General features: G+C 37.2%; 3 protein-coding genes and 1 pseudogene across 5 annotated transcripts in view; 3 read left to right on the top strand and 1 right to left on the bottom strand.

Annotated features, from left to right (window-relative positions):
• Positions 1–2,955, top strand: part of LOC115981323 — a 3,311-nt gene extending 356 nt beyond the window's left edge. The window contains exons 2-3 of the mRNA XM_031103477.1: positions 1,759–1,968; positions 2,666–2,955. Of these exons, the coding sequence (XP_030959337.1) occupies positions 1,759–1,968; positions 2,666–2,713 (258 nt within the window). The 3' untranslated portion in view covers positions 2,714–2,955. The remainder of the gene's footprint in view (positions 1–1,758; positions 1,969–2,665) is intronic.
• On the bottom strand, positions 2,743–13,530 carry LOC115981310 (dihydropyrimidinase-like). Of its 2 annotated transcripts, XM_031103466.1 has the most exons (13): positions 13,334–13,530; positions 12,749–12,913; positions 11,047–11,098; positions 10,207–10,476; positions 9,858–10,069; positions 9,580–9,700; positions 6,177–6,264; positions 5,987–6,065; positions 5,585–5,672; positions 5,423–5,463; positions 5,267–5,319; positions 4,977–5,133; positions 2,743–3,338 (listed from the first exon to the last, which is right to left on the bottom strand). In XM_031103466.1, the coding sequence occupies exons 1-13, from the start codon at positions 13,415–13,417 to the stop codon at positions 3,147–3,149; spliced, it is 1,602 nt and encodes a 533-aa protein (XP_030959326.1). In that variant the 5' UTR covers positions 13,418–13,530; the 3' UTR covers positions 2,743–3,146. The 2 variants fall into 2 exon arrangements, with proteins under 2 accessions (XP_030959326.1, XP_030959332.1); XM_031103472.1 differs by lacking the exons at positions 12,749–12,913; positions 13,334–13,530 and adding an exon at positions 11,381–11,451 and having other exon boundaries at positions 3,077–3,338.
• Positions 13,531–31,628: 18,098 nt separating this feature from the next.
• LOC115981300 lies at positions 31,629–42,620 on the top strand (annotated as a pseudogene).
• Positions 42,621–59,237: 16,617 nt separating this feature from the next.
• LOC115981289 lies at positions 59,238–67,719 on the top strand. 2 transcript variants are annotated; one of them, XM_031103454.1, is made up of 4 exons: positions 59,238–59,579; positions 61,764–62,377; positions 65,587–65,762; positions 66,784–67,719. In XM_031103454.1, the coding sequence occupies exons 1-4, from the start codon at positions 59,546–59,548 to the stop codon at positions 67,271–67,273; spliced, it is 1,314 nt and encodes a 437-aa protein (XP_030959314.1). In that variant the 5' UTR covers positions 59,238–59,545; the 3' UTR covers positions 67,274–67,719. The 2 variants fall into 2 exon arrangements, with proteins under 2 accessions (XP_030959314.1, XP_030959311.1); XM_031103451.1 differs by lacking the exon at positions 59,238–59,579 and adding an exon at positions 59,599–60,036.
• Positions 67,720–72,089: the final 4,370 nt, after the last annotated feature.

Below are 72,089 nucleotides of genomic sequence, written 5' to 3'. Positions count from 1 at the left end.
AATCGTGTCTATTAAAATTAAAATCTGTGTTATAATTTTTTTCTTGTTGTCAAGGTGGTGTTTCTTGTTGTTAAATCAGTGTGTATTCATGTAAGTGTGATGCTTTTCATGTCAAATCCATTTACACCACTACAAAATATTGATAAAGCCTTCTCATGTAATGTAAACATGCCATTTTTTTTTTTTTTTTAATTTTCAGATCATTTTTTTTACTTTAACCCCATTTTAAGGGGTTTCCTGCCATTTTCATCTTCAATTTCTGTGATGACACCCATTTTCAGGCAGGCAATTCATTAAAATGAAAATCATCTCTCTCTCTCTCTCTCTCTGCATGAGATGAACGTTGTATTCCATTTTATTTGCTCTAAGATTGAAACAAAATGCCTACTTATTAATCTGAAGAAAGAAAGGTATTGGTAAATCAAAGCATATAAACATGTTTTCATCTCTTCTTTTCTTTTTGAAAATTTTGGCATGCGGACACAAAAATGCTATTTTTGGGTAAATATTTAGGATTTACAAGAAAATATACATAGTAAGCAACATTGTATCTTGGTGACATTACCCATAGAATTTGAGCTCAAATCCTTCATCCACACTTACTAACAGCTTATTTAACTTTTTGCTGAAAGTGTATTAAAATATATTTGTATTTTGAAAAGGTAAGAAAAAGTAAAATTTTAAAAAATAGTACATAAAAGCTAAAATCCAAACTTCTAAGCTCTGGCCAAGCTGTACATAAGACTATTTAAGCCCCACTTGCTCTGACTAGTAACATGCCTCTTCATCTTCATGAAGCGGTTGTCGAACCACATTTAATTGTTTTAGCAATACAACAAGAGTTACAAAATGAGTTGCATTTTAAATTGCTATTTTTATCTTCTTTTTGTCTTCATTTTTATGAATGTAAAGGGAGGGAGGGAGGGAGGGAGGGAGGGAAGATGGTGGTGGGTATGATCTTTACCACCACACCAAAGTAGGTGTGGTGCTCAGTATTGAAAACAATCTTCTAACTTTTAAGTCTTCACTGATTAAGAAACAATCTCCTAATTCACCTAAATGTGTACCAATCCTACTTTTGTAAATTTTGTCTTCATTAAGCCAGTTTCCTATTCAATGTCATATTGTCACTATGACTATTTGTATCTGAATTGTTTCTTATTTTTGCTCAATGTTGTATTTATGTTTGTTACAATGTAATTTTATTTTGACAAACAATATTTAGCAATTGAGGACCAATTCTTCTTGATCAGGTAGTAAAAGTTCTCTTAAGACCAATACAATCTCAAGATGGCATACAAATTGTTTTTTAAAGAAGTTTTTTTTTTTTTTTTTTTTTTTTATTTTAATGTTAGAAGAAATTTTTTTATAATTACAATATGTATTGGTCAACGTGCGTTGACCAAGGGGATGTTGACCAATGCAATCTCAAGATGACATACAAATTGTTTTAGGATTGAGATCGAGGGCAAAACTCACATGGTACAATTACCCCTCTCCACTCACATATTGTTTTTACTACTTTCACTTTTTAACCTTTTCTCACTTTTTTTATTCAATAATTGCAATTGAAAGTTTTTTTTTTTAACTCTCAATCTCAACCATGAGTTATTGCACTTGATCTTGCTCCTTGTTTTTAAAGAAGAAATTGCTTTGTAATTGCAATATCAACATGATGCTCATTGATAGCCTTGTTGCTCATATGAGTTTCTTTCCTATATAAGATATATTGACTATTTAGATATTCTCCATTTGCAGAAGAATGGCTGGTTGTCTGTGACTGTTCCTGAATTTGGAGGATGGGATAAAAAGGCCCCAGTTTCTCCCAACTATTCGGTGGTATTTTCTCAAGCTCGAGCTAATAGAAAGCATCTGAAGACAGACTTGAGTGACTTGAGATCAAACCTTGAAAATGAAAGAGAGCTCATTAATGCTAATCATGATCATCATCAGGATGATCCGGTTATGGTGAGTCTCCATTTTACTGAATCAAAGTTATAGAATGATCTTTCTTTTCCACATAGGTAATTATAGAATGATTGTTATTTAGTCTTTCTTTTTCACTATCACTCATTGCAAAGGGAATATGTTTTCTTACTTGGGCAAATACCATACTCACATCCCAAAATGAAAATATGATACTCACCTTGTTTTGGTCCATATGGTCAAAGCACATGGATAATTACATTGGTAGAGTATGCCCTCACAAAGCAAATAAATTGTGAAAATGACATAAAATGATCCAGAATTTATACCATTACTCATCTCCGTTAATCTAAGCAATAATGGAGCAAAGGAATGTAGGAAATAATTGATTAAACTCTGTGTTTCATCTAAGGTTGTTCATAAATCAATTTGGCAACTACCGAACAAAAATGGTAAAAAGAGAAGGCTATATTTAGAGAGACAAAGTTTCGCTTAGTGTGTAAATAATTGCCAGAAAATTGAAACTGGTTACTTGGTGAAATACAAAGAATAATAAAATATTTTCCCATTTCCTCTGCTCATTAATGCACAATAACAAAAATGAATAGTAGAGATGGACAGAGGATTCAAATTGAAACTGTTTCATAAGTTTGAGACTTTAATTGGCAACAATAAAATCATGGTACTGATGCAACCTCACATTCTTCTTTCTGATCATTCTATTTGTATTGCCATGCAGAGGAAAAAGAAGATTCTGACCTACATCAATTGCTGCATTAGGCCTTGATTTCTAAGAACACAAGCCTTTCAATCTTGTACCATCAAACTAAATTTTGGGTTCTGGCCTATAAATTTATAGATGGCACCAGTTCTAATTTATATTTTTCTTCAAAAAAATCTGTAAGTGTGCTATATATGTTATATGCTATGTAATCTAAGTGTGCTACATAAGCCAGATTCCCATGCTTATAGTTCTTCAGATTTGGCAAAATAAAGAAATGAAATCAGAATATAAGAAAATTAGAAACAGAGATATTAGAGTTCCATTAATTGTACACCCATAGATATACATTTCGCTCTGTGAGGTGATGCTAGTAGAATGTTCTCATTTATTTTTCTTTTATTCAAACTCAAGGCCATATATACTTGAGTATTGTGTGTTCTTTACCCTCCAGGCAATAAGAAAGTAAAAAGATCATAAAAATGATAGAAAGTGAAATTTACTCTGTGGATTTAAATCGCTTTACTGGAGCTTGGAAGGAAGACAGGTATTTAGCATCTCCCTTGTCAATTCCATTAAATAGATAACTGAAAGGTGGCATTTCTACATACTTTCCAGAACCAGGAACAACCTTCAGCTCATCATTTTCCCAAACAATTCTTCCGCCAGCAATTGTCACTTCAACCTTTCCCTAAGAGAACAAATATGAACTTTTAGAAACCTTAAATAAAAAGGCAAAGTTTAGGAGGATATATGAATGTGCCTGCTCTCACAGTGAGAGAGAGGGGACTCTGAAATTTTACAAATTCAAGCAAATATGGACCAGTTAATTGTGACCAAAGAAGTTCTGATGGGAGTGCAAAATATACAGAATTATGTAAGGAAAAGATGGTCTGCAAGAATTAATAACCAAGTTGAAGTGTAGTTAAAAATTATGGTTGACAAGACTAAATATTAGATAGTCTTTTAAACTGCGATTTCTAGTGGTATATGCATGCATATACATTCATTTATAGTAGTAATTGTTGAACGTTGCAATGGAATGACTTTGCAGTCATGTTTCTGCATTAGGAAGTAAAAAAAAATAAAGACAAATGGATATGCTTAAACCACCAAATAAGCAAAGATTGCCCCAATATCAATGAAAATACAGAAATATGTAAAACATATGTTAAGTTTTAATCCATATCTCATGGTAACTGATCATGAAATAAGCTTTGGTCCTTACATGGTATAAGAAATGGCAGTGGGGACTGAGGAATTATAAAAGTAACATTATTGTCTTATTATAGTTCTTTTGTTTTCTTTGGCCAAATTATACAGTAATTAACCCAAGCTCTCCTACCTATTATAAAGGAGGAAACCAACTCTTGACTAGCAAAGCTCGTGGTTACTCTCATTGGCTAACCCATTGAATAATATGGAATCTATAAAAGATCCCTTAACACAATCAAATTTAATGGTCATATCATATCCCTTTAATAAGTTTTTCAAAATTCAAGCATCTTCATTTCACATCAATGCAAGTGAATCTGCCAACACTCTGCACCCTCACATGACAGCATAATTTTTCAATTAAACCAAAAATCAAATTAGAAACATCAATCATCTCATCTTAACTAAGTTACATTCATCCATTCATTCTAGAAACCTTTTTTTTCTTCTTATTTTTAGGGGACAACTGAAAAGCATTAGGTGGTAAGATTACTTGCAAAGGTTTCAGAAACACAATCTGTACATGCATATAGCCCTATCTATATTGTTGAAAGTTGCCATGTCCATGACAGACAAACAATTGCGTATTTGTCCACAGATTATAGCTCACTGGCCATGCCTTCATAAGCACAAACCCATTATTTTAGGATTGTTCAATAATTGAAAATTTGGCATGTCAGACATTTAAAGATGTGGCAATCATGCCACTGGTGCCCAACACTCATTCAAAAACTCAAAAGAATTTCAGAGCTACGTTTTTTTCAAACTTCAGCAATTCTCATTGTGATATGCTCAGCAGTATTACGAGTGTGTTACACATTTTGTCTAGTAACTCAACATAATAATTACTTTCATCACCTTCTTACCATTTATTCTTCTTTTGCATGCAAAAATATATTTCAAAATACAATAAGAAATATGTGATATGTTCAATACTATCAAGTCACAAGGACAGGTATAAGGCTGTTTTGTGAGTTGTTGTGTCTACAAATGATAGGTGCAAATAAAATATGAATCAAACTGATATTAGATCTTTCACACATTACAATTGCTAACCTATTTCATAATGCATTCGTTATCAACAGATCAACTACATTAAAGATACAAATATTACCTTTCCTCTCCTTCCCTCGTAAACATTTGTATCTGATATAGAGTGGTGGGACTTTGCAGTTATTTCAAAGCTCGAGTTTGGGTTGAGTATGATTATATCTGCATCAGATCCAGGAAAAATCGCTCCTTTCCTTGGATATATATTGAAAATTCTAGCACTGAAAAAATTGCAGATGGTGAGATAACTTGACATATGTCAGAAAGCTTAAGTGGGGATTAGATCATAAAATGCATAATCCCACACATACTCATTCAGTTTTCTTACATTATCTAAATAGCCAGAGAGCATACCATTCTGTGCTTGTTATCTGAACATAATCAGTGGCAGAAATTTGTCCAGATTCCTGCATGAATACACAAATCTGAGAAAAGGAGCAATTTCTAGAATAGCTTCTAATTCAAGCTGAATATTTTGAAGGAATGAGCAAGAAATCCATTGCAACTTACCACCATTATATCCCATACCAAATGCATTCTCTCCTCAATACCTAAAAATTACCAATTGCCACAGAGAAGCATTACAAAGTAGAATAGCATAAATTGGCCCCAAATAATGACTCAGAACCATACATAAATTCAAAAATTGCAGGGAACAAAATACATGATTACCATTTACACCATTTGGAATTTTTCGGAAATCATCAATCCCTAGAGCTTTCTGTGTAGAATTATAGGTAGCATGATCAGTTCCTACAAGCTGCGAAATGAAAAGGTTTCATGAGAAACAAGTTCAAAGATCTCCATAAACCAATATATTAAAGGTCACGGCTTAGGCAATCTGACAATCAAAAGAAAATATTCTGAATCCAAGGATATATAGTCTGCTAGTAGCACCTAGTTATAAGCCAAAATTTTGGAGACTGCATGTGTATTAAACAGATAAGAACACCAATATTCTTCCTGGCAGACTTTCTTAACTTTCATATTACTTAATAAACAAAATGATCACATATGTCTTTCAGGTCCTAGAAGTTATGGTTGCACTATCTTCTCTAATGATGAGGTAGAAACCTGCAAAATTCCTGTCGAAAGGGCAGCTTGAAGAGCCTTGTCATGTCCAGATGCCCTAATAGGGGGACTCATGACAAACCTGAAACAAGTAAGATCATATTGTTTGAATTTCTTAAAGCTGAATAAATCTATCACAAGAATGAAAAAACAATAAAAACAAAACAAAAATGAAAGTAAAATGGGTTCTTGCTTTGCTGCAGTGATGAAGTCAGGATCCCAAAGCCCAGATTCATCAAGGGCTAACCCAGAAACTATTGGCTCTCCAATAACCCTCTGCCCTGCAGTTTAAACACGAGTAATTAATCTTCTTTAAACAATAAATCATCTAGAGAAAAGAAAAAGCATCAGGAGATCAGCATTAATAAGTTTTAGAACTGAAAGCCAACATATCGTATTTCTCTGCCTGTTTGAGTGAATGTCTATATCAGTGTCTGTGTCTATATTTCTCATTTCTTTCAACTTCAGCCTTTCTGGCCATATTGAGGAGGCTGATTCTGGTATGTTAACAGCCGGTGTTAAACTTGTAGTCACATCCTATGACAATTATCTTTGGTGTTTTAGATTAATATTTTGTTAAGGGAAGATTGCAGAGAATGTTACCCATAGGATTAAAAAAAAGTGAATGAAATAGAGAAAATTTGGAGTATTGTGTGATTGTAAAAAACTCATAAAGTAAGGAAAAAATTTTAGGACAGCTATAAGGTTAGATATAATCTAAGGTGCAGATGTTGGCCAATTGAAAAGCCATGTCGACAAATGAGAGTAACAAGATGGTGATAAGTGGTAACAAAAGGAAAAGTAGGAATAAAAATGAAGAAATTCTTAAGAGGGTGGAGGTAGTGGCACCAATCTAGGATAATTTGAAGGAAAGTAATATCAAGTGGTCTGATCACTTTCAGAAAAGCTATGTTGGCACTGATGGGAAAAAAATTATTTAACTTGAGTGTTGTGAAAAGGGCTAAAAGAAATGAAAGTGCAAGTTTGTCAAAGATTTAAATGAAATATATGGCTTCAAACAAGGTTGAATGGCCAGAAGTTTAGCAGAGCACAATTAATTGAATATTTAAGTTATTTGGGACTTATTGCAATATTTGCACCATTCGATAACATTGTAATTAAAGAACTAGTTCATTATTAAGGTACTCGTGATTTATTAAAAGAAATGGATCCATGGTCAAGAGGGTGTATAACTCCTAATTCTATTTCCTTCTTTCTCATATTTTCCTTCTATCCAAATCTATGGTAAACACTTATCTACACTCATCTCAACTTGTATCACCCTATGAGGTTGTCATAGGACATGAATAGCAGCTTGAAGTTTGCCAATATAAGCATCCCTTAACTTTGAAAATCAAGGATTTGAATTAATGAACTATTATTAGGTCCTCCTAAATAGCATTGATTCATCATAAACATTTCATTTCAATTGGAATTTAGTTAGCAATAAAGAAAGAGAAATCTTGGTTCAATTCTCCACCTTAACAACAGGGGAAATAAATTGATCAAAGAAGTTCCTGTGGGTCGAAGTGGAACAACAACTGAACCTCTCTCAGCAACATGCTATGGGGTGGCAGTCCTGCTTATGGGATCAAATCAATGCGTTCAGGAAATATTTGAAAGTGGGCTTGTGAGAGCATCCATGAGGCTGAAATAAAAGTCAGCAGAATATGTACAGGTGATATCATGGCTTCTTCTAGAGAACTCTATGGGTATTTTTTTCATCATTATTAGGGCTATTTTATGCAACCAACAAGCTGCAACGGAAAATAACACTAGCCCATAATGCTGTAGGTTCCTAACTAGGATGTTTAGTGGAGGAATTTTAATTTTGGATATAGCATTCACATCATATACCAAGCTTATCTTTCTTTGTAGAAAGCTATCTTAAGACCAACTATCTCTAAAATGATAAAAACTATCTTGTCTCTTCTTCTCCTTGCAGCCAAAGCGTAAAGTTAAATCTTTAATTTATCATGTACATCTTCTCTATCTCAAAATTCAGTTGGAATGTTCCTCTATAGTGCTATTAAAGAATCAAAATCTATATATTTAAAAAAAAAAAACCTGGTTTTTTTTTTTTTTTTTTTTTTCAATTTTCTTATAATTGTTTTTAACATTTATTTTGTTTCATCTTCCCACTACTTCTTCAATCTTTCTCCCTCCCTTACCATTTCATCTCCCCACTACCCTCTACATTGATATCATTTTTCCTTTTTCCCTTCATCTTCCTTTATTTTTGTCTCTTCTTATTTACACCCTCTTACTATAAATTTGTCACTATCTCTTCTATTCTATACATAGTTTTCACTCACAAAAAAAAAGGTTTTCTCTCTCTCTCTCTCTCTCTCTCTCTCTCTCTCTAAATTTTTTGGTGGATTTTTTTTTATTTTTCTTGCATTTCTACTTTAGGTTGATAATTTTTTATATTTTTTAAAACTTTATTTTGGGTTAATGCGATTTAGTTTTGTTTTTTAAATTGTGATTTTGTTTTGTTTTTTAAATTGTTGTTGTTGTTGTTTTTTTTTATTTTTTTATTTTTTATATATATATTCTCTTTGATTGTTAAATGTTATCCTATTGCGTTCTAAAGAATTAAGTATAGCATATAAAAATATAATATTATTCTATTACATAACATGATTTAGATAATTTGGTATTTATTTTGTTACATAGCATAATTTTTTATAGTGCTCAATTTAGATGTTAAACTATGAGACTTTACCAATTTTTGTTTATTTTCTAATCCTTTGTGGTGGACAAAATACTCTTAATAGTTGTATTAGAAGTACTCTATAATGTCATTTATTTAAAGAAAAGCAAAGGTTAGCCAAACGAAAATAATTGGATAGGTGACAAATTTTAACTTTTGCAATTTTATTTTTATTATTAATATTTTATAACAATGCATGTATAGAAATTTAATTCTTAGATTTTGCTAATAATTTTTTATTTGATAATATGTTTTGGGTGGCTGAAATTATAATTTCTACAAAGAAAATAACCTTAATAGATTATCAAAAACAAATTTTTATCCTAATATTGGTTCAATTAATCATTGTTAAGTTTTATTAATTTTTTTTAGTTTACGTTTTTTTGGTGTTTTGGATTGTTCCTATATTACATTTATGATTGTTCCTATAATAAATAAAAATATAATTACGAAAGGCATTACTCATTATTAGATTAGTTTAAATTGTAAAAAAAAAAATTAATAAAACCACCATAAAAATAATTATCATGCGCAACGCGCGGGTTCGCAGCTAGTGTATTATAAAAGTGAAACAAAAAAGGACCAAATAATTGTATTAAATCTTCATAATCCTGTTGTCTGTTCTTGCTCTTTTGAACATTGTGGGATGCAATAAGTTTGAGGCTATCAGATTCCAACTAAGGGGAACTGTGTTACTAATGCTCAATCCAAAATTTATAATTGCTATAAGAATTAGCCTCTTCTCCTACTTGTATTATATTTCTATGAGGTAAAAAAAGATTCCAATATTAATTACATATGATTCTCCATAATTGTAGCTTAATTCTGCCATCAAATAAATTTATAAAATCAAATAAAATTTAAAGATAAGATAGTTAAAGACCTTGTTTTCGAGCTGTAGCTATTTCTTCCATAGCATCAATGCTCATTACATGAACCACATAGAGAGGAGTATTCACAAAACCTGCCAAACGAATTGCCCGAGAAGTTGCCTCTCCTTCCAGCTGTAAAGGTATTAAAGCCAAATCATGCAAGGAGAATCTCTTCAAAGATATTCATGGTACATCGATATTTTTCCATTAGACATTTAAGTAAGAAAATAGCTTCCATGGTACATATATATATATATATATATTTACAGAACATAATTCTAAAAGTTACCATGGGGGGTCTCGAAAGAGCATGCCCCTCTGGACCAATAATGCCATGTTCTATCATTCTTTTCTGTCCTTCATATACAGCATCTCCATTTTCCGCATGGACCATAGCCAAAGCACCAAGGGACTTGCACTTCTTCAATCCTTCTAATAGAATCTCATCATTAATCATTACTGCCCCCTTGTATGCCATGAAGAACTTGAAAGAGTTTATACCTATAAGTTGGCACATACATGAAAACTTAAACAGATTTCACATGAAATGGACAAAAAGGAAATTAAAGAAGTGTTCACAAAGGTCCAATGTAAGATAAAATCCGTAAAATACAAACAGAAAATATAAGAAAAGCAACCTTTTTCCTTAACCATGATTTCCATTTCTTTTGAAACAACTTCATCCCATTTTGTAATTGTCATATGGAAACCATAATCCATGCAAGATTTTTTTGCTTTCTTTTTATAGGCTTCAAAACCTGCTGTTAAACTATCACGGACTGGAAAAACAAAGTCAATATGCATTGTTGTTCCACCAGCTAATGCTGCTGCCTGACCACTGAAGAAGTCATCAATTGACTCCAAACCCCTATGCTCAACAGCTAGGTGCGTGTGAGGATCAATTCCGCCTGTTGAGGTAACAAATGTAGTCGTAGAATATATCAGGATCAGATCTACCTAATTACTAATCAGTTTTGCAAATGGAAATGAACAAAGCAATTAAACTCAGATAAAATAAACAGGAAACCCAAATGATAGCTTATGATTGTTAATAATAATTCTTGTCTTTGAGAGCATGTGTGCAAACAGACTGAAGAATAAAAAGAGGACCTATTGCCAACATGCAGGGACTATAACTCAACAAGATGGACCCCACCAAGGTTGAATGCAATGCTCGTCGACCAGATATTATTGATCCAACTCAAGAGTATGGCAATAGGGACATTGTGTATCTAGAAGCCTATTTACTATGAGGTTCAAAATAAATACAACAAAGGAGAAATAGTCTGCCTCTGCCATTTGGATTGCAGACTGTATGGTTTTATTCTGAAACTGTAAATGTCATTGAAAAGAAGTAATACATAGTAGTATACTTGGGTTCCAAATGTTCTCACCATACTCCTTTTTCTTCACTAGCATAGTCAAAAGAGTGAAAACACATACTGATCTATTCAGTAATTATAATATGAAAAACTAACCTGGCATCACAAATTTTCCAGTGGCATCAAGCACAGTAACATCATCTCCAACCTGCAAAGGGCAATCAAATGTGTCAGATGTAAATCAAACAATAGAAAGCATAAAATAAAAGATAAAAAAGGAAACATAAAGGATTAACAACAGGCCAAAATAATGAAAGGGGTAAGGAAACCCAGAACCGATAAAAGGGCATATATGTATGTAACAAAGAGTATTTATTGCAAAATTAACACATTTTCTGTAAGATATAGAATATATAAAATCAACTTTTAACCGTGTTCTTGTGAATGGAAAAGCAATGTGTTGATAACGCACAGTAGCTTGAAATCTTACTCTGGTAGAAACCTAGAGCTACGGTGCGCTAGAAATGGTTTATAATGGTAGAACTTTTTCAGAACCCCATAAAGGATGAATTCCTTTTTTTTTTCTTTTTTTTTTTTTCTTTTTTATAAGCACGAATTCTTATTTTATAGTATACCAAAAGTGTGGTTCTACAAGGGCAATTGTCAAATATCTGGGCATGGTTGGCTGAACTAACCAGTACGATTTTTAATGCAATGTGTCTGCAACCTTTTTCAAAATTAATTACCCTGAACTCCTAACAATGCCCCCCTAATAAATTAAATAATTAAATTTAAATTCCAAGAAATTCAAAACTGTTTGATGATCAAATATTAGCCTTAATTATTGTCACGTATATACAAGTGTTTTAAGTTTTAGCAGTAAAATAATTAGTTCCACTTCGCACATATACAAGTTCGGTAATCTTCGCCCTTGTATATTACCTTGAAGTAACAAAACAATTAACAAACTTCTTGGTTTTTATTTGATTGAATAATTTGTAACAATCTTGCTTCCCTTCTATTCCATAATTACCATTACAATCACATGCATTATCCGCAATACCAAAATGATAGAATTGCCAAAGCATTAAATTGGTTTAAGACATGCATACATACACCATAAAAATAACACAATCTCTCCATATATTCCCTTACATCTCACACAAGAATCTTGTGGATGTCTAAGAATATCCTATAAGAATTTACCATAGAAGCAGTGCATTAATCCAGCTCATCCCACACCTAAAACCCACAACATGCCCCCCAAAGTGTATGTCTCACTATTGCAAACCACTACAGCAGTTTCCTTAAGGAAATTTGATTATGTGTAGTGTGTACAAACTTTTATAGGACCTAAGTTTCTTAACTGAAGAAGGTAAAAACCGCCTTCCAGTCTACCAACTGGTATTTAAACTCAATTCCCAAACATTCCAAACAAGTTTTTATTATACTTTTCTAGGCTGTTAGCCAACAATATATGCATCAGGTAAGTAGAAAAAAAGTTAAGGAGGAGAGCTCAATAATGTTTACTTTTTACTTAATAAGAGTGGCTCTGCCCCATTTAGGCAGATATTATTTATTTCATACAGCCAACATCCTCTTTATCCCCTCTAATGCCAAATTCCACAAGCGTAGGACATAATTGTAGGGCCCTGAGGTTAAGCCCAAATATAACATACAGAACAAACCCCATTCAATGTCTAACAGCCCTTTACCAATGTGATTGTGATATGATCCAATTCCACCATTGATGACACCAGCCTCTCATCAGTTAACAACAAATCACACAATTTATACTAATTCAAAACAAAGTATAAATTAGATTTACTAGATTACAAAATTTCATGAAAGAGAATACCTTGATATTAGGCTTCACAGCAATGATGATCCCATCTTCCAAATAAACATCAGCAACCTCCTCTTTATGAGCATTCACAACAGTTCCCCCCTTTATCAATATCTTCGACGACGAAGATGAAATCCCACATCCCGGTTCACCATACTCAATCCCAGCATCACAAAACTGAAACAAAAATTTTCAAAAAATTAACAATTAAGGAAAATATTAGACAACATATTCATTTCCTCTGACACTACCACTAACATAAAACTACAGTTTGGTTACAAAAGAAAAAACCCAGAAAGGAAAAAAAGAACAAAGTCATATTTTTGTTTGCTTTTTTCTATTTTTTATTATTGCATATAAGTGATCGGCATGTTCAAACTTATCTCTTTCTGAATAAAAGCACAGTTGGCTTGAGCAGTATTTCACTTTAATGAAACTAAAATAAGTAAACCATAAAGATCAAAAGGAAGCAAGTTTTATCTTTTCTTTTCTGTTCCTTGGTTTTCTCAACAACCCAGAAATTTTTTTTGGCTGAAGAAAAAGAAAAGTTGAAATGGAACAGGGTATAGAGATGAGAGTTGAAGAAGATGTAACTACCTGGTTTGATTCAGAAACGGAAGAGAAGGTGAAGAGAAGTAGAAGAAGAAGAAGGAGTGGTTTGGTTTTGGAGCTCAACTCCATGGCTGATATTCTGAGTCTCAGACTCAAGACCGACTAAGCTCTATAAGTTCAACGAACAATACTTTTCAATGAACCAAGCCGAAGATTAAATAAATAAACAAACATGCTTTCAATGTTTTTTTTTTTTGAAAGATGCTTTCAATGTTTTCTTATTTTAAGGATAAAGAAATTGAATGCAACTACAATTTACTACTACACCTAAAAAAGTATGTATATTACAAAGATTCTCTCTTTTTTTAATGAACACAAAGGTTATCTTATTGACTTTAAGCGGGTTATGAGCTTCGATATACTTTAGAAATCTCATGAATTTCCAAGGTTGATCACGTTTGTATGTGTACTCTCCTTTCATCAAAAAAAAAAAAATTATGTGTACTCTCCTTACTTGATAATTTTTTTTTTTTTTGACAGATAATGTTTGATTCCGTTTATATATTGGTTCAGCCACCAATTTTTGTAAATAATATGGTGAGACGTGACTAATATAAAAACAAAATCAAATATGAAGGATTAAAATGAAAATTTTGAAACATAAAAGTTAATTTGAAAATAATCTCAAACTTTTAAATGCCAAAAAAGTGGGGCTTTTTTTTTTTTTTTGCCAAATATTTACTTTAAAAAAAAAGTATTGAGATAGCTTCTGTCCAAATTTATTTAGTTACGTAGCACATTTTTGAAACCCAAGTCCTAATTACGGTAAACTTTATTTGAAACTTGAGTTTGGTAAATTTTCAAATCTCTATTATTTCATTTGATTTTACGTTAGGATTAACTCGAAAAGTGTCCGTTACCATTGCCTTCATGTGGCCATGTACCAGCGGTTAGAAAATGGCTTGAATTGATTGTAGCCATTTTATTTTACTATGGAATTGCTGGTTGGAAAAGCACCATAAGCCAAATAGTTCTTGCATGTGATCACTTCTCTCATTTGCATAAATTGCATGCATTGTCAACACAAGTTAATATATATAGGGGTGGCTTTAGGTGCATGCTAAGATCTAGGAAGCATCGACGCGGCTAGGAGGGTGCCATATTGAAGTCTGACATGAGGTGCGGCCACCAACGCGACTACTTGCGCGTCGATGCAAGGTTCGAGGTTTTTTTTTTTTTTTTTTTTTTTTTTAATGGATTCATGCCGACTTAGCTCCGATTCACGTTAACTCGGATTCAATTCGCGCCGAACCAAGCAGATTTGCCCAGAATCAGGTCGTATCGACCGAATTGAATCATATCGGCCAGTGGCCGAAACAATAGAAATCGGCCTTAAATCATGCTGGAACAACCAAAATTGGCTTTGAATGAGGTCCAAACATCCTAAATCTGTCCTTCCTCAATTTTGTACTAAATATTTGTTGCTTCTTTTGTGTTTCTTTTTTGTTTTGTGTTTCTTGCCTTTGAAAATATATTTGAAATGAAAAGGATAACATATAGAAAATATATAGAAAAGGATGCTATTTGCATGCTTTCCCAGCAATGAAATATATTTGTTATCATTTGTTGTTTGCATGCTTTCCCAGAATGTTGTTTTGCATGCTTTCAAAGGATGTTGTTTGCATACTTTCCAAGAATAAAAATATAATATTGCCTTTGAAATATATAGATAATATAAATAATAATTTTTTTAATAATTTTTTAATCGTCGCACCCATACTCTATTTTTTTAAAAATTGTCAAGTCCCGCACCAATACTCGCACTCATATCCGGAAACGCACCTATGAAGCTAAGATCAGCTTTTGTCTCCTTATGTATGTGAATTTGTTGCATGGTAAAGCAAGTGAATCACGCCTACATTAAATGTGTTAGATTTGCTTCATGGTCTTTGCCGAAGTTGTTGACTTCTTTGTTGCATGGCTTTCTTGCTTGCTTGCCGACACTTAGGTATTGTTTTGCTCTAATATATATATGGAGGTTGTTATTCAGAAGTGGTGTGGCGCGAGCAGCAAAATGTGAGCCAGTGGTGTGGCAAAATGAAGGGGCTTGTGCAGAGAAGAGAAAACTTCTATTTGTATTAGGTGCAACCCCAAACTTCGTATTGAGTTCCAAACTTTTGTATTGAGAGAGAGAACTTCGTATTGGTGTGAGAGAATAATTTGGGTGTATTGGGGTTTGGGCATTGTGGGAGTACCTATACACCGTCTTTGTATCTCCATATTTGTTAGTGAAATTTGTTCTCTTGCGGTCCGTTAAACATAGTCTAAAAGACAAACCAATTAAATTCTTGGTTTTCTCTCTTGTCTGTGTTTGTGTCTATTTTTTTGTCAAGTTTTCTTCATTCCCATTCCTACGACAATTTGGTGATAGAGTTTCCGCTATTTACAACACTAGCAGATTCTGAAGGGAAGAAACCTCTAGGAGGAACATCATACAATATCACATGATCAGGCAATGCCTTATCCAGACCATTCTTGGGGGGCTTTCATACGGACTATGAAGACGAAGGTGATCTCCACTATCCTGAATTGAGCACAAGAAGGTTTTTTTTCAGTCTACATTTTCAACTCAAAACGGACGCACTTATTAATCAATATAACTTATTAACTTTACCTTCTACAGGCTTTCATTACTACCAAAGGGAGAATTCAAAGGAGAACTTCTTTGTGTGTTTGTTCTAGGACAATTTGCTTCGGAAGAAATCTCATCACTCCTTGATGCTGTTCTCCATTTCCGGTGATGACTACGTGAAGTTAAGGCTTTTAAACCACTAAACCATATTCTGCTTCATCTTTATCCTTGCAAATCTGGTCCAGGAGACTCAAAACCAGATTATAAAGGAAATTCTTGCCAGATCTAGTGATCTTTCATTATATAGGAGAGAAAATGACTGACATTCCTTCTCAGGCCGTGGATACCTTTGAAAGATAAGCTGGAAAAAATTAGGACATGTTCAATCAGTACACAACACAAAAACTTATGACATAGCATGAAGCCATCACAGATGGTTAAAGGCAAGACATGGAGCTGGAAAATAGACAAGAATACAACTGGAACACATAGGTAGACACACACAAACATAGTCAATGACATAAGCTCATAAGAAATTATCAGTACCACTTCAGTCAATAAAATTGCACCGAAACGGAAAGAACTACTATTTTAAAAATAAAGCAAATCAATAACCAGCTTACATACTGTCTGCACTATACATGTGTGTGTGTGGGCGCATGTGCAGGGACAGAACTATGTTCAAGAAGATGGGGGCTGTGGCCCCCCAAATTTTTTTAAAATATTAAATAATAGGTATATATTTAAGATTTTAAAAAATAAGCCCATGAAAAATTATATTTGTCCCTCTCAAAAAAATTATATTTGCCCCCTCGACTTCGAATCTTAGTTCTGTCCCTACGCATGTGTGTGTGTGTTTATGTATATTTAACTTGTTTAAAGGTGAAAAAAATCCAATGGATTGGTTGGAAGGGAAATGATATACAGTATAATTCGTTGGTACTTGACTGGACCTGATAGGAATCATTTTGGTGAAATTTTCAAAATATCCAGACTAAGGTACATGTTAATGTTATTCAACCTTCATTTGCTGAAGCCAGTATTAAAGCCAAACCAGTTAATTTCTGTTTATTGTACTTATTATGAACCAATTACATAGACAAGTAATTCAAACAAAATGTGAACCAAAACTAAACCCTCAACAGCTCAATAATAATTTTGAGTTACAAAAGAGAGAAAATATAATAAAATCCAAATGTTCCAAGTGAAAATTTGCAAAAAAATATTCATGTAAAAGGAATTAGCAAAAAACAAACCATTTGTGAACACAAAAGAAAATTACATCAAATCAAAATACACTCATAATGTGACAGTAATCACTTAACCATGTTCATGATAACCAATAAATATTATTAGCCCAATTCACAAGACTACCATACACACTGGTCCAAATGAATTCTACTCAGGTATGGCAATCAAAAGTCATCCTCCCATTCTGTGCATACCCATTGATCATCATGATATATACCTACAATTAATCATTAAATTCTACGATACAATATCTCTTTCAGGTATTTCAATGAACAGTTCAGTACCTTAGGTATATAATTAAACATATTACAAACCATGGGTGTGTATCTTTTCTTTTAGAAAACAAAAATCAAATTTAGTAACCTTGCATCTGTTTATAATAAATTTAGCGATTTTTTATCAATAAAAAATTAAGAGATAATTACACTTTGCCCACCTGTGGTTTGCCTCTAATTCTATGTGCCTATCCGTGGTTTAAATTTTGACACTTTACCTACCTGTGATTCTCACCGTAAGTGTGCCGTAACCCACCTCTGTTAAAATTAAGGGTAAATAAGTATTTTTGTACAAGTTTTATGTCTCTCTCCTCCCAAAACAAAAAATAGCACAAAAATATAAGAGAAAGAAGATCAAAAAGTGGTATTTGTCTCTCTCCCCCTTCACACAAATCTGGAACATGAAGAACATACCCAAGAAAAAAAAGAAAAAAGAAAACGCAGATCAACCACTCTTCGCCGCTTCCGAACCTTCAGTTTCCTCTGTAAATGCGTAAATGCGTAACTCTCAATATGGCAAATGCGATATCCCTATATGAATTGAAGTGGCACAATATCCCTATACGCATTATCCCTATACAAGATGTCAAAGATAAGATTCTCCAAAAATAAAAATAAAAATAAAAAAGGTCAAAGACAAAACATGAAAGGCAATTCTCACCTAAAAGCGCATCATGTTTTTACGATTGTAGCTTTTGATGTATGCCTACTCACAAGAAATGGTTCTGAAAGTAATGCATCATCAGTATTTGCTACAGATCTAAAGAGAGCTTCCTCCTCCTCCTTCTTCTTCTTTTTTTTTAAGAGGGGTCCAGAAGAAAGGAAAAACTAAACATATATTTTGACCATTCAGTCTCAATCTTTGACCTCTGTAAATGCGATAATGCGTAACTCTCAGTTTCCTCAGTTTCCTCTGTGATTCAGCATATTGTCAGCATATTGTGCCACTTCAATTCATATAGGGATAATCACACTTCCGAACCTGTGATTAAGCATTTACGTTTTTACGCATCAGCTGATCGTTCCGCCCACCCTCGGAATCACAAGAAATAAGTGTTGGAGTGACGGTTCAGTTTCCTCTGTAGCCAGTTCCAATTCATATTAGTCGAAAGAGTTCCAGATCTATTGCTATGCCTGGATCTAACTCTCTCTCTCTTTCCGGCTTAGCTTAGTGAATGAAGAGAGGGGCCTTTCTTAAGGCGCCGAGCTCCAATTCCCAAGCCAAAACCAGTGACCAATTTCCAGTCTTTCGCCAACCCAGGTTTCAAAACTTGAAATTGAAGAAAATTTTAAATCACTGAACTTTACCAACCAGACCCCACTCCAACTTCATAGAGCTCGACCCCAGCAAAAAAAAACCCAGATGACCAACCAGATTTTGGGCATAACCCATATTACCTGTAACTTCTAAATGCGAAACCCAGATGAGATATAAGTTCCAAAAGCAAAGTCCAGATCACGAAGTGCTTGAGCAAAGTCCCAGTTGAGAAAACTCAAAAGTAAACGATAATCTATTAAAATTTTATGGGTCATGTTCAAAATTTATGGGTTTAATTTTTGGTTAATCTTCAAGATTTCTGGGTTTAGTTTTTGGTTTGGGTTTATGTTCAAAAATTCTGGGTTTCACTTTTTTTTTTTTTGTGGAGATAATAGACAGAACTATATTAATGTAAAAGAGTAACCATATACAACGCCTGGGCTTGCTCTAGTGAGCCAACTGAAGAGACAAATAGGAAAAGATAAAGCGCAAGGCATATTATGTTCTTTAGATTTTTTTGGGTATGTTCTTCATGTTCAAGATTTGATGAGAGTGTTTTGATCCGTTTTGGGGTTTGTTTTTTACTTATTCTGTGTTAGAGTAACGGAAAGTGAAGAGGTGGGTTACGACACACTCACGGTGAGAATCACAGGTGGGTAAAGTGTCAAAATTTAAACCACGGGTAGGCACATAAAATTAGAGGCAAACCACAAATGGGCAAAGTATAATTATCCCTTTAATATGACTATTGTAGGGGTGATAGGCCCAATAGTATGTATCTATGCATATATTGGGCCGGAAGCCCAATCCAAGGACATTAAGTAGTCCGAGGATAGGTAAAACACTATCAAAGGAGTCCGTGTTAGTGAATGAAGAGGTGAGGTTTAATCATAAGAGTCCAAGAAGGTGGTCCAAGGATGAATGCATCCTTGGCTAAGCAAAGTCAAGGTCCGAAGGTGTGGTCTGCCATCCAGGGCAACATTCTAGGAGAATTTGTTGATAAGAACAAGCATCCTGGGAGCATAGGACAGAGGAAAGCCATATAATATCTACCGTCGCGTTGAATGCTCTGTAGCTAACTCTCTAGCCACATTAATGAGGAAGTGATACCTAAACGATAATTTTCAGCCTTACAAACTGCTCCTTAAAGACTTCAGGAAGGTGCTAATGGAACAAGAATCAACACCAGCAATCTAATCTACACGTGGAGGGTAGATATGAAAGAAGGAAGATAGTATAAAATAGAAAGAAAACCCTAAGGAAAAGGGGGGGGGGTGGGAAACAAAGAGAAAAATATTGTAACAATAAGAACTGTGTTTGTAATCAAATTCAAGAGATATATATAAGAACTGATCTCATCGGATTGTGTGAGGACGATTTTCTTTAGATAAAACCAATCTATCTTTACTTTATTATGATCTGGATCTATTATAATTGTTACCCAACTCATAAGAGCCTAGTTTTCGAATCCACTCTCTATAAATTCATTGTATTAAGCTCTTTGGGGCAGGATCCTTTTACCTTTTGAGCTTAGAAACCAAATTGTGTCCTTAAACTATATATTTTTTAATTTTAATTATTAAATTGTATGTTCTTTATATTATTAACACACATGAAAATTTTTAACTTTGTACCAATTGGATATTATTTACTATTCAATTTATATTTATATATATAATTTTAAACTACAAAAATTTAAACATTTAATTAATGACATAGCTATTAACCTTTGATCTTTTCAAAATTTACAGGATATAAAAAAAAAAAAAAAAGTAATTTAATAGTGAATTTGTCAAAATTAACATCCAATAAAAAATATATATTAAATTGAGTTGTAGCTGAACAGAAAGGACTCCAAAAATATAAATAGTTTTCACAGATATATCTTCTTCCACATGCACGGGGGAATCTTTGCGTTGATTTACTAGCTGAAAAGGGTTGAATATTAGCTGTATTGGGGAATCTTTGCGTTGATTTACTAGCTGAAAAGGGTTGAATATTAGCTGTATTTTGCTATGTTCTATATCTACTCCTTCCATTCCATTGTATGTCAATTATCAAGTAATACTAGAGGTGTAGTTTACTTGAATTATTAACTTTAGTTATAAGTTTTTCTTAAACTTCAGTTATAATTTAATGCACCTTTTTAACCCCCACCAAAAAAAAAAAAAAAAAACAACTTTAGTCTTCTATTCTTTAATTTGTACTAGCCCACGATCCATGAACTACACATTTATAAATACAAACTTGGATAGTATCATACCCCACACAGAAAAAATTGAAGAAAAAATTTATAATCTACAATATTCAATATTCATGATACTTATTGATACCATTATCAATATTCAATAGATGGGAGACGTGCATACAAAATAATTAACTACATCATCATTCCACATATTCCACCTTCTTCTCCCTTGAGTTTAAGGCTGAGAAGAAACTCTGCAGACAAGTTTCTTGATTCTACAAAATTTTTCTTAAGACGATTAGTAAACCAAGTTGGCCAAAAGAAAGGAAAAACTTTTCTGCAATTATCCTGCAGTGGTACAATACCACCATTAGATTGTATCGAAACCTGCTCCAGCTACTGTTGAACTAGACAGTAGACAAGGACACTGTTGCCCAGCCTTAGGAAAACAAATTCCGGTTCGTGGAAAGCCAGAAGCAAGGGAACGTTAGCAAACCTTTCATTCTGAAGAATGCTCTTGTTTAAAATGAGGTCACAAGAGCTCAATAAGTCTGGATACAAATGGTGCAGTAACATAAAACTCAAGTTGTGTCATAACCCATCGTGGAGATATTATTCCAATTATAGTCACACAATCTTCAAGAACCCATACCCTGATTCCAAAGCAATTACTTCTCCCATATTGGAGTTGCCCATCCTTAGACTCCCCTAACATTGCGGATCGCTCTGCTACATAGGGATTAGTTTCAGGCAAAGGAATACAATAACAACGACGACAACTATATTCATATGCCACTATACAATTATTGAGTTCCAGCCAGTAGAAAACACCATTAACATGCACTGCACACTCAAACGGTCTTATTGGAAATTAAAGTAATATGTAAATGTGAGGGAATGCTTTTTTTCCATGCTCTATCTACACAAGTAATTATCTCCATATGACGAGTGGAACTATAACTAGGAAAATCCGACAAGCCAATGCGTACCAACACAAACGTTTTGGCCGCATAATCAAAATGAAATCCCATTGCAACTTTTTTGTGGGTATTTCGTGGCTTGGGGAAGAGGTGAAGCTTTCGTTGTGTGTAATTGCTCAAGTAGTAATCACTCCGGTAATGATTGCCAAATGTCATGCAGCCATTTGAAAAGGCAATAAACGAAGAACGATCAATATAAATAATTTTGAACCAATCTGAATCTGGTACACAAGGTGAAGATGATATAGGAAAAAATGTCTCTAACCGAGATGATGTAGTGGGAAAAAATGCTTGTTCTATCCCACTAGTTATGTAGAAGCCTAGCAAAGACGATAAGTCATTTTCTTCTATCCTGTTATTTCTCTTTCTATAAAGTTCCTTAAAATAAGAACTAGAAATAATCTCATACCACCTTTTTGAAACCCTTTTAAAATCATACAAAGGCAGCAGTGGCAACCAGAGTAGGATCTCAATGAGAAGTCCATCAGTTAAATACTCATCCATTTACCTGCTTGCCTTGCGTTGTTGTTGTTGTTGTTGCTGTTATTGTTCTGCTGATAATAGATAGGTCAGAGAGAACAACAATGTTTTTTTTTTTTTTTGGTTATGAATCAAAAAGGACTTCAAGAACCATTCTAAAAAAAAAAGAAAAGACTTAACCATGTTAATAGCATAACCTGGTTTAATAATAAGGATTTTTAAAACCATGTTAATAAAAGAACCTAGTTTAGTGGTAAATGATATTCTCTTAAAAAGTTGAATGGTTGAGTCTAAAGGCAGGGTAGGGGGCTTATGCATTTTGTGGAAAAATGGTATGTCTATAAAGGAGGTAGAATTTGACAAAAATCTTATAGCCGTCAAAATCTTTGACTCTATTTTGGACAGGTTGCTAGTCTGTTTCTATAAGCCTTTCTATCATTCCAAGAAAAAGAAAGCGTGGGGGAATTTATTTGCTCTCTTAGAGGCTCACCATGGACCTTGGGCTTATATCGGTGATTTCAATTTCATCATCAATGACGATGAACAATCAGGAGGCAAAAAGGGTAGCACCTTAGCCACAAATTATCTCAAAGAACTTCTATTCGAATTTAATGTAGTGGACCTAGGTTACTCAGGGAACAAATTCACTTCAGCCAAAGGAAAATGGGGTAGCGTCGCAATCAAAAGGAGGCTAGACAGAGGAGTTGCTAGTATCTCATGGAGACTAGCCTATCAAAAAGCCTCTATAACCCATCTCGGTGCCATCAAGTCTAACCACACTCCCATTCTCCTTGACACAAATCCTTCTGATAGCTTTGTCCACAGACCTTTTCGGTTTGAAGCAGTTTGGCTAAGAGATGAGAGTTGCCATTCCGTAATTGACAAGGTGTGGAACATAGAAGCGTTGGGTTCAAATTTTGTAAAGCTTTATAAAATACAAGCCTTAACTAGAGATGCTCTCAAAAAATGGAACAAAGAAGTCTTCGGCTGCTGTTAGGACAGAATCAACAATCTTATCCAAAAAATCAAGCAGCCCTAGGACTTGCCTCCATCTCAAGCCAATGAACTTGCAAAACAAGCCTTTCAATTTGAACTCACAGAATGGCTCTTTAAAAGCAAAGTCCTCTGGCATCAAAAATCTAGGGAGCTTTGGCTTAAGCTCCGAGATAAAAATTCCAAAATTTTCCACTTGTCCACAATAATCTGCAGATGAAGTAATGACATCGATGCCATCAAAGAGGAAGATGGATCCTGGATTCATGACCCAAAGCAAATTCATGACCTTTTCCGGGCCAATTTCATCAATCTCTTCAGAGAAGAAGACACAAGCTTTCTAGACCATCTAGAGCACTTGGTCCTTCCCTGTATCACAGAAGATTTAAATGACATCCTAAAGCAAATCCCATCCCCAGATGAAATTAAATACACCTTATTTTAGATGCAAGACTTGAAAGCCCCTGGTCCTGATGGATTCCCAACCTTATTTTACAAGAAACTATGGCCTACCGTGGGAAACGATGTAGTCAAGGCAGTGACCTCCTTCTTCCTAAAAGGCTCTATGCCTAAAGAGTTATAAAGTTCTTTGATTGTGCTCATTCCAAAGATTACTAACCCTACATCCGTTAACTATTTCAAGCCTATTAGTTTGTGTAACATTGTGTACAAGATTATTTCCAAGCTTCTCATTACCAAGCTTAGACCCCTCCTTGACAAGCTCATCTCTCCTACTCAATTAGCCTTAATTCCCAATAGATGGATAGTTGAGAACCAAATCATTGTCCAAGAAATTGTGCACAGCTTCAAGTCCCAAAAAACAAGCCTGGGACTTATGCCATCAAGCTGGATCTCCAGAAAGCGTATGACAGAGTTAATTGGAAGTTCATCAAAGCTGTCCTCCTCCACTTTGGCTTCAATGACACCTTCACAAACTAGATTATGTCCTGCATATCTTCTGTTTCATTTAAGGTCCTCGTCCATGGAGGTAAAACAAAGTGTTCCAAGCCTAGCTGAGGCCTCACGCAAGGTGACCCTTTGTCTTCCTATCTTTTTATTATGGGGCAAGAAGTCTTATCCAGATTGCTAGACTATGAGCTCAAATTGAAAAATATTAGTGGCATCAAAACTAGCATCTCTGGCCCAACCATCACCCACGTCATGTACGTGGATGACGTTGTATTGTTCACCAAAGCAACCAGGAGAGACGCAACAGATCTAGTTAAGGTCTTGGACAAATACTATAGTTGGTCAGGGCAAGCCATCAACAAGAACAAGTCCGAAGTGTTCTTCTCCAAACACACTCAAAGACACAATCGCAGGCTTGTCAAAAGCATACTACGAGTGAAAAATCTAAAGAAAGATGTAATCTATCTTGGTGCCTCAATGTTCCTTTCAAAAGCACCTTCCAAAGATTTCACCTTCCTCTAGGACAAGCTTGAAGCCAAGCTCATGGGGTGGAGAAGTAAAAGTTTGTCTTGGGCTGGCAGAAGGACTCTAATTAATTTAGTGGCTCAAACCATACCAAACTACACCATGTCTACCTTCAACATCCCTAACAATGTTTGTGATAAACTCGACTCCTTCACTAGAAGGTTTTGATGGAAACCAAAGCAACAAGACAGTAAATTTATCGCTTGGAAAGCCTGGGATCATTTCTGCCATCCTATAAAAGAAGATGGTCTCAGCTTTAAAAAATCCAAAAACATCAACAATGCTCTTTTAGCAAAGTTAGCATGGATGGTTGCCTCTAAATGAGACAGTTTGTGTATGAAGATCCTACGATAAAAATATAAAGTCAAGGATGATTGGCTTCGGTCTGACGCTTTGAAAAAGGCATCCCCTATTTGGAAGGCTATTGAAAGAACTAAGGGTATCATCACTAAAGGTGCCTGCTACATGATTGGTAATGGTAAATCTGTGGACATATGGCTCGACCCCTAGGTGTCGTGGATTCGAGGCTTTATCACATCCCTTGGGTTTGCCTCATCTGCCTTATCACCTCTGACTATGTCTCATCTCATAAATCCAGAGATGCATTGCTGGAAAGCACCTTTAATTCGTGACCTTTTCACCACATCAGATGCCCAGGCAATTCTCTCAATTCCCATTCCCATCAGACAAAACCCGACAAGCTTGTATGGATGCTAGATTTGAAAGGTTGTTTCTCTATTAAAGTAGCATACAAACAGATTACCTCCTAAGACAACCCTCCACCAAGCATAGATATAGACTAGGAAATACTCTAGAAGCTCTATGTTCCTGAAAGGATCAAGATGCTGCTCTGGAGAGTAGGCTCTAATGCCCTACCTACTAAAGATAATCTCATGATTAGAATGGACATAAATAACCCATGCAACTTACTTTGCAATCATGAACTCGAATTCCCCCTCCACCTTTTCTTCAAATGCCCCGCTGGCAAAGCTCTGTGGTTCACCACTTGTTGGGGTTTCAAGGCAGATCAGGTACCTTTAAACTCCCACCTTGACATAGTTAAACTGATTCTTTGCCCCCTAGCTTCTTTGTGCCATACCTAAGATCAGTGGATTGTTTCTTTCAACACGGTGCTCACAATTGAAGAAATTTGGCGTATCCGCAATGCTATGCTCCAACAAGCTTCCACGATGGACCTTCACCAAAATATCCTATCCAACTGCCGCAAATTTGCTCTCATCATCTCTCAACTTGAGCCCTCCAAACCCATGCTCAATGCTCCCAAGTGGTCACCCCCTCCCCCCCCCGGGTCTTATCAAGGTCAATATTGATGCTGCACTTTCAAGTTCTCATTCCTCCCTAGCAATCATTGCCAAGGACCCTCATGTTACTGTTCTCAAGGTCTGGACTAGATCTGCCCCTAAGCTTTTGCTCCTCCAAGTAGAAGCCATGGCTCTCCACTGGGTAGTACAACTAGCAACCTGCGAGAGATGGAGCCATGTCCAGTTCAAAAGGGATTCAAAGGTCTGCTATGAAGCTATCCTTGCCAATGGTCCTTGTCCCGCCTGGTCCATCTCCCACTTTGTGTTCGACATTCAGGATTCAGCTTTGAGTTTTGTTGCTTGTAATTTTGTTTGGGTCTGTAGAAGCTGTAACTATGCTGCTCATACCACAGCTAAATTTGCCCATGCTTCCAATGAGTCTTGTTTTTTGGCAATTCGACCTAAGTCTTCACCTTGTCTAGTTGATGTTTGTAAGGAAGAAACCCCCTCACTGTTTCCAGTTTTTTTTTTTTTTTTTTAATGAATTGCAGTTTATCAAAAAAAAAAAAAACCTCTACAATTTATCATATTCGAATCTAAGTTATAGCTTGGAAGTTTAAAAGTAAAATTTTAAACCATCATATTATCTCCACCTACCAGTCAGGCCACATGACCAAGTCTATTAAGTACTTTTTTTTTAATAAAAAAATCCCTAAAAAAGTAATTTTTTTAAATTAAAAAACAAAATTTTAGAAATAATGAAATTAATCTATAGCATTGTGTGCTTGTTTTTTAAGAAATATTATACCCTCATAACTTGTATGAGAAACATAATTGTGCAACTTTGCATCTCATCATTCTCAAGTAACAAAATTATAGAACTTCATGTATTTGCATAATTTTTCATGTGATGTAGGTATATTCAAATTCTAGATTTGGAATAAAACTAAATTCTTATTCTAATAATTTCTTCATCTTTTTTTTTTTTTTTTTGGTTAAAAGGAAATATTATTAAGAGAACTAACTGGGTACAGTGACCAATGTTGGGCTTATCAACCTACAAAAAGACACACCATACACATCCGTGTATAGTAAAGGAAGCAAATCAACAAAGGGGGGTTGATCATAAACATCAAAATCAGCTTGCAAGTAGCAACCCCTCTTAGCCAAAAAATCCGCACATTTATTAGCCTCTCTAAAAACATGCGCTACTCTGACCTGCTGAAGTTGGCTTAGCAGCAACCTACAGTCATGCAATAGAGGAGTGTAAACTCTATTAGAAATGCTATTAGAGTTTATGAGATCCATAATCATCTTGGCGTCAAGCTCAATCTCCAACTGCTGGCAGCCTAGTTGAATAGCTAAGGTAAGACCATCTCTTAAAGCCCACCATTCTACTATAATACTAGTAGTATACCCTATTGATCTAGAAAACCCTTTGACCCAGTGACCATGGCTATTTCTGATATTGCCTCCACCCCTGCCTTGCCAGGATTCCCAAAGGAAGCCCCATCGGTATTAAGTTTAAACCACCCAACAGCTGGTTTATTCCACCTTACCTGAATGGCAACTTTAGTACTTGGCATGGAGGTTTTGCTCATACAGAATTAGTATTCCCTTGCCTGGTGGATACAGAACTTATGAAGGTTGGGATTAAGAGTAGTGTTCTCAAAAACAAACTTGTTCTTGTTCTTCCACAAACACCACAGAGCAAAGAGAAATAAAGTGTGCCATTGGACCAAGGCTTTATGCACAATTCTACTTGTGCTATTAACCTTCAACCAATCCTCAAGACTATCAAAAAAGGTGCTAGTAAGGGACGGGGGAGGTTCCAGCTTCTTCCAAAAATCACAAGCTATAACACAATCACATAGTAGATGAGAAATAGATTCCTCACTACATTTGCACAAGGGACAAAGCTTATCACCATTTATACCTCATGCAACCAAAACACCATGCACAGGGATGCTGCCATGGAAGCTTAGCCACAGGAAGTGGGTAATCTTTGGAAGAATGTCCAGCTTCCAAATCCAAGAACTTTGGAAAACATTCCCTGGGATTTCCTTTTGTCTAGCCAATTGATAGGCTGATTTGAAAGTAAATTCCCCATCCTTTGAGGCTTTCCACATGATGAAATCACTTCTCACTCCACAACTCCGAATTGGGATGGCTTTAATTTTATCCGTAATATCCTCAGGAAAAACAAAGGAGGCAACCTCCCATTCCACCTACCCTCATTCCTTAAACCAGCAACCGTAAGATCAATGTCACCCTGGTTAAGGGGTCCTTCAATCAATTCCCTCAATGACTCATCCTTTATCCAACTATCTGACCAAAATTTGACCCTCGACCCATCTCCTATACCCCAACAAACACCCTTTAGAAACACATCCTGCCTTAATGGCCTTCCAATTAGGTGATGATGGAAGACTATCCAGATTACTAGACTTAGCTCTCGGACTAGAACAATATTTCTTCAGAATTATTCCAACCCAATTCGCATCCTGTTCATAGTACAATCTCCAATTTAACCTTGTAAGCAAAGCAATATTCTTTGCTCTTGCAGCTTGAATCCCAAGCCCACCCTCTTTCTTAGATTTGACAATTTTGTTCTAGCCCACTAAGTGCAACCTTTTTCTGTCACTAGTGGAGCCCCATAGAAAGTCTCTATTAACCTTGTCCAATTTGTCACAAATATGGGCTAGGAGGGGCCAAAATTGGAAATTAACACTATTTTCCAAACAATATAATTAGTAGACACTGTTTCCAAACTATATATATTACTAGCATCTCAAGTTTAAAAGACTTGGTTTAGGGCTATGAATAAAGTCTCAAAAACTCAGTTTCCATGATCTGATCATGTCCAATGTGGCATTTTTTCCACATGGCGTCCACTTGGAAATCGAGTCTCTAAGACTCGATTTACAAGCCGACCCTTTTTTTTTTTTTTTTTTTTTGGTGGAAAACAAAGTAGAATAGTATATTTAAATAAAACAAATACAAAAGGTGTAAGGAAGGGTCCTGAGCCATGCAAGCCTACCCATAGCCTGGGCACAAGGACAAGAACAGACTACCCACTGCCAAAAGCAAAAAAAAAAAAAAAAAAAAAAAAAAAAGAATAAAATACAGAACAAAAGTTGGGTAGTCACAGAAAAATGTATAAAATACAACTAAAAGTTGAGTAGCCTGAAGCCTCAAATGTCATGTTTTAACAAGAACTTTTCTTCTTAATCTTCTTCTCTTTCTCTCTTTGTCTTGTTTTCCTGTCTCTTCTCTCAAGACGTTGCATAAACTGGTTTAAGAAAACTTAAGAAAGGTAAAAAAAGGGTGTGAAAAGTTGGAGTGATGGAAGAAACAAAGGAAACTTAGATGAAAGAAGAAAAAGATAGGAAGAAGACTAGAAGTATAAATGGCTGACTAATTGTAGAGATTGTTTTAAAAGGTGTGGTGCAGAGTAAACTTTGGGAAATGGAAGCCTTGGGGAAATAAAAATAAAAATGGGTGAAGTTGATGTCTTGAGATGTGATGCTATTAGGTGAATGAAGGGAATAAAAAGAAAAAGGTTTTTAATTTGTTTTGGGTTAGAAATTAAGATATTTTTACGCAATATTTTTATAATATTTTAAAAATAAATTCTTGTATCGAATTAATATTTAAAATAACGTTAATTCTATAATAAATTCACCATAAATCTTAAGTTGAAAATGTTTATTTGCAAAATAAATTTCTATATTTATTTGAATTATTTTAGTTAAATTTTCAATTTTTACAAATTTATTATATTTATTTATATTTTAAATAATTATTAAATTAATTATAACTTTTTTTTTTTTTGAGAATAGAAATTAATTATAACATGATTGTGACTACTCAACTTTTAGTTGTATTTTTTATACATTTTTCTATGACTATCCAACTTTTGTTCTGTATTTTATAGATTTTTTTTTTTTGCTTTGGCAATGGGTAGTCTATCCTTGTCCTTGTGCCCAAGCTATTGGATAGGCTTGCATGGCTCAGGACCCTTCCTTGTCCTTGTGCCTAGGCTACTTTGTTTCGGTAAAAAAAAAAAGGGTCGACTTGTAAATTGAGTCTAAGAGACTCGATTTCCAAGTGAACGCCAAGTGGAAAAAATGCCACATCGGACATGGTCAAACCATGGAAACCGAGTTTTTAAGACTCGATTTATAGTCCTAAATCGAGTCTTTTAAATTCGAGATGTTAGTAATACATATAGTTTGGAAACAGTGTCTACTAATTATATTGTTTGAAAAACAGTGTTAATTTTCAATTTTGGCCGCTGGGAAGGCAGCACCCTGCATCACATGATTAGGGATGGCAAACATGACAGACTTAATCAAGACTGACCGACCTACAAAGGATAAAAATTTTGCTTTCCACCCTGCTAATTTATTCATGGCTCTTTCCACAATATCATTATATTGCCTCCGATTGGCACCCTTATGTAGAATAGGGAAACCAAGGTATTTTCCTATATTCCTGGTTTCACTAACTCCTAGTTTCTCCCAAACCTCCTCCTTCATCTCCTCACTAACATTAGGAGAGTAATATATACGGGGTTTTCCTTGACTAATTTTCTGTCCAGACTCTTCACAAAACTTCAGCAATTGCATTAATAATTTCATTATTTGGCACTCTAGCTGAGCTAAAAAAATTAGAAAAAAAAAAAAAAAAAACTATTTATCTCATTATTTACACTAAACCAAAGTTGCATCTGGCATTGGCTGAAAAAGACAATTTTTTTTTTTTACTATTTAGCTTATTTTTCCTACTATTTATCTTATTTTTGCTATTATTTATAAGTCCTATTACAGTTTTTAGTACTATTCATAAATCTCACTGTACTATTTTCGCTAGTTTTTTGTTTTATTTATAGTACTTTTAACAAAATATTTTTAGTTTCAACTAAATAAATTGTTTCCAAATAAAGTAAAGCCAGTTATATTCCCTTATTTTCTTTGAGTAATTTAGCTGATTTTTTTTTTTTTACTGTAGAGCAATAGTAGATCAACAGAGCATTAATTGCTTTGTTTCCAATCTCTTTGTCTCGAGAAAGTTTACCATGTTTCGGTAATATCAACTCAGTATCTGTTTTGGTATTTCCTACCCAATAAATGAGTGACACCTGTTTCAAAAAACCACATCAGACTATCCTAATAAATTAATCACAATTTTTTATACTATCGAGAAGATAAATTAATCATTTATTGGAGTAGTTTGATGTGGTTTTTTGAAATATGTATCACTTATTTATTGGATAGAAAATACCAAAATAGATACTGAGTTGATATTATCAAAACATTGTATTCTTTCTCCTTTGTCTCAATCTAAGAAAAGCAAAAATCCGTACTAATGACTAAACAAGCTGGAGATTGTAGGGACACGATAATTCTCTAGAGTAGAGAAGTAGATGAGAAGTCACACACTGTGAGTCACGTGTTCATCACCTAACAACACCTAGGCTGCTATATATGTAACGCATCAAGGCACCGCCTTATGTCACACAGCCCAATCCTAGTACTCATTGTAGTATTGTTACATGGCCCTTCACTATACGCACGCACACACCATGGCCTTGGATACATTTCTTCTCAGAGAACTAGCTGCTGCCATTGTTGTCTTCTTTATCACCCGCTTTTCCATTCGTTTACTCTTCAAAAACCCTTCTAGGAAACTCCCACCAGGCCCTAAAGGCTGGCCTGTCGTAGGTGCACTTAGGGGTGTGCAGAAAACCCACCGACCCGCCAAACCCGACCCACCAGGTTGGGTCGGTTTTTTAGACTTGGTGGGTTGGGTTGGGTTATAAAAAAAAAATTTATAGCGGGTCGGGTTGGGTTTGGGTCATAAAATTACAAACCCACCAAACCCAACCCGACCCACCATATTTAATATATATTTAAAATATATTTTATATTTAATAAATTTTTAAAAGAAAAATCAATTGTAGGGCACTTATATATATATATATATATATATATATTTAAATATATATTATATATTTAATAATTTTAAAAAAAAACCAGCTGTAGAGCAACATTTTCTCAATTCCTCCTACTAATACTAATTTAATATATATATAAAATATATTATATAATTAATAAATTTTTTTAAATAACCAATTCTTCCTATCCTATATAAAAGCCAATTAGTTCACACAAATCCTAATAAATTAGTATTATTGTTTAGTCATTAGTGTTGAGTCTTTATAGAGTTACATTGATACTAATCTTTTAGTTTTTTTAATATATTAATATTTATATTTTTTTTACTCAATTTAATAATAATAATAATAAAAATTTGTCAAACCCATAGGTTCAACCTGACCCAACCCGATCCATGTGGGTTGGGTTGGGTTGGGTTGGACTTATGTGATGGGTTGGGTTGGGTTGAATTTTTTTTGACCCACCATGGTGGGTTAGGTCAAAAAATCCTCTCAACCCGACCCAACCCGACCCATGCACACCCCTAGGTGCACGTGCACTTCCACTTCTAGGAGCCATGCCTCATGTTGCTCTTGCTAAAATGGCAAAGCAATATGGACCTGTCATGTGCCTTAAAATGGGTACTTGTGACATGGTCGTAGCATCTACACCAGATGCAGCACGAGCATTTCTCAAGACGCTTGATATCAATTTCTCTAATAGGCCCCCAAATGCTGGTGCTACCCATTTAGCCTATGATGCTCAGGACATGGTTTTTGCTCATTATGGACAAAGGTGGAAGTTGCTTAGAAAATTAAGCAACTTACACATGCTTGGTGGGAAAGCTCTTGATGATTGGGCTCAAGTTCGAGTTATTGAACTAGGACACATGGTTCAAGCGATGTATGAGTCTAGCAAACAAGGTGAGCCAGTGGCGGTGCCAGAATTGCTGACTTTTGCCATGGCGAACATGATAGGCCAAGTGATACTAAGTCGCCGTGTGTTTGTGACACACGGTGAGGAGTCTAATGAGTTTAAGGACACGGTTGTGGAGCTCATGACTTCAGCTGGGTTCTTCAACATTGGTGATTTTATACCATCCATTGCATGGTTGGATTTGCAAGGTATTGAGCGTGGAATGAAGAAGCTGCATAAGCGGTTCGATGTGCTATTGGCAAAGATGATTGAGGAGCACACAGCTTCTGCTCATGAGCGTAAGGGGAAGCCAGATTTCTTAGACATTGTTGTGGCTAATCAAGACAATTCCGACGGAGAAAGGCTTAATTTGACCAACATTAAGGCACTTCTATTGGTATAGTATTTTTTTTGCTGAATCTATTGGTATAGTATATATATTATCTCCTTTTATTACATAAAATATTCTATTTTTCTTTCAGGTATGCATTATCAATTTTAGGAAGCATTCTTTCTGTTTTTTGGCCATGCCGTATATGTCTTTTAAAAACAAGACTCATAGTTGGTTGACTATTATTATAGTCACATAACACGAGTCAACCAACTGTGAGTCTTGTTTTTTGGCCATGCCGTATATATCTTTTAAAAACAAGACTCACAGTTGGTTGACTATTATTATAGTCACATAACACTTTCCGCTTTTGCTGAAATAATCACATAACACTAGTCAAGATTTTGTTTGACGACAAACATGTGAAGTACTGCATGATAATGACAGTACCATATATAAACTAGCATTTCTAACCCAATATCATAGGAAAATATTCTTTCACGTGATATCTATTATTATTTCATACACATATTCACAGGACAAAGTTTGGTTTTAACACCCACTAATTAAATTAATTAACATAATTATATATTTTAAAAATCTAACCGTTGAATTGTATATTCTTTATATTTTTAACATGCATATCAAATTTCATGTCAATTAGATGTTATTTACAATTCGATTCGTAAACTTATTTTTTTATGCATAATCTTATATTACAACAGACTTGAAATTTGAACATTTGTTGATAAAATAGTTATTAATATTTGATTATTCAGAAATTTTACAAGTATAAAGAATATGAAAAGAAAATGTAATCTAATGATAGATTTGTCAAAATTCACATCCATTAAAAAGATATTGAGTGAAGTTGGAGCCATTGGCTCCAAAAAAGTTTGAAACCAAACTTTGTCCTATCTATAATTGATGCGGGCATGTCACATTTTTACATATAAAAGAGGATGTAAAAAATATGTAAAATAGTAGGTGTTAGATAATCAAATTCCTAAGTAGAAATACACATCATATTTCACAACACGTGATTGAGTTGGTAGGCTGTGATTGTTTGATTGGTTGTATAATAAAAATTATATTAATTGTAGTTCTATGTGAAAGTGATTTTTACTAATCATAACTTGTCATATCAACATATTATGAAAAGTTATTGTAAATTTTGAGTTCCAATTAACTCAACTAGTAAATTCTCTTTTCGTCGAATAAGAGATTTGAAATTCAATCCATGCTTTACCCCAAAAACCAACTGATGTTTTGGCCTGATGATAAATATAAATTATTATGAAACGAACGCTATAAGTTTGAAATACTATCTATAAAAAAATAAAAGAATATATAATCAAATATAAAATCTTTCTATGACACCTAAAAAAAAAATCATAAACTCTGTTAATAAAAGAATATATATAATCACATATAAAATCTTTCTATGACACCTAAAAATATATCATAAACTCTCTTACACCCCCCCCCCCCCCCCTCCCCTCTTTTGGCAAAAGATCATCTCAATTTGAGATGGATTTTTCAAGGTTCAAATTAAATAATATAGATTTTACAAATATCCAGTGCTATGTTATTTAATTACACTATATATGTGTGTGTAATATTTAATTTGAACCATAAAATAAATTTATTTTAAATTTTAAATAACGTGATACTAGCTTAGTGGGCTCAAGTCAACATGTCTATCAAATGACAATGTGTTAAATTTTCAATGAATTTATCAATGCTTGTAGACTTTATGTGACCAATTATATATTTATGATATCGTGTCATAAAAATAATAATATGATTCTTTTATATTATCTAACTTTGGCTTAAAAGATAATATTAAAGTTATTATCAATTGTACTATAAAAGTCTTACAAAATAACATAGCAATAAATGTGATTGATACAATTTCAATAACATAATAAATAATTTTTAATTACTTTTTTGTTTTATATTTAAAAAATTTGACACATCAATTTATAAGTGTGGGGCCCAAACGATTTATGGGCCAGGCCCATCTACCCGGGGAGAATCCAAAGGCCCAAGCCAAGGAGGGTTATGGCCCAAGCTCGACAAGATAGCCTTTGGATACCGCCGAGGGCAGTTCAGTCCTCGGCAGACCCAAAGTCCCCCCTGAAAGAGGGGTAAAAACGGTATAGGGCTGAAACTTGGAAGAAATATCTAAAATATCTAGGGAAAGCTGCCCTTACTGCCATTCAATGCTCTGAACCTGACAGAGCCGCATTCTTTGGCTTTTACAACCACTCCCAACGACTTTGAATATGGGCTGATGGGACAAGTATCAATCTTGGAAAGGTTGACCCTATACGTGGACGAAGGACAATGAACGCAGGCAAATATAAAAGGAAAAATAAGTAACCTAAAGAAGAGGCTGGGAAAAATGGCCAAAAACCAGAGCCTCCCAGCCCACCTCCAGGAGAAAGACTCCATGGGTGAAGATAACCTAGACACGCACGAATACCACAAAAAACCCACCGCCTGGTGACTAAGGCCTAGCCTTCTAAACCCACGCTCTATAAATGATATTGTTTTGGGCCTTTTTACGTGCGAACCTCACACCGCTACGGTTCGTTACGAATCGTGTCCTTACAATTGGCGCCATCTGTGGGGAAGGCTTGTGTATTGGTATAGGAGGTGGGTCGATAGAGTTTCTTTGTTATTTCTAACCGTTGGTTATAGAGTTCTAGTATAAAGTTCTGCTAGGGGCTACGTTTCTTGACTAGGGGCTTGGCTGAGGAGCTAACTCCCTTAAAGCCAAGGTCCCCCGTAAAGAGCAAACTAGGCACTTGGTAGCGTTAATCGTATGGATAAACTCTAGGGGTTTGGCTGAGGAGCTAACTCCCCTAAAGCCAAGATCCCACACGAAGAGAAAACTAGGTTTTGGACAGAACCAAGGCATTGCATAGTCCTCGGACTCAAGTCTCTGGGGAAACCAACTACTTGGATGAGGAAAACTAGGTTTTGGACAGAACCAAGGCATTGCATGGTCCACGGACTCAAGCCTCTGGGGAAACCAACTACTTGGATGAGGAAAACTAGGTTTTGGACAGAACCAAGGCATTGCATAGTCCTCGGACTCAAGCCTATGGGAAAACCAACTACTTGGATGAGGAAAACTAGGTTTTGGACAGAACCAAGGCATTGCATGGTCCACGGACTCAAGCCTCTGGGGAAAGCAACTACTTGGATGAGGAAAACTAGGTTTTGGACAGAACCAAGGCATTGTATGGTCCACGAACTCAAGCCTCTGGGGAAACCAACTACCTGGATGTGGAAAACTAGGTTTTGGACAGAACCAAGGCCTTGCATGGTCCTCGGACCCAAGCCTATGGGGAAACCAACTATTTAAAAAAAAAAAAAAACTATGGCACATAAACCTCAAAATCCACCCGAAGAGAACTCCTCGTTAACAGTTGGATTAATCCCTTAATTGCACGGATTCCCCGGTCTACCTTCGGATCCCCAGTACCAAAGGGGTTGATGCGATACGGTGCAATATATTACCCAAAAGCACAATCAAGGTCCCTCGCTACTCGGCTACCCTCTCGAACGAATTATTTAGAGTTTATCGCTCTCAGACAGTGGTCTAGCATGCATCGCGCAGCACTCGACGGTTATCCCGGTTAGTTCCAAGAGTTTAATTTATTGAGGATTACCCTTCTTATACTTGATAATATTTGTGAGTTTAAACCAGTAGGAGTCTGTGTTAAGGCATTTTTCTGCCCGGAATATCATTAAGGGCAAGCTTACATTTAATATTCATGCACCAAATAGTTGTTGCAGAGAAGAAAAGTATGTATAAAGAAATAAACACATTTTTTATTAAGGCAAAGGAACAGTACAGTGTACAATGAAAAGCTGAAACAAGCTTACATTAAAGCTAACTACCTAAGTAAAGGAAAATACAAGAAAATGAAGATAAAGCCGAGGAGGTAGCACAGAGAAGAGGTTGGCTACTTCTTCGAGACCTTATTCCTCCTCAATGCTTTTGCACGCCCATAACTCAGGCAGCAAAAGAACCCAACTTGAGCCTCACACCGCTGAAGGAAAGGTGTAGGGAGCCGGAAGTTGAGGAGCCTTCACAAAAAATTTGCCTGCAACAAGGCAAAGGCGCTGATGGCGGAGAATCTTTCTTCTGACACACCAAAATTCTGGCATGAACAGAACCTGCTTCGGATTTTGACTAAAAGGGGGGGAAACACCCTTTCCCCTCTGTCGAAACGGAATGTTCCCTTGAATTTACGCCTCCTTTGCCCATACCTCACTACTTTGAGTCTCAGGAGGACACGGCGCCTCCGTGGCGGACAGAGTTCCTTTTCCCCAACCCCAGCCTCAAACATGATATACTAAGGGAGGAAACTGAAGGATTTGCGCGCAGGTAAGGCAACTTTCTCTCCTATTTATTTAAAAAGATAAGGTGGTGGCATTTAATTCACGCAGCGTCCCAAGGAACGCTACAGACAAAATGTCTCCGGCTCGATTTTCCACGCCATCTGCAACCATGAGATTAAAGGAGTCTCGTGAAGGCGCACCTCGAACACTGGGACACCAAAAAGTACCGCGTGAACAAAGACTACGGAAATACCTCTTAATTTGTAGGCCCAGTAAATTCGCGGCCCAGGCCCGTTCTGCATGGGGGCCCAGGGACAGAACCAAGGCATTGCATGGTCCTCGGACCCAAGCCTATGGGGAAACCAAGTACAAAAAAGAAAAATTACAAGTTTTGGACAGAACCAAAGCATTGCATGGTCCTTGGACCCAAGCCTATGGGGAAACCAAGTACAAAAAAGAAAAATTACAAGTTTTGGACAGAATCAAGGCATTGCATGGTCCTCGGACCCAAGCCAATGGGGAAACCAAGTACAAAAAAGAAAAATTACAAGTTTTGGACAGAACCAAGGCATTGCATGGTCCTCGGACCCAAGCCTATGGGGAACCAAGCCCTTGCATGGTCCTCGGACTCAAGCCTATGGGGAAACCAAGTAAAAAAAAAAAAGAGAAAGAAAAATTACAAGTTTTATAACTGCTCGGATGGGAAGAGTCCCCGACTCAGATATTGTAAAATGTTAAGGCCAATAAAAGTGTTAGAATGATGGTGGGGCACTCCACTATTCGGTAGCCTAAGGGGGCTGTTCATTTTTGCGGGTGATATGTCTTCGAATGATTACTTCCTACACCGCATAGAGCATCCAGTTCTAATCTCGGCATTGTTTCGGGCAATTGCCGTTATTCATAGGTACGCATTGCTAGTTCAAGCAATTCTGTTAAAGTTGTGGTGACTTCTTTTTATTAGCAAGCATTTTGGCCTTAGTTGTCATCGATTCAAATGCTATATTATCGTGCTGAGCAGCGTTTGCAAATTTGTAAAAACATAGAGACAGAGCATGCGAAGTAAAATAACAACAATTTTTTATTAATATGAAAAAATTATTACAACGTACAAAGAAGGACTCAAACAAGCCTATACAAAAGGTGAGCTGCCGAAGCAACACTAACATTCGCAGTACAGATAAGTAAACAGCCGGGTGTCTTTTAAACTCGTCTTCAAAGTCTCTCCAATTTCTGCCTCAGTATTGCTTATGTCGAAAGAAGAACCTTCTTTGGAAAAAGATGAAGGAGAAGGAAGAAGAATTTGAAGGAGAAGGAAGAAGAAGATGGAGGAGATGAATGAAGAAGATGGAGGACATGAGTAAAGAAGGAGGAGAAGAAGAGAGAAGAGATGAAAAGAAAGAAAAAGGAGTAAAAGAGGGAGAAAGAAAAGCACCAGGATGGAACTGGTGCTGGGAAGACTAAGAAAGGGAGGCAAAAGGAGGCGCCAGTGAACGAAGAGAGGAAGAAGCAGGGGCACTTAGTCCCTGCCTCGATCTTGACTCCCAACACACTGGAGCCATATTAGGTATGCTCATGAGAGCGCGGTTGGTACTGATGATGGGTGTTCTCGACTCAGTCACGCCGAAAGTTTGACGTGACGAGTCCCTGCTTCGGATTTTGGCTGAAAGGAAGGTAAGACGAATCTTAAGCCTCCGCCATCCTTGCCCTGACCGAGCCATTTCGAACTTTATTAGAACATGACGCTTTGAGGAGGGGTGTGGTTTCTTCATCATTTGTTATGGTGAATGTACTGTGATTTAGTGTATAACTACTGGGTTAAGTAAACGCTTAGGGAGGCAAAGGGTTTCAAATCTCAGAAAAATAAAAGGGTCTCTGCACGAAAGTGATAGCCTCCTACTTGTCTTCTTATAGGAAGGGCAAAACGGAAAGCATTGAATTCGTTCAGGTTTCCAAAAGAATCTGAAAACGAAGAGGTGTCCGTTCCTTTTCTCCGCCTCGTCAGACGAACCGTCGAATGTAAATGAGTCTCGTAAAGGGAAGTCATTAAAAGCGTGTTTTGAATAATCAAACGACGAGAACGCGTCAGGAGTAAAATCAAAAAACGCCTCGTAGATCAGTATATTTCTTGGACAGACGGAAAACCGCCAGCATTAATGAAGGGCCGAGTTAAAGGAGCCATCATAAAAGCTCGGCATTACCAAAACCCCCTTTCCAACCAAGAGGTTGGACAGCTGGGTTTTGAGGGGCTATTGTGGGGCCCAAACGATTTATGGGTCAGGCCCATCTACCCAGGGAGAATCCAAAGGCCCAAGCCAAGGAGGGCTATGGCCCAAGCTCGACAAGATAGCCTTTGGATACCACCGAGGGCAGTTCAGTCCTCGGCAGACCCAAAGTCCCCCCTGAAAGAGGGGTAAAAACGATATAGGGCTGAAACTTGGAAGAAAGATCTAAAATATCTAGGGAAAACTGCCCTTACTGTCATTCAATGCTCTGAACCTAACAGAGCCGCATTCTTTGGCTTTTACAACCACCCCCAACGACTTTGAATATGGGCTGATGGGACAAGTATCAATCTTGGAAAGGTTGACCCTATACGTGGACGAAGGACAATGAACGCAGGCAAATATAAAAGGAAAAATAAGTAACCTAAAGAAGAGGCTGGGAAAAATGGCCAAAAACCAGAGCCTCCCAGCCCACCTCCAGGAGAAAGACTCCATGGGTGAAGATAACCTAGACACACACGAATACCACGAAAAACCCACTGCCTGGTGACTAAGGCCTAGCCTTCTAAACCCACGCTCTATAAATGATATTGTTTTGGGCCTTTTTACGTGCGAACCCCACACCGCTACGGTTCGTTACGAATCGTGTCCTTACAATAAGGATTATAAAATAAAATTTGTAGTGTCTCTACTATCATCATTGTATTGAATATAACTACTATTTTTTTATATAAACAAATTAATATTTTCTGTGCTTTCCTTCTCAAAGAAAATTAGTACTTTTTGTCATTTCTCTCTCATCTTTTTCTCTTCTAAGAGCATCCACAGCCGGAATTCTCATCTCATCCTATTTTACCATCCCAAAAAGTCACTTTATCAATTATACAATACAATTTTACAATACTCCCAACATCCCAACTTTTATTTTCCTATTCTACTCATTAAAATAATATTTCTACACAATAAAATAATATATCCTAAAACCCAAATAAAAACAAAAACCCAAAATCCAAACAACTCTGCAACCACCACCACCGCGAAGAACATACCCAAACGTTTGTTTTCTTGAAACCCCAGAAACCCAAGCCACAAACTCATGGCCATTGAAACCCAGAAACCCATAGAGAAAACAAAATCAAATCAAACCAATAGCAATAACAACCCCCAACTCCGGCAACCACGGCAAACCACAAATTACAATTTCAATTACAATTACAAATACAAAAATAAAGAGATCGAAATCAAGATCAAAATGTACAGAAGGTCAACAATCACCGTCAATCTCCACCATCACAACGTTCCTTCTCAATTTCTTGCCTTTGTTTCTCTGCAAGCTTTTCGAGAGCCGATTCCACAGCATCTTGACCACCAAGAAGCAACCAGGTCACGATTTCTGGGTCGGTCTCGAACCAGGCAGCATCGAACTCCTTCTGGGCGTTTACTCTCAGTATGTCTCGCCACAAGATGCCTCGCGAATTGGTCCACGTGAAGAACTGGGAAGCCCTGAGGATGTCCCTGTAGAGACTCAGTGCCTTGCGCCGAGTGCTTGTGAGTCAGCGACGATTTAGCAGCTCAGCCTCATCGTCGTCAAGGGTAGGTTTTTGTTCCTTCGCCAAGTGATGGTCCAAGAGCTCTTCATGGGTGTCAGGTCCGTTGTGCAAGAGCCAACGGATACAGATGACGTCGCAGTGAGCTATTAGGTTGTTCAAAGGAATCATCGATCAATATGGTAGGCGAGAGAGAGAGGGGATGAGAAAGAGAGAAGGAAGAGAGAGAAAAGAAAGAGAAAAAATGAGACGGGAGAGAGAAATTGCCGGGTAAAAAGCATTAAAAAATTATTTTTTTTTATACCATTCAGCTACAGTACAATCTTACATTTGAGATGGTACTGTAGCTAAATCTCAAAAAAAATTTGGCTTTTACCATATGGCCTTCCGGTTGTGGATCAATTTTTGGGCCTGTATGCCAAATGTTCTTTACATTTGGCATATAACAAGCCCGTTGTTGATGCTCTAAACTAACACTTGTAAAAGATTCAGCCATTTTCTTCCTTCTAGATTTCTGATGAATTTCTGTATGTTTTTGAAGAACTTGTTCACGGCGGGCACCGACACATCATCAAGCATAATTGAATGGGCACTTACGGAGATGTTGAAGAGCCCTAGCATCCTCAAGCGGGCACATGATGAAATGGATCAAGTAATTGGAAGAAACCGACGTCTAAAGGAAGCAGACATATATAGCAAAGCTCCCATATCTTCAAGCCATATGCAAAGAAACAATGCGAAAGCACCCCTCCACGCCACTAAACTTACCTAGAGTCTCAACCGAGGCATGTGAAGTGAATGGCTATTACATTGATCCAAAGAACACCAGGCTTAGTGTGAACATATGGGCAATAGGTCGTGACCCTGATGTATGGGAAAACCCATTAGATTTCACACCAGAAAGATTTTTGAGTGGGAAAAATGCAAAAATTGATCCAAGGGGAAATGATTTCGAATTAATTCCATTTGGAGCTGGAAGGAGGATTTGTGCTGGGACTAGGATGGGAATTGTGCTAGTAGAGTACATTCTTGGCACATTAGTGCACTCATTTGATTGGAAATTGCCAAATGGGGTTGTTGAGCTAAATATGGATGAGACCTTTGGACTTGCATTGCAAAAAGCAGTACCCCTTTCGGCTATGGTTAGTCCAAGGTTGTCTTTAAGTGCATATGCTTTTTAAGCTTAATTATATAGAGTCAAGTCATGAGTTATCCTCATCATCCTAAGCTTTAGCTTAAGGATGCTCTCTATTTTTATGTCAGCCTAATAAGTCGATCTACTGATCTTCCTTAATTTCTCTCTTTTTTTTTTTTCTTTTTTTTTTGTAAAAAGTCATGTGGCTTTATGATCATAATGCTGCTTTATCTATGCCTATCTTATTGTAATGTTATGTTTCTTTATGAATCATAAATTTTTAAAAAGTATTGTAAAAATTTGAATTCCTTCTGCTTTTAATTTGAGGACTATGTGAACTTTATATCAACACTCTTTATTGGCAAGAACTTAGAATCTAGTAATCTCAATTGATAAAATCTTGTCTTTAAATAAGGAAATTGAGTTCAAATCTGAATACAAATCCTGTTGGCCTAATAGTAAAAAGTAATCACACAATATTTTGCCATGAAAGTTTTAGCTTGTGTTTGGAGGAGTATATTTTTATTAGACTTTAAAAAATTATATATAAATTAAGGACTAAAATAAGTTGAATAACCTATATATGATGTGTGATTGGATTTTTATATATTGAAGATTCAGGAAATTGTCAAAGATAACTAGTAGCTATCAGCTTGTTAGTCATGCTTTGATACCTATTAAAGATATTGACATTTTTGCGAAAAAAAAAAAAAAAAAGATATTGACTAATTTATTCACCTTATCTAGTTTCGTGGGCCATTGGTTAATGTTGTGCGACACTCTGATATCACTTGATGTACAATAACCTCATGGATTTAACAAATAGTAGAAAAGGTAAATAAACCAACAAGCACAAATGTAGAGAACATGAGAGGTTTTGAAGTTCGATAAACAATCTACCTCCATGTTACAAGAGAAATCAAATCAACTATATTCAATAAAGATTAATTAAAAAGCCTAATCTTACTTACATGTTACATAGCTCTCATCATGAGTATCCTTTCAACCTCAAAGGAACTATCAAATTATTATGTTTCTAAGAGTCTTCTCTTCTATGAAGTTCTTCTTCTTAAAGTTTTCTCTTTTTCTAAAATTTCTTTTCTTGTCATATGTTTAAGCCAATATTATCAAACCTTTTACTGTACTATGATACTATAAGCTTTCAAAATCATTTTCCTTAGTGAACAAGAAATTTTTTTGCTGAATCTTAGTGAACAAGAAATATTAACTACTTTTCTTTGACAATGAATGCATTAATTTTTATAAGAAATAGACTTTCTTTTCAAACCAAAATAGTATTTGTGGGGTCATGGGCCCAGATCATACAATAGGGGTTTTGGGCTTTGGCCGAGAGCGTGAGTTCTGAGTTCGAGGAGGAATATCTCCTCGGATAAGCTAAACATAGATCGGGTATAGATCCTAATGATCAAAATGACCTTCCAAGAAGCTCTAGTGATAGGGACGTGTACCATAAACGTACAAAGAAGATGGGAACCCAAAAATATCTAAGGGAAAGTTGCTACCACCCCATAAGACTTCTAGAGGGGGCTGATGGGACAAGTATCAGTGTAAACCATCAATTGTCCACGTGTAGGGTTAAGATGAAGGAGAAATGTAGTATAAATGAGGGTAGAGACCCCAGAGAATAGAGGGGAGGAAAGAGGGAGAGAAAGCGCTGTAGCAATCTCAACAACTCCTGTAACCATTGTTATCCAATACATACTAGAAGAGAGTTCCTCGGATTGTGCCAAGGACAAACTTTCTTGTGCAAACCTGGTTCATTTATGTTTGATTGTCTTGGAAACTTATTATAACCAGTATCCCATTCACTTAATCCTAGTTCTTCTACCCACTCTCTACAAATTCATTGTTTTGGGCCTAGGATCAAATCCAGTCCTTACAGTATTAGTTGTTAATATGAATTATTCTTACATGTATTGATGTAATTGAAATATTTTTTTAGTTTATTTTAGTTTATTGACTTATATATATATATATATATATGTATGTATATATATAGACACACACATTGGGGTCAACGTTATTTATATTCATTGCAATCTCATTAGTGATGTATTGTATAAATTAATTACTTAAAATAATTGGACAATGCATAATTTTCTCCAAAAAATAAAAATTAAACATTCATAAAATTATAATTAACACATATTATTATTATGTACTTGTCAAATACCTAAATGATTATTGATTAAAGATAGGTTAATTTCTCAGTATTAGCACAATTTATCAAGTCTAATAAATATACTTTTTATAATACATATATTGAGTTATAAAGTAATTAATTTACATTTTAAATTATTTTATAGTACTCTTTTATATTACAATATATACTAGAAATATAGTGTGTATATAAAGAAGAAGAAAAAAAAAAACTTGTTATCATATTTTCTCCAGCCCCTTTAAGGACTAATAATGCTAAACTGCCACCGGGAGCCATTATACTTTTATTAAACTTTTTTGATTTTTTTAAATCCAATATGTAAATTCCAAAGGATTTGAAATGATAGGTGATCTCATATTAAACATGAACCAAATTTATCCCAACTATGAACAAGAGGGTCCTCTTTTTCACCTATCAACCAAGATCACCACGTTCCACACACCTACCACATTGTGAAGGCCAAAAAACAAACCGCATTAGTAAATGAAAGGGTAATTATTAATGCACAAACGATATTAAATATATAGTACACAATTTATTTTTAGGTAAACTATATATTTGTGTAGTTGCACGATTTTCCTGGCCCAAATTCGATTGATCAGGCCCTGGCCCAAAGCGCAACCCACAATAAATATTTGTAAAGGATGGGTCAAAGAACTTGGTCTCAGTGAGTCTATTCGGTCTAATGCATGGACAACATTGTTGCAGAAAATAAAAACACCAGAATGGATCTCTCACGTATAAGTTTATTTCTTTAGTTCCTCATACAGAATTTTTCGTCCCTTTCTCTAAGGGACTCCACTACATTATATAGTCCCCTTCTCTCATCTCAACCCTACACTTGTTGACCATCTAAGCACCTACTTGAGTGGCTGTCCCATCAGACGCCTTCATCTCTCCCCATGTGAGTTGCAGAGGTCAAGGCGGTACTGTTCAGGGGTCATTTCCTCATTAATGCAGCCAAGAGGGTGGTTGGGGCGCAATTAATGTGGTGGTAGCTCTCCATGGGATATTTTGGATTTTATTCATTTTATATGTTGGGAGGATGAGCTGAAGTGGCTGGGGAGAGTTCCTCGTCTGGGCTTCGTGATGTCCGAGGAGGAGTTACTCCTCGGACAGGTTTCCTTGGCGTTTATTGGGATTGAGTAATACTTCATACGTGGTTTCTCTTCGGGCAGGACGCTCCTCGGACGGGCCTGAATTTGGAATAGCCCATTATTTCTGGGCCGGGCCCCACATTAGCCCCTCAAAACTCCGGTTTCTATCTCCCTCCGAGGAGGAAAAAACGGGGTTTTGATATTTGGGAGAGGGTGGAAATAAGGAGAGCGTACAGCGCGCGTGCGAACCGTTACTTTTTGACGCGCTACAATTTACGAGGCGCGGCCATTAACTTCCGGAGGCGTTATGTTCCCTCATCCAACGGTGGGGCGTAGATCGAACGGCCATCGTTTTTTCTCGTATTTTTAGGCAGGAGTGATTTTTTCTCTCTCCTCCTGGGTATTTAAGACGTCAGAGGGGTTCAGTTCCTTCTTTTTATCTGCGTTTCATAAACCTTAGAGGCTTCCAGAGAACTCCATCGAACCCCAGAGATACACGAACACTTGCGTCCGTTACGCCATCGTAGCCGTTCTTGTGAAGCGTTTCGTCCACGAGAGATTCCCAGGCGCCTCAGTGAACGTTTTTGTGAAGGTACCTGTACATTTCGTTCATCTTGCTGTTTCAATTTCCTCCTCGGACTCTAAATTTTTTTTCTGAGTCTTTACTTTTGTTCTCCGGTTCAGTCCAGATGGGTAGATTTGAGAAATTAGTACACACCCCCGCCACTATGGAGGCCTTTAGGGCTAAATACCACATTCCCCCGAGGGTTGGGCTGCGGTACTGTCCTCTTGAAGGAATATTGACAGATAGGCGTGAGGGAGAAGTCGTTATCCCCATGATTGCTTTCATAGAGGGAGGGATGACACTTCCCATGCGTAGGATTACAAGGGAGTACTTGTTCAACCATAGGTTGACGCCGTACCAGTGTGCCCCGAATATGTTCAAGATACTAGGCTGTGTAGATGTCTTAAACGAGCAGATGAATCTAGGCCTCACTTGGCATGATGTGGTCCATCTGTATGAATGTCACCGCATCGGGGAGGATGGGTACTATCTTAAGTCTCGGAACGAGGATGTTAGGTTGATCTCCTGTCTCCCAATATCCAATAAGACCGTGAAGAATGACTTCCTTATTGCTTCTGGGGAGTGGTTTGACGGTATTCATTGTCCAACTCGGGCAGGAAACCCAGGTGCGGCGTTTTTAGGATCGGTCCTTTTTTCGGGGAAGGATTTAGTATTGGGGGGTTATCATATATATTTCTTTGTTTTCCCTGTTATTGGAAGATTTTGTGAACTGACCGTATTTTTCTTGGTCGTTTGCAGATAAGGCTCACGTTGCTCCTCGGATAAACTTTGTGAACGTGCCAGCGTTGAACTACCTTCTTAGGTCGGAGATCTACGTTTCCGAGGACGGGCAGTTGCGTGCTGCCCATCTAGTTCTGGGCTATCAACCTTTGAGCAGCGCTTTCCAGGCTATCGGTCACGCCATAAGGGCTGGTAGTCCGAGGTTGGCTAGAATTGACGTGTCCCGGGACGGGTTCTTAGCCGAACACGATCTGCCACCAGTTGTGTTGCCCGGTGTTAGAGATCCCTACCTGGCCGAGCAGTTACCTCCGCCGAACGAGCCCGGTGTTGCCGTTCATGCTGAAGAGGAGGCTGAATCATCTCGTCTTTCCCTTGAGGACGAAATAGACGAGTTTCACTTTGAGGAGGAAGTTCAGCAGACCCCCTTGGTGGAACTTTCCGATCCTGAAGGAGAGCGGGATCGACATTCTGCAGTAGGTGCCCCTCCCATTGTTATCTGCTTGAACGATACTTCGGACAAAGAGACACAGCCAATGGCAGGAAAGGGAAAATCCCTGAAGGAACTGATGGCCTCCCGAGGGAAAGGTCAGTCATCGAAAGGACCCTCCCCCTCAAAAGCCAAAGCCCTTCCTCCTGTGGTCCCTCAGGGCGTTTCCGAGCCTGGCCTTAAGGTTAATCCGGATTTGAAGAAGAAAAGGCCGGTTGACATCCCCGAGGAGGGTGAGGTGGTTGCTCAGCCGACCAAACAGCAAAAGACCACCCGTGCCCTAAGGAGCAGACGGGGCAGCTCCTCGGAAAGGCGGGACGAGGAGGACACTGCTGAGGTGCGCGCCACTCCACGCACATGGAGCCCCAAGTTGGAGCTGGATGGGGTTGCCATCCCCTATAACACCTCGGTCCGTGAGTACAACCGAGGCCGGGCTGGGTACGTGGCCGAGGCCCTAGAGCAGCCTCTGCTCCTTCCTCGAGATATGGAAGCTTATAGGCGATTCTCTCAGCCTGAGCTCTTCCTATCCCTCAAAAGGGATCTTGCGATGGTAAGCAATCCTTTCACTGTTTCATTGGTTTATTTGACCTTGTTTGATTAAAGTAGTCTTGTTTCTTTTGTAGATTACCCAGCAGGTATTTGTGGCTGAGGAATTTTGTCGTGGTAATAGCAACAGGGTTGAGGTCGAGAACCAAGCTCGGGCGGAGGTGGAGAAAGCCTTGGGGTCCCTCAAGCATGATCACGCCGAGCTCATGAATAAGTTCAAGGACTCGGAGAACCAGTGCAAATTTGCGGAGTCTTGTTTGAAGAATGCCGAGACTCAGGCAGAGGACCAGCGCAAAGAGCTGTTCACGACCCAGCTTAACCTTGCCACTGAGAAACAAGCGGTGCAAGACCTCAAAGTTGCACTGCGAAAAGTTGAGGACGAGCTGCAGCGGGTCAAAGAGGAGGCACAGCTGATCCGAGAGGCTACAGAGGCTGAGAAGAGTGCCGCTCGCCAGCTCGGGGCCGAAGAGACGGAGGCTAGGCTATCCGAGGAGATCCCCGAGGTATGCCGGGAGTATTGCAGCATCTCATGGGTTCGCGCCCTTGACGCCGCAGGAGTTTCTGCCGATTCGGCGCTGAAACAGCCCAAAAGCATCTTCTACCCTCCAGAGATCCGAGAGCGTCCTGAGGGTGCCCAAGCGATATCCGAGTAGGAACCGATGGAGCCTGAAGCCATCCCTGTGCCTGATATGGCGAAGGGTCCTGCCGGGGACTCTTCCATCGAGGTTCCTCCCCCTCAGCCCGAACAAGCAGAAGATCCCCCTACTAAGGCTTAGCTTTTCAGTTTCTTAGCTCTCTTTTTTTTTTTATGAGGGTCGTCCTAGTTTTTGATCATTTTGTAAGGACCTCTCTTTTTGATGAACTCGGCATACTAATATTAATATAAAGTGCTCGCTTTGCTTACTTGGAATGTATGTTAGTAACATTGTTTTTTGAACACTTGCAACGATGCGGATATGTGTGAACGGCAACAGAAAAATGGGTTTTTGAGCTGTCCACTTGTGGGTGGCAATGGTGCCAAACTGCGCGCCCGTGTTAGGATGATTTCCTTTAAGTAATAATCAACCAACCTATCATGAGTAATAATTTCCCCCAAGTCTGTGGTCCGAGGAACCATGCAGGACTTGGGTTCTGTTTAAAACTATGAGTAGTTGTTTTAAGTATTAATTTCCCCTTAGTCTGTGGTCCGTGGAGCCATGCAGAACTAGGTTCTGTTTAAAACTTATAAGAATCGTCATGAGTAATAATTTCCCCCAAGTCTGTGGTCCGAGGAGCCATGCAGGACTTGGGTTCTGTTTAAAACTATGAGTAGTTGTTTTAAGTATTAATTTCCCCTTAGTCTGTGGTCCGTGGAGCCATGCAGAACTAGGTTCTGTTTAAAACTTATAAGAATCGTCATGAGTGATAATTTCCCCCAAGTCTGTGGTCCGAGGAGCCATGCAGGACTTGGGTTCTGTTTAAAACTATGAGTAGTTGTTTTAAGTATTAATTTCCCCTTAGTCTGTGGTCCGTGGAGCCATGCAGAACTAGGTTCTGTTTAAAACTTATAAGAATCGTCATGAGTAATAATTTCCCCCAAGTCTGTGGTCCGAGGAGCCATGCAGGACTTGGGTTCTGTTTAAAACTATGAGTAGTTGTTTTAAGTATTAATTTCCCCTTAGTCTGTGGTCCGTGGAGCCATGCAGAACTAGGTTCTGTTTAAAACTTATAAGAATCGTCATGAGTAATAATTTCCCCCAAGTCTGTGGTCCGAGGAGCCATGCAGGACTTGGGTTCTGTTTAAAACTATGAGTAGTTGTTTTAAGTATTAATTTCCCCTTAGTCTGTGGTCCGTGGAGCCATGCAGAACTAGGTTCTGTTTAAAACTTATAAGAATCGTCATGAGTAATAATTTCCCCCAAGTCTGTGGTCCGAGGAGCCATGCAGGACTTGGATTCTGTTTAAAACTATGAGTAGTTGTTTTAGTAGGACGGCCAGTAGCGGACATTAATGAAAGAAAATGTATGCCAAACCATTCTCATTAATAACAATATCTTTTGAGGTTATTTACATTCCATGGTCGAGGTACAGCTTTTTCATCTAAATCTTCTAGGTAGTAGGCGCCTATTCCGGCCACAGACGTGACACGGTATGGCCCCTCCCAGTTGGGCCCCAACTTGCCCCAAGAGGGGTTTTTTACGCTCCCAAGAACCTTCCTCATCACAAGATCACCTGGACCCAGGGGCCGCAGTTTGACGTTAGCATCATACCCTTGTCTCAGCTTCTGGTGATAATGGGCCATATGAATCATAGCTTTTTCCCTTCTTTCTTCGGTTAAGTCTAGACTATGTTCTAGTAACTTATCGTTATTGCTTGGGGTAAACGATTTAGACCTCAATGTGGGAAAGTTGTTCTCGATGGGGAGTACGGCCTCAGCCCCCTTAAGTCATCGAGAAGGGAGTCTCACCGGTCGATCGTCGCGGCGTTGTCCGATAGGTCCATAAGACGTGGGGAAGTTCTTCTATCCATCTCCCCTTAGCCTCATCCAGTCTTTTCTTTAGTCCGCTCACTATGACCTTGTTCACGGCTTCGACCTGCACATTTCCTTGAGGGTAAGCGGGGGTGAAATAGCGGTTAATGATTCCAAACCCCTGGCAGTACTCCCTAAAGTTCTTACTATCGAATTGCAGACCATTGTCGGAAACGAGTGTGCGCGGAGTCCCGAAGCGGATGATGATGTTCTTCCAGATAAATTTTTGGGCGTCCACGTCCCTAATATTGGCCAAGGGTTCAGCTTCCACCCATTTAGTGAAGTAATCCGTTCCGACTATTATATATCGCTTGTTCCCCGCGGCTTTGGGGAAGGGTCCGACCAGATCAAGGCCCCATTGCGCGAACGGCCATGGACTAGAGAGGGGGTTGAGAACCCCTCCGGGTTGGTGAATATTCGGGGCGAATCTTTGGCACTGGTCGCACTTCTTAGCATATTCTTGGGCCTCTCTTTGCATGTTCGACCACCAATACCCCTGGGTAAGTGCCCTATGTGCTAACGACCTTCCTCCGGTATGACTTCCACAGATCCCCTCGTGTAACTCTTCAAGTAGAGATTCGGACTCTTCGGGGTGCACGCAGAGCAGGTACGGTCCAGAGTGGGAGCGCTGATATAGTTTGTAGTCTTCCGATAGCCAGAAACGAGGAGCATTCCTACGTATCTTCTCGGCTTCCAATTTCTCCTCTGGCAGGATGTCGTTTTGAAGGAAGTTTTTTATGGGGTCCATCCAGCTGCGACTCCTTCTGATCTGATGGACTCCGGCCGGGCTTCTGCAAATAAGACTTGCTTGGGCTAGGTCTTCGACCAGGATCATCCGCGGCAGATTATGTGCCGAAGACGTGGCGAGAGTGGCCAGCGAATCCGCGTGGGTGTTTACACTCCTGGAAATGTGCGTCAGATTGAAGGATTCAAAATTCGCTTGCAGCCTTTTAACCTGCCCCAGGTACTCTTGCATCCTAGTGTCTCGAGCTTCTAACTCACCCATCACTTGTCCGACTACCAGCCTGGAGTCCGAGAATGCTTCTATTACTCTTCCGCCCAGCCTTTGAACCATCGTCATTCCCTGGAGTAAGGCTTCGTATTCGGCTTCATTGTTGGTAGCCGAGAATCCGAGCCTCAGTGATTTTTCAATGACGGCACCATCCGGGGATATTAAAACTATCCCCACTCCGGACCCTCTTTGGTTGGCTGCGCCATCGACGTAGACGTTCCAGTGCATGGTCTTTGTTGAAATCGCACCAACCGATTTTCCATCCATGTCTTTCTCCTCAGTTATTGTTTCTACAGAGGGCTCGGCAAACTCCGCCACCAAGTCTGCGAGAACCTGTCCTTTGATGGAGGATCGGGGCATGTATTTAATATCAAAGGCCCCCAAAAGTGCGCTCCACATGGCGATCCTTCCGGTGTAGTCAGCGCTTCGGAGCACTGCTCTAAGGGGAAGCTGAGTCAGAACGATGACCGTATGCGCCTGAAAGTAGTGAGGAAACTTCCGGGTCGCGTGCACTATCGCCAAAATTGCCTTCTCTAAAGGAAGGTACCGCACCTCGGCCTCATGTAATGATTTGCTCACATAGTAAACCGGACGCTGCACCCCATTATCATCACGTATCAGTACCAAGCTTACGGCATGAGGAGCCACCGCGATATATGCAAACAGCACCTCATCTGTCTCAGGGCTAGACATGATGGGTGGTCGGGACAGGTAGTCCTTAAGCTGTTGGAAAGCCTGAGCGCAATCCTCCGACCATTCGAACCCTTTCCATTTGTTTATCAGAAGGTAGAAAGGTCGACATCGGTCCGCCGATCGTGATATGAACTGGTTTAGTGCCGCAATCATGCCAGTGAGCTTCTGCACTTCCTTCGGATTCCGAGGAGACTGTAGGTTGTTGATGGCTTTGATTTGGTCGGGGCTTACCTCTATTCCCCTGTGGGTGACCATGTACCCGAGGAATTTCCCAGACCCGACCCCGAATGAGCATTTGGAAGCGTTCAGCCGCAGCCGGTGTTCCCTTAGGATAGCGAAGATCGTTCCGAGGTCTTTCACGTGCTCGGAAACCCTTTTACTCTTCACAACCATATCGTCTATATAGATCTCAATGATCCTGCCCAGCTGTGGCTCGAACATTCGGGTCATCATCCTTTGGTAGGTTGAGCCAGCGTTCTTCAGTCCGAAAGGCATTACCTTATAGTGATAATTTCCGATGGGTGTCATGAAAGCCGTCTTCTCTTGGTCTTCCGACGCGAGGGGTATCTGGTGATATCCCTGGAAAGCATCCAGGAAACTCATTCGGGGGTGGCCTGCGGTTGCGTCCACTAATCTGTCAATTCGAGGCAGGGGGAATGGGTCTTTTGGGCAGGCCTTGTTTAGGTCCGTGAAATCCACGCAGACCCTCCATTTACCTGTCTTCTTCTTCACCACCACAGTGTTTGCCAACCATTCAGGGTAAAAGACTTCTTTAATAGCCCCCGCTCTTTTTAGTTTTGCCACTTCGTCTCTTACGGCGCTTGCATGTTCCTTTGAAGGGCGTCGGGGTGGCTGCTTCTTTGGAGTGGCAGAGGGGTTGACGTTCAGGTGGTGGCAAATAAGGCTAGGATCAACGCCCGGGGCATCGTAGGCGTCCCATGCAAACACATCGATATTTCCTCTGAGGAATCCGACCAGTTCCTCTTTCTCTTGAGGAGACAACTCAGAGCCGACCTGAAAAAACTTCTCCGAATCGCTGTTGACAGCAACCTTGTCTAAACTTTCACACCTTATCTCCTCGGCTAGTCCATCGTCTTGCCCTGCCGAGGCGGTTGATTGCTATAAACTTTCAGGGGTCGAGGGCTCGGCATGAGGCCGATGTAAGACGGCAGCCAACGTACACTGCCTGGATACGGCCTGATCTCCTCGGATCTCTTCTACTTGCCCTCTGGATGGGTACTTCACTTTTTGGTGAAGTGTGGAGGTCACGGCCTCAAGGGCATGGATCCACGGCCTTGCAACTATCGCGGTGTAGGGTGAATATGCGTCGACCACAATAAAATTCACCTCCACCACTTCAGCCCTGGTCTGCACGGATAGTCGGATTTGTCCTTTCGGCGTAACCATTCTTCCCTCAAAGCTGAGGAGAGGGGAATCATAAGCCGCCAAATCTTCTGGCTTCAGGTTCAGCCCCTTGTATAGATCAGGGTACATTATCTCTACCGCACTTCCCGAATCCACTAGCACCCTTTTTACATCAAAACCCCCAATCCTTAGCGTGACCACCAAGGCATCATCGTGAGGTTGAATAGTCCCTCTCTTATCCTCGTCCGAGAACCCCAGTATCAAGGAGCTTCCCTTTTTTGACCTTTTGTATTCCCTTTGCCTGCCCTCGGAGGGGAGCCGATCAACAGCCAGCACCCTAGGGATGGGTGGCCCCGCTCTTCCCGGTGTAGCGAGGATGACGTGTATCGTCCCGATGGGGGGCCTTAAGGTCACGTCCTTTCGAGGCTCTTGTGATGCCTGGCCGGGATGGCCACTCGATGGGTGCAATAGGTGACGTAACTTTCCTTCTCGGACCAACTGATCTAGGTGATTCCACAAATTCCTGCAGTCCTCAGTAGTGTGCCCATGGTCTTGATGGTAATGGCAATACAGGTTTTGGTTACGTTTAGAGGGTTCTCCAGCCATCTTTCCCGGCCACCTGAAATAGGGCTCATTCCTTACTTTCTCCAATACCTGCTGCACTGGCTCTCTGAATATGGCATTTACTGTTTGCGGGTTATTCTGCCCGGCTTGTCGCGAAAAGTCTCTCCTCGGCTGACCATGGTTGTGCCGTTCCGACCTGAAATCATTTGATTTGGGGTGGATAACCTTCTCCTTTCCCTTCCCTTGCAGCTGATCTTCCTCCACCCTTTTATACTTGTCTATTCTATCCTTCAGCTGATCAACGTTGGCTACCGGTTTACCAGTAAGGGATTTCCTCAGGCCATGGTCGGTGGGTAGGCCGCTTTTGAATGTGCTGATAGCGACAGCATCATGATTATCATCCAGGTCATTATATACTTCCCAGTATCTATCGGAGTATGCTTTCAGAGTCTCTCCCTCGTGCATTGACAAGGACAATAGCGAACCGAGGGGCCTGGGGACTCTGGTGTTGGTGATAAAGCGGGAGCGAAAATCCCGAGTGAGCTGTTTGTAAGAGCTTACGGAATTTGTCTTCAGGCCGTTGAACCACCTCATCGCCATTGACCCCAAGCTGGACGGGAAGATTTTATACATGAGGGCTTCGTTTTGCGAGTAGATCGCCATCTTTTGGTTAAATTGGCTCACATGCTCTACCGGGTCTGATTGACCGCTATAGATGGCGAAGGCTGGTTGGTTGAACCGTCGGGGCAGCTTAGCCCCTTCAATTCTATTCGTGAAGGGGGACCTTGAAACCTGATCCAACGCCTTCTTCATGGCGTCGTTTCCCGACCCCTTGCCAGATGTGCTCTCATACTTCCGCACAGGGCGCGGTTCCTTTTCGTAGGTAAAGGTTTCACTTGGGGGGGTCCTTGATCTCTGCCTGTAGCTCATATCCTCAGCATTGGAAGATTCGCCTAAGTCAGAGGGAGATTGTCTTCGCCGCGCGCGTCTTAACTCCCTTTTTAGGTTATCTATCTCTTGCTGCATGGCCTGGTGACTATTTCGCCTCTAGGACACGTGACTTCCTATCTGAGTGTGACTCTGGTTTGTCCGTATAGTATTCACACTTCCCTCACGATCTCCCCTGTGGCCGGGGTTGATGGGGTTATTTTGCCTCTGGGACTCGATGGGTTGTGTCCGTTGGGAGTCAGCCTGGTGAGGATTCTCCTGGTGCGGACCTAGTTCTGCCATGCCTGACCGTTGTGCTAGTTGATGCTCTAGTTCTTCCCACAGACGGCGCCAATTGTAGTTGCATGATTTTCCTAGCCCAAATTCGATTGATCAGGCCCTGGCCCAAAGCGCAACCCACAATAAATATTTGTAGAGGATGGGTCAAAGAACTTGGTCTCAGTGAGTCTATTCGGTCTAATGCATGGACAACATTGTTGCAGAAAATAAAAACACCAGAATGGATCTCTCACGTATAAATTTATTTCTTTAGTTCCTCATACAGAATTTTTCGTCCCTTTCTCTAAGGGACTCCACTACATTATATAGTCCCCTTCTCTCATCTCAACCCTACACTTGTTGACCATCTAAGCACCTACTTGAGTGGCTGTCCCATCAGACGCCTTCATCTCTCCCCATGTGAGTTGCAGAGGCCAAGGCGGTACTGTTCAGGGGTCATTTCCTTATTAATGCGGCCAAGAGAGTGGTTGGGGCGCAATTAATGTGGTGGTAGCTCTCCATGGGATATTTTGGATTTTATTCATTTTATATGTTGGGAGGATGAGCTAAAGTGGCAGGGGAGAGTTCCTCGTCTGGGCTTCGTGATGTCCGAGGAGGAGTTACTCCTCGGACAGGTTTCCTTGGCGTTTATTGGGATTGAGTAATGCTTCATACGTGGTTTCTCTTCGGGCAGGACGCTCCTCGGACGGGCCTGAATTTGGAATAGCCCATTATTTCTGGGCCGGGCCCCACAATTTGATTTTTATCTTTTATAACATATTTCAATTTAATCCCTAACTTTTTAATTGTATAAATTTGGTTCCTAACTTTATAGTACCTTGTCAATTTAGTCTCTGATGTTATTTATTAGATGGAAATTGATAACATGATAAACAGCCAAAATAAAAAATTAGTTTTTAGAAATAAATTGAGGTTGAGTCTCAATCTCTCTCTCCACAAGTTAATAGACATCTTAATTTGGTTAACATGTGAAGCTTATAAAGTAAACTAGTTACTAACTCGTGCTATACATGGAAAAACTTTTAAAAGTGAGATTTGAGAGAAATTATTTACAAAATTATGGTATTAGAATGTATTACAATTCATGTAATATAAGTACCCTCTCAAATAAATACTTAATAAACACTTTTTCTACATATTTTATAACACTATTAATGTGCATTCGGGATAAGCTAAATTTTTCAGCCTATCTCCACTTTCAGCTTATTTTTACTATTATTCATGGGTTTCATTGCACTTTTTGATACTATTCAGAGGTCTCACTGTACTATTCAGCTTATTTTTTAACTTTTTTTTTTTTTTTACACTTTCAATAAAAAAATTTTTATTTCAACTAAATAAGCAATTTCAAACAGACATTTAGGATCCATTTGGATATAACTGATTTTACTGAAAACACTATAACAAAATAATTTTTAAATATGTGAATATTGCCATGAGATCCATTTTTAATATTTTTTCTGAATAAAGTGATTGTGGATCCAGTAAACAGTGCATAAACAGTGTACTTTGTTTCCTAAAAGCTGAAATGCGTGCATCAAAAAAAAAAAAAAAACGCAAAACACCATACGCAGGAAAATAATTCCTATCCAAACATATACTTAGTCATGTAAATTTTCAGTTAAGTTCATATATTACCGTGCAGAGAAGTGCATAATAGTTGCCTATCTAACTTCTTAGGATCTATGCATAGCCATATATTTCTTTATACATTGTTATATATTCTACTTAAACACAATCTATATAAGTAGGAAATTGTCTAAAATCAAACTAAATTAACCACTGTTTTTTTTGGAGAGAAAGAACCTCTGATATTAATGAATTGACTATAAAATAATATTAAATTCTTGGCCAATCACATTGACCATCAATCAATTAATTATAACTTGTTTCATGACCGTATTTAACAAAAAGAGAGGAATTACTAATAGCAAATTTCATAATTTAAATCAAAAATCAAATCTACATTATGCATAGTAATTTAAAAAAATCAAAACCAAATACTTTTCACAAACTTCAACAACAAATCTGTTTCTTAAATAAATAAATAAAAACTTCAACAACAAATCTTACAAACCTCAAAACTTCACAGTTCATTAACATATTCTAATATAAAAATTGATAAGTAAAAGTGTAGAGATTTTTTTTTTTTTTTTAATCATCTATACTTCTATACTATTTATAAGAGAATTCTCCTCTTTGAACCAGACTTTTATGTGATTCAAAAATACCTTCATTAACAAAGGGTAACTTCTCTTAGAAATAGAGTCATAAATGTTAAATAACAAATTTTATTTTGAATTCAAAAAGAAAACACCTAAAATTTAGGATTTTTTTTTCTTTCACATTCATCTTTTTATTCCCTTAAATTTAGCTTTTTTTCTTCCTTTTTCATCCAAATAAAAGTAAAACACCCCCAATTTTAAAAAATAAAAAACTAAAAGAACTACTAAAATTTAGCCTTCTTTCCCCCCACTTTCATTTTGTTTTTCCTATCCAAACTTTTCTCTTTATCACCCACATTACTTCATTGGATTGATTTTGAGCATTATAAGTTGTGGCTACTTTCAAATTATAGATAATACCGTAATTACCCATAATTGACATTTGTCAAGCTTTCTCTCAGGGTCGGGGACTTAAGTTGTAAAAGGGTATAAAATGAGATGTTACACCCTAAACCAATGACCCCACCGCTTGTATATCCCTATGGGGATGATACACTCTTAGTAATTATTAAATTAATTTATCTTATTAATGGTTAGGATAGTTTTTTTTTTTTTTAAGTTTCAAGAGTTTAAAAACCATAGTGACTAAAATTCTATTTATCTTATTAATTGTTATGATAGTTAAATTTATGTAATTATTATCTAAGTTTCAAGAAATTTAGCTAAGAGTCTCAATTAGCAATTTACCACCTCCTAGCGTTTCAAACAGAGACTACACATGATTCAAATTCCCCCTTCTATCATTATTGAATTATCAACAAAATTCAAAAAAAAAATTATAATTCTATTTCAACTAAAATTCAAGAACCACAAATTTCAAGAAATTAAGTTTTTTTTTTTAAAAGATCTAAACTAATTTGTCTTATTAATTTTTAGGATAGCTTAGCTCAACTAAAACTCTACTACTTAAGTTTCAACAATTTAAAAAATTATACTTATATTGAAATTCTATCTATCTTAATAGTTGTCAAGAGTCTTATAATTTTTTTTTTTTTTTATACAAAATAGAATTCTACTCTAACCTAATCTAAGTGTATATATGTGTGAAACTCCCTCTTGGAGAATTGAACCCTAATTCTTAATCCTCACACCCCACAAGCATTTATACTTGTGGAGTGACCACTGCACCGTCTTATAACTTAATTGACACCTTCATGTATGTAGGGGAAAAAAACTTTGAGTTAATGGGTTCACTAACTATCTCAAAAAAAGAAATCTTAAATGATAGGAATTTAATTTAAGTAAAAGTAAATTTTAAGAAATTTATAATTCTACTCCAAACTAAAATTTTATTGCCACAAATTTCAAGAAATTTAAAATAAAATTTAATACTATTTATTTTAATCATCTGACCTAATTTTTTTTTTTTGGTAATACCAATTTTTATATTTTAATATCTTATTAAATATTAATTATTACTCGACAACATCATGATTTGATTATCCTAATTTTATATTGTTAAGATTAGCATCAACGCCCTTTATCCAACCGCTCAATCTTCTCAAGTTACTTCAAAAACAAAACATCGTGTTAAATACAAGTATCCATGAGGTCCAGTGCCTTGGGGTCTACTCCTTCCTCCTCAGTATTATACCTTTCTTTGAATTTGGTCTCTGCCTCTCTACTGCCTTAATAAACATTAATATTTTGCCACAACAAAACTGCTCGCATGATCATACCTCGCTCTCCTCAGCATGGAAGCAAATCACAATTCACAAAAACTATACAAACAATTCATTTTTATGAATCATTCTAAAATTGCTTGCTTTTTTCTTTTTTGATGGGTTGGTTTAAATTAGGTGGGAAGTTTTGGAGGGTGATCTGATTGATGTGATTACTGTTAATGTACATGATCATGATGGCCCTTGAACACAAAGGTATGTGCTTTTTTAATGTTTCATGGAGTTTTTGTTTGTATTTACTTTTTCTCTCGCCGCTGGGTCATGCCTTGTGGTACAGTTTTGATGGGATCCTAAAGGTTGAGACTTTCATGTGGTACGTTGGTATTTAGATTCTATGATGTGATAGAAAAAATGGGTTTTGGATTTTATAGTTATATTTTTCTACCCATTTGACTTATGTGACCAGTCTGTTCAGGGCATTGTGGACCCAAGTGGAGTTTTTTGTTTTTGTTTTGTTTAGTTTGGTGTAAGAATTTTTGGGTTGTGTTCAATTTGTGCTATAATGCTGAAATCACTAAAAAGTTTGAGCATTAGAGAAGAAACACACGAAGATTTGGTTTTGCAGCTGCCATGTTAATTACTGGGAGTAGTGTAAGGCCGTCTAGCAATCACCTCTTCCAAATTCTGCAGAAACGGTGTCCTTGTGCCTTGGGTACAGTACAACCATGTTAATTTACATCATATTCTTTGTTGTTTGATATCTCTACAATGACACTATGGACTTGGTTTTCTGGGTAGGACTGTATAGCACAAGAATATGCACCTTTTTCTGTGTAGATGTTGATGTGATATTACAGTTTAGGAGTATTCTATCTATCTATTATTAATTTTTAAAATCAAGATTTCAGATGGTTGATGATTTTGACTAGTCTGTTGATGAGTCCATGGACTTGAAACTATACATGGAGTGAAAGTTTGTAATTAAAACAGGTTATTATTTTTTGGAATACAAAACAGGTTATTGTTTGGATAATCCTTTTGAATCTTAGCCTCTTAGGATTTTGAATAATTATAGACAAAGAATGATTTATGGAATTGGACTTTTAGTCAGACCATGGCTTGGGGAAGTGTTAGAGATTCCCTAATTCCATTGGTCATTGTGGCATGAGTCTCTACCGTCATTATGTGTAGTTTCACTGTGGATGTGTTTTCTCATGTATACGATTGATAGCAGAGAGATGAATAAAGGGCATCCCTTTCTTTGACTGCTTAGCTATCTCAAACAAAATATAGAATGCGAGCAGCTGAGAGCCAATTTTAACAATTGTACATTCTTGGGGATTCCTCCCCTTATATGCAAATTATTATGTTGAGGTCCATCACTAGCTGAAAATTCTTTGAAAGCCTGCCTTTCGATATCTCAATTAAAAAAAAAAATGTATGGTTGGTTGTAGGTGCTCTATGAATAACTGAAACTTCTAGTGAAGGGAAAGTAATAACAGAGGTTTTAATAGGATTTTGAAGTTGGTAGAGCTTAATTTTATAGGAGTTGGAATGGTTTTCATTTAGTATTCGTGTGAAGCTCCTTGTGGATCAACTGGATTTTATTTTAGTGAAATGAGGGCCACATACATATATTTTAGTGGTGTGACAATGAAGTGACACTTGTTACAACCTAATGCCACATGATCAATCTTTTTGCTCAAGTATGCTGAACCAAAAGTTACGGTAATTGGAATTCAACTTGCAGTAATCAGATACGAAGATCTAGTTGACATCAGTATTTGGTCCTACCCCTGGCCAGATCCTGATGAAAGAGAGAGAGAGAGAGACAGAGAAGAGGAATCTAGGCAATGGTCAAGTATCAAAATGTTTGTTTTGAATATTTGTTGTTGCTCTGGATTTTAACAGGATCTTAACTTTGCATTTGAGTCCCCTTAATTGGTTAGGGTCCACTGTAGCTAAGTATAAAAATGGAAAGACTGCAGTCTTGCATCACGGTTTAAAAAAAAAAGAAAAAAAAAAAAAAGGAAGATTGTAGTCACTTATTGTCTGAAATATATGATTGCTAATTTAGTATTAAGAGGAGAGGTGTATCTTGTGATTATAATGGATACAATGTTCAATTGTATTTGATGTCACTTAACTGGGGTCAACCTTAAACAAGAAATAGAGATATTACCACAGCCTCTTTTATTACTCACCTATCTTCAATGTTCCTATACCAATGCCTAATGTCTTGCAAAACTCCCTACCAACTATGTCCCTCTTTTCCAACATTGAAGTATATTAAAATTGGAGTTTGCTTGTGAAAAATAAAATTGACTACTTTTCTATGCTTGCTCCTTTATTATCTTAATATGAATATTCTTGGCACTGTTTCATTTAAGCAATGTCTCGTTGAGGAGTTATTTGATTAGTTGTACCTTTTTGTGACAGAAACAATGCAAAATTACTCTGAGGCATACATGAGTTGCCTCTGGAGCAAGACATTACCATACAAGCTGCAATATAATAGGAAATTTGTGGAAGGTTCCCCTCAGGCTAATGATGAAATCAGTAGGCACTCAGGAGTTGGTTTCACAGAACCTGACAGGTCATTCCACGCCCCGCTCTTTGTGCCTCCTAATGAAGGTTATTATAGACCAATTCACCTACAAGACTTTTATGTTTGGTCTGCTTTTCATGCCAACGCTCAAATGGCACAAAAGAACCCGTTTTATGCGCTTGAAAGCCATTTTTATCCCATGAATCACGAGCACAATTTTCCTATGTATGATCGACTTGAACCTGTGCCCTTCAGGATGTCATCACAAGGTTACCAACCAGGTTTTCAATTCCAAGAGTTCCAATATTTCGTGGTCATAGATTTTGAGGCAACCTGTGACAAAGAGAAATACCCACACCCCCAGGAGATTATTGAGTTCCCATCTGTAATAGTAAACAGTATGACTGGCCAACTGGAAGATTGTTTTCAAATTTATGTGCGGCCTACGTGCAATCAACTTTTAAGTGATTTCTGCAAGGAGCTTACTGGCATTCAGCAAGCACAAGTATGTTTAAATTTAATCTCATGATCTTTCTTCCAGCTTTTTGTCTCAATCAAAGGACAGCCTGTAACATATTCTAAAAAGATTTGTAATTTGTAAAGAAGGGTGGAAGAATACCTGATTGTCACCAGCCTAACCTGCAAACCCTGCACCTTATCTTTCACTGGCCATTCTTGCTGCAAGCTCTCTGCCTTCACCTTTCTGACTAGTTGATAGAATTAGCAATCTGATTTTGTTACTGACCCAGTACATACTTTACTGCCTCATTCCTGAAAAATCACTATTCTAGTTGGGTAAAGCTTTGATGCGCTATTTTACATATTGCATGCAATATGGGCTTGTTTGGTTTGGAATTTTCTAAGAATAATCGTTTATCTGATCTGATTGTGATTTTATTGATTAACTGGTTAAAAAATTTTAATTTTAATTTTATTTGAATTAGGCTAACATTATTTTGAGATATGAAAATGGATTAATCATTTTAAGATTTAATCTACTTGAAAAATATAAACCAAACAGGCCATACATATATCACAATGTCTGATTTAGATGTGTTCTATGGTTATAATTCTTGTTGCATTATTGAGATGAAAATATAACAAGTTTACTACAGTTATAGAATTAAATTAGCATTTTTCAAGGAGTATAATGATTTTACTATGTCTTACATTGTTAGATATTTTATCTTTATAGTGGACATTGTGAGAAAAACTGCAATTTCCATGCTTGCTAAAGTCCAATTTTATATAGTATTTTATTTTGCATGTCATTTGGATCTTACCAATATGACTGCTTTATAAGTTTTGCCAGTGAGCTGTGGCTCAAATGACACTTCCTCAAAAAATAAAAATAAAAAGTTGATGGAGGGTGAGGTCGTGAATTCAAAACCCATTAAATGCATATGTAACTTGCCAATCATAAAGGGAAAAAAGATTGCTTTATAGTCTTCAGTTGGACATGACTTTGAAGGTTAAAATTATGTCTATGATGAAGTCGAATTTTGGAAAATTAGGAACATATCAAAGAGCTCTCTCTCTCTCTCTCCTACTTCATTTTGTTTGCAAACCCGCTTCTTTTAAATATTGAGAAGCTTGGAAGATCACATTGCATCATCTCCCCCTACCCTCTTCCTTTTTCTTTCTTTCTTCTCTTCTTACAACTCCTTCCTCTTCATAAATTTCTGAATCTTCTACTTTTATTCCCCATGTTACTAGTCCATCGTTAGTTTGAATCCTCCACCCTTTGGGGCCAATACTTAAAAAAACTTTTACTTGTTCATCTAGGTTACTTCAATTCTTATTGAGAAGCAAGTTAGTACAATACATAGGATATGAGGTGGTGAGTTTCAGCCACAAGTAGTTGAAAAGTTTGAAAATTTTATTGAAGAAGTTTCAAATTCCAAATTTGAAAAAAGCTGCTTTAGAATCTCAACTTAGTTTAATTGAATAATCGCATGTGATTGATAGTGCATATCTATTTTATTACTCAATCGAAGTTTGAGACGCATTGTTTCACTCAATCACCTTGAAAAGCAAAAAGAAAGAAAACATATGTGAAAAAGATTAAAATGTTTTAACATTCTCCAAAATGTCTTGCTAAGGGAATGGGGAGATGCAATTCATGTGAAACTTAAGGTCAAGTTTCCTTCTTCCATGGGGAGAATGATCTCACCGCATGTTGTATCATTTTGTTCTTTGTTGATACACACACACACTAATTATTGTAATGATTGTTAAAACTAAGGCCTCAAATGGTTACATCTGGAAGATTTATTAGATGCATTCTCTTACTAGGTTAAGACAAGGATATTAGTAAAAAAGGAGAAAAGAACAGAAGAACAGGATTACAAAATATTGAGGAAAATGTGATAGGAAAAGACCAAAGCCTTAACTATACTTCTTTTGGTTAGTTGAGTTGTTTTCGACCATTTAGTTCCATCAAGGGCCATATGCTTTGTGTTATTCTTGGCTACTACATCCTTTCTCATTGCCTCTACCTGTGTGTGTGTTTTTCCAGTATTCATCCCTTTTGGTGCCTTCAACTTGATTTGAAGCTTACCTTTCTGGTTTTGTGGTACAATATAAAAATGGTGCAGATAAAGAGTGAGATATTTGTATCAGTATCTTAAGAAACATGGGCTAGAGAAAGATGAATTTGATTAGAGGAGCTGAGGGAGTATATCCATGTTTTATGTAAACGTCCATGCAGTACAGCTGGTGATGGTGTTATTATCACTGTGCACCTTGTTAAGGTGAATGGTATGATGAAGATAACGGTGCAGAGCTGTTGAGTTTATAGCAGAGGGCTTAGGGTTGTGTCCTAGGACCACCTTTGGGATTAGGATTTTGGTGGTTACTTTTCAGATTATGATGATGTATTGGGGGTCATGAGGGTCAATGTGGAACTGACATATTAGTATTTCTAGCTGGCTTTGATTTGCAATTGATATACAATATTAGCAGTATATGCATGTGGCAATCCTTCACCACTTTAGGTCCAGTTGAGCAAGGGCAAGGTTAATGGCAATTTTAGTGTACATGTAAGTATAGCTTGTTAATAATTTCTATATGCTCAAAATAATGAAAATCATTTTTGAGCAATAATTCCTACTTGTAGAAATATGTTTTAGATTATATAACAAACGGTGCATTCTGGTGTTCATTAATATATGTATATATATAATGAACTGAACTTAGGTAGGGCTTTTTGATCAAGTGGCATTTCATGCTTAAATCACAAACAAAGTGAACCAAGTTTTATCATAATTTTGATAGAATTCAAAGGAGTTTTTTGGGCTTGGAAGAGAACCAGTAGGATTTACATGGTGCTATTTTTCAATTCCTCTCTCTTGAAGAAAAAAAATTATGATAAAAAATAAGTATTCATTTGGTGCTCGTTTAATATGTGTTTTCTTTAAATAAAATTTTTATCGCTTACCAAAAGTTCATTTCTTTTTTTTTTTTTTTTTTTCAGTATTATATTTTAAAATTAACAGTTAATCTAGATATATTTGTTTATTTATTTGTTCATTGGATATTGTCAACGTAATCCATCATTGCTTCGCTGAATCAATTATTCAATTTTTCTATTTATTTGTTCATTGGATATTGTCAACGAAATCCATCATTGCTTTGCTGAATCAATTATTCAATTTTTCTGAAGCACTATAGACATGAAGCTTGTCAATATTCACACTGATCTGGTGGTTCCAGGTAGACAAAGGTGTTCTTCTGAGTGAAGCTCTACTTTTGCATGACAAGTGGCTTGAGGGGAAAGGGATTAAACATACCAACTTTGCTGTAGTTACATGGTCAAATTGGGATTGTCAGGTAATGTTGGAATCTGAGTGCAGATTAAAGAGGATCCGCAAACCACCATATTTCAACAGGTAGCTGATTTAAAAGTTTTATAAAATTAAAAAATTGAAACAAAATTTAACTGCTTCCTTTTCTATCAGATTGTTTGGGCTTCTTTTGAGATTAGCTTTTTCCGTCCGTGCATATAATACATTATTTAAAAAAAATTGGTGGTGAGATGAAATTTCTCATAATAATTAAGTGATGACATGCTAGAGATAATTTGATTTGTTGATATCCAAGTGGGCTAATTTAATTGTGTGGGAAATAAAATTTTATGGTTCAGTTTCATAGATGTTCAAATGCTCTCCACGAAAATGTCTTCGTCTTTATTGTAGGGATATCTGTATATAATTTCTTCAGTACTTCTGTAGACAAGAAAACTGATAGCAAGCAAGACGACTACTTGTTACTCTTATACTTTATTGATGAGAGAAATATGTTTCTCACAACTTTAATCTTTACAGCAACAAAAAATTCTCTCTGCTAATATAGTTATAAATATATTCTTTATGGTGTACTTTTAGTACTATTACTCTCCTGTGCCCAACTGCAGTGTCTGGGTGTGAAATGGGACAATGTATAATGAAGAAGAAAGAATATCATTTTACGTAACTGCCCATGGGCGCACCACTTTTATTGAGTGTCTTGGTTGATTCTCTGAATGCATAAGTGTTTTGACTTTTTTGAATGGTGACAATCATATTGTGACTTCTCACAAAAGAAAACAAAAGACAATCAATATAGGATAGAAGTATGAAGGAAGTGAGATTGATGTTTTCTCTCCCCAGGGATCCTGTTTTCTTTTTGTTTTGACCATTAAAAGATGGGCATTGCAGTGAAATAGTGACAATAGGGTGTAAAAGCACCTATATGGCATACTAACATGCACTGCCATTTCTGTACAGCCTTTTCTTTGGATTATGCCAATATTGATGTTCATTCTTGTTTTTCTCTCAAGCTGTGGTTTTATTTGGAGAATCAAATTCTTAGATATATATAATACATTGACAGTTGAATGAGTTTATTTTTCCTTGTTTGCATTATTGCTAGATGGATCAACCTGAGGGTCCCATTTCACAAGGTATTTGGTGCGGTTAAATGTAACCTAAAAGAGGCTGTTCAGCTGGCTGGCCTGGTATGGGAAGGCCGTGCTCACTGTGGCCTAGATGATGCTAAGAACACCGCTCGTCTGCTTGCCAATCTAATGCACCGTGGACTTAGGTTTGCCATAACTGACTCATTGATGTGGCATTCTGCAAATTTCCCGTTCTCAATGCAGCCGGATCATCAATCTGGTGTTCCTCAGCAATCCTTTAGAATTAAGCACCCATCACTGCCTTTCATCCAAGGTCACCCTTCCCAGGTTGACCCCAGCAAAGAGCGAGGTGTGTTCTGCTATTGTGGGGTGAAAAGTAGCAAACAAATGATTCAAAAACCAGAGCCAAAGCATGGAAGCTGCTTCTTTGTGTGTGGTAATTGGACTACCACTAGAGGAGCCCGATGTTCTTATTTCGAATGGGCTACCCCTGACTCAAAATGAAAAAGGGTTGCGATCCTTTTTCGAAGAAAATAAAAGACAACAGGAAATTACCAACAAAAAAAAACAAAAAAAAAAGAAGAAGAAGAAGAAGGAATTGGATTAGAAAGGAGATAGATAGATGGTCTCCTAAGGAAGTAAATTAGCCTTGACTACTTCAAGAGATAGCTGCTTCTTTCAGTACATATTTACAAGCCTTGAAAGGTGTCTCTTCTCAGTTCCTCTTAAGAAGTCTAGTAAGGAAAGTTAACTCTAACTTGTAAAGTTGACTTCTTATTGATTAAAAAGAAGTGGGAAAAAATGGTATAGCAATTTTTTCATTGGAGATTGAGAAAGCTTTTACCATGCTGGGACATGGGGTTTGACTATCTAAAATAATCCTTGAGATACTTGCTTAATGCTTTTGACTGAATGGGAATGAGCAATCATTGATTGCCTGTTTTCCTCTCTGCTGTGTTTATTTTGTTTGTGCATTTTGCAATTCCAGTATTTGATATTTATTTCATTTATTCATTTATATTTTTACTAATTATGATAATATTGATTCATTTGGATTTGTCATAAAATGAATCAAATTTTAATCAATATATTCATCAAATAAATTTTTTAAATAAAAAATCAAATTTCAGAATAGGAAAAAATGTGAATCTTTTTAACACAGATAAAAGAAAAATAAAAATTTATAAAAAGAGGGGGAAAGCTCCACACCTCTGTGTTTTGAAACGGAAAAACAATATGGGTTAATATTTAAAAAATGGTTTAAAAAAAATTATTTTTAAAGAACAAATGCATACTACAAACAAGATGTTTAATGATTTTTTGTCCCAAAATGAAAACAAAAACTTCAGGATATATTGTCCATTTTGCCTCCCAGTGTTTAATTTTAAATTATTAGATGTAGGACCTTAGATTGTTGGTTAGGATATGAGGATATCACACTGCTTACATCTATCAAATGCAAAATTACAATATTTCATGAAAAGTATTGAAATGTCAACTTTGACCCCATTTGACCATTTGATAAGAGTAATGAGATATTGAAGAGAAATTCCCTTCGTCTGCACTAATTATATGTTCAAATTGGTTTTGAATCGTGAGATATCACAAATGAAATTGTTGATCCATATATTGTCTTTTTATTTTATTTTTATTTTTTAATACTAAGTGTCGAAAAGTTCGAAAGGTCAACCTAAGGTCAAACAATGTTAGATTTGGACAAATGATATATTATTAAAAAATAACATAACAATTTTCAATTTGAAGGGATCCAACCCAAGGACCAAAATTCCAAAAGATTTGTTTGAACTCACAAAAATAAGGAAAGTGAGATTTTCATTTAAAAAGCATTTAAAGGTGTCAAGACTTTCATACTATGGTGACTTATAGGATAAGAATCTCTAAGCTACAAACTCAGTAATAATAATAAAAATTGGTGTCATAAGCTTTCCAATGATACATACTTTGAGTAGAAAGGAAAAACCTGTTTGGTAGTAGCTTTCAAGTATTGTTGTTTAAAATGATGCAAAAATTGTGGTTTAAAAAGTAATGTGAAAATACACGTTTAAAGTAGTCATAGTGCAAAAAATATGTTTGGTACCATGTTTCAAACAATATATTTTAAAATGTGAAAAAATATAATTATGTGTTTCACTTTTGTATGTGTATGTATGTATTTTTTTTTTTTTTTAAGTGGTAACTTTCTGACATGTATAATTATTTTATTAATATTTATTAGAGGAGGATAGGAATATGAAAGAGAAGGGAGGAAAAGAAAGAAAGAAAAAAAAATGAGGTGTGCACGAGAGAGAGAGAGTTATGTTGGGTCTCACACTTTTCTAAATATTTACAAAAGTGCCATTAAGTAATATTATTTGAAAATTTAAAACTGGTAGGAGAAGTTTTCTAAATTTAGTGTTTAAACACTCTAAAATGATAAACGTAACTCAAACACTCTTAAATGAAATTCCTTACCAAACGCATTGTTTTTTTAGGAGTCCACAGTTTTTAATGTTTAAACACGGAAAACTATTATTTAAACTACCTCTTATAGTCTTATATCTCATGAGACAAGCTAACATGGGGTGCCAATTTCCAATTACCCAAACTTTGTGTCATTGGAAATTATATACTTCATGAACTTTCTAATGACGCTAAGAACAGAGAACCTACAAAACGAAGTTCAAGAATGTAATGATTAAATGTCTAGAGGATACAAGCATATCAAGAGTTTCAACTTCAGAAGTCACAACTTTACGCATAGATGTCTAAATCACTCGATTTTAGCATCATTAGAAAGAATTCTTCATGAAATTTCTAATGACAAAATTAACACACAAAATGGAGATTCGGAAGACTACCAAAAAAAACTTTTCAAAGTTGATTGCACAAATGGAGGTCATAACACAAAAAAGGGAAACATAATATCAAATGGTTTGTGGTGTAGTGAGGATTTGAATTAAGATCCATTATCTAATACTAAACAAAAAAAATTCTTTCTCTCTTCTGTGTTCATATATTTATTCTGGGATAAGATGAGTTTCGGAATTAGGAAAAGATGCAAGTCTATAGAAGATAGCACTATATTTTTCATGTCTAAAAACTTGCCCTGCAAGACTGGGTCTGAATGTCTTCAAGGCTTCACCTTGTATCTATAATGCTGAAGATGTTCCTGAATGCGGTGAAAGTGGGATGTCATTTTGTTTGATAGCGGAGATAATGAAATGTTAGAGCATTCGTATCAGTTCATATAACATTTTTTTTTTTTTTTGTTTATTTTAGATTAAGAGCCTTTTTTTTTTTTATACAATCACTTAAAAAAAAAAAAAAAACTCACATCAAATTATCTATTTTACATTTTATTTCATTATAATATTAATTTTTCTTAATTTTTTAATTGTTTATCTTTCTTCACTCATAACAATCATCATTTACTCTTTTCTTTCATTCTTGGAATATGTAAAAAAAGAATAAAAAACTATATGCAAAATGAATAGTATTAGTGTCAATTTATATGATTACTATGGCAGTTTTGCAAATTTACACATTTTTAACTTGACTGTGTAAATGGTTTTGAGACTTTTTTTTTTTTTTTTTTTTTAGAATCAATTCGAGGAACATTTTATTACGAAAGGAGAAAACTTCTGTCAAGAGTTACACAATCTGTCACATCCCTATGGATGTCTTCTATCCAAACTTGTGGTTCGTACAAGTATTTTGCTAACTTGGCAAGCTTGTCAGCTACTCTATTTCCATTCCACCGAACATGAGAGAAAGACACACTTCTCAAACTTGTGGTTAGCCAACGTGAGTCCTCAATGATGTGGTCAAAAGCTGTCATACAGGTTGAGTCCGAAACAAGGTGGCTGTAAATGATCTCGGAGTCGACCTCAAAGATTACGTCTTGTAGACCAAGCTCGATGGAGAAGGAGATAGCTTTCCTGCAAGCCAGAGCTTCCACATCTTCTACTGTGGATGGAAGTAGAATGCACTCCGACAGCGCTGCAATCACCATACCTTCAGAGTCTCTTATCACCACTCCAATGCCTACTAAGTCCGTGTCCTGGAAAATCGCACCATCGTTGTTGGCTTTGAATTGAGGTGGTTGGGGGGGGGGGGGGTAACCAATGCGCTGGGTGCACCACCAATCTTTGCTGCACTGGGAAGTCTTAGGCTGCATGGAATTTTTGTAGGCGTTCCACCGCATCAGCATATAACTTCTCCAAAGGCACCGTGACCTCACCCATTCGCTTTGAATTCCTATTATGCCAAATACCCCAAGCAATGTAGGCAAATGTCTCTGCCAAATGCGGTGATTTCTGAGCAAGTATACCTTGACATAAGTCACGGAAACTTGCCAATTTTTCAGCCAAAAAAGGTCTACACCACACCAGCTCCCACCAAACGTTCTTCACCTCTATGCAGTCCCAAGGGCATGGATTGTGTCCTCTGTTTCACAGCCACAGCGGTCACACAGAGAGTTTGCTATGATGTTCCTCTTCATTAAATTCAGTTTTGTTGGAAGAGAATCATTTGCTGCCCGCCAGAGGAAATGCCTTATTTTGTTTGGCAGATTAAGGGCCCAAATATCTAACCAAAAATGCTTTTTATCCGCTGAATTTGAAGGACCTAGTGCTTTCATTTCTGCTTCTTTTTGAAGGAGCTGATATGCTGACTTGGTTGAATAAACTCCCTTGCTTGTTGCTGTCCAGATGAGTCTATCTTCCGCATGCGTGGAACTCAGTGGTAGGCCGAGAATTGCAGCTGCTTCATGGGGCACAAATTCATTCTATATTCGATCTTCAATCCATCTCCCATTTTCTTCATCAATGAGGGCACACACCCGTGCATTATTGGGCAGGTTTTTTTTATGGTGAAACCACCCGGCTTGAGTGCACATCCGGCAGCCATTTATCACCATGAATCAAGACTGACCTCTCATCCCCTATTCTCCATCTCGCCCCCAACCTCACAACCTTACAAGCTTTAAGAATGCTTTGCCAAGCATAGGATCCCTTCACTCACTCCCTCATCTAGGATAGAGCAATTAGGGAAGTATTTTGATTTAAAGACCTTATAGAAGAGAAAGTCTTTTTTATGAAGCAATCGCCATACTTGTTTCCCCAACATTGCTAAATTGAAATTTTCAATATCCTAAAAACCTAACCCCCCTTGGCACTTCGGTTTACACAAATTTTTTCAAGCCACCCAATGTGTTTTCCGCCCCTCCCCTTTATAGCCCCACCAAAACTTCCTAATTAGAGACTCAATATCTTTACATAAGCTCTTTGGGAGTTTGAAACATGCCATGGTGTAAGTGGGC

The sequence above is a fragment of the Quercus lobata genome, chromosome 1 (assembly GCF_001633185.2).
Source record: "Quercus lobata isolate SW786 chromosome 1, ValleyOak3.0 Primary Assembly, whole genome shotgun sequence".
NCBI classification, from domain to species: domain Eukaryota; kingdom Viridiplantae; phylum Streptophyta; class Magnoliopsida; order Fagales; family Fagaceae; genus Quercus; species Quercus lobata.
The sequence above is the reverse complement of the archived record's forward strand: the minus strand, read 5'-3'. Positions and strand labels throughout refer to the sequence as shown.

What these genes read in the sequence shown, in the direction of transcription:
- LOC115981289 (XM_031103451.1), top strand. Translation starts at nt 59,955, where the DNA reads ATGTTAATTACTGGGAGTAGTGTAAGGCCGTCTAGCAATCACCTCTTC. An exon ending in ACGGTGTCCTTGTGCCTTGG is followed by an intron (nt 60,037 to 61,763) that starts GTACAGTACAAC and finishes TTTTTGTGACAG; the next exon opens with AAACAATGCAAAATTACTCT. An exon ending in AAACCACCATATTTCAACAG is followed by an intron (nt 65,763 to 66,783) that starts GTAGCTGATTTA and finishes CATTATTGCTAG; the next exon opens with ATGGATCAACCTGAGGGTCC.
- LOC115981310 (XM_031103466.1), bottom strand. Translation starts at nt 13,417, where the DNA reads ATGGAGTTGAGCTCCAAAACCAAACCACTCCTTCTTCTTCTTCTACTT. An exon ending in AATTCCAAATGGTGTAAATG is followed by an intron (nt 5,464 to 5,584) that starts GTAATCATGTAT and finishes GGTAATTTTTAG; the next exon opens with GTATTGAGGAGAGAATGCAT. An exon ending in CAGATAACAAGCACAGAATG is followed by an intron (nt 5,134 to 5,266) that starts GTATGCTCTCTG and finishes CAATTTTTTCAG; the next exon opens with TGCTAGAATTTTCAATATAT.